Source organism: Carassius gibelio, chromosome B9 (assembly GCF_023724105.1).
Source record: "Carassius gibelio isolate Cgi1373 ecotype wild population from Czech Republic chromosome B9, carGib1.2-hapl.c, whole genome shotgun sequence".
Lineage (NCBI taxonomy): Eukaryota > Metazoa > Chordata > Actinopteri > Cypriniformes > Cyprinidae > Carassius > Carassius gibelio.
In genome coordinates, this window is record NC_068404.1 from 19,084,473 (window position 1) to 19,156,245 (window position 71,773).

The 71,773-nt window shown below is 38.6% G+C and overlaps 5 protein-coding genes and 1 long non-coding RNA gene across 10 annotated transcripts; 1 reads left to right on the top strand and 5 right to left on the bottom strand.

The window, feature by feature from the left end:
• Positions 1-3,194: 3,194 nt before the first annotated feature.
• Positions 3,195-5,162, bottom strand: LOC127965487 (oligodendrocyte transcription factor 1-like). Its single transcript, XM_052566297.1, has 2 exons — positions 4,884-5,162; positions 3,195-4,436 (listed from the first exon to the last, which is right to left on the bottom strand). The coding sequence occupies exon 2, from the start codon at positions 4,433-4,435 to the stop codon at positions 3,737-3,739; it is 699 nt and encodes a 232-aa protein (XP_052422257.1). The 5' UTR covers position 4,436; positions 4,884-5,162; the 3' UTR covers positions 3,195-3,736.
• Positions 5,163-14,513: 9,351 nt separating this feature from the next.
• LOC127964674 (oligodendrocyte transcription factor 2-like) lies at positions 14,514-16,790 on the bottom strand. The gene is made up of 2 exons (XM_052564947.1): positions 16,621-16,790; positions 14,514-16,223 (listed from the first exon to the last, which is right to left on the bottom strand). Exon 2 carries the CDS (start codon positions 16,179-16,181, stop codon positions 15,360-15,362), a length of 822 nt encoding a protein of 273 aa, XP_052420907.1. The 5' UTR covers positions 16,182-16,223; positions 16,621-16,790; the 3' UTR covers positions 14,514-15,359.
• A 3,223-nt stretch (positions 16,791-20,013) lies between these two features.
• On the bottom strand, positions 20,014-37,625 carry LOC127964538 (uncharacterized). 5 transcript variants are annotated; one of them, XR_008155065.1, is made up of 5 exons: positions 37,381-37,625; positions 34,356-34,403; positions 33,781-33,863; positions 33,231-33,382; positions 20,014-21,975 (listed from the first exon to the last, which is right to left on the bottom strand). It is a non-coding gene; the product is annotated as an uncharacterized LOC127964538 (long non-coding RNA). The 5 variants fall into 5 exon arrangements; XR_008155066.1 differs by having other exon boundaries at positions 34,090-34,403; XR_008155067.1 differs by having other exon boundaries at positions 20,014-21,042; positions 21,626-21,975; positions 34,090-37,625.
• Positions 37,626-38,627: 1,002 nt separating this feature from the next.
• LOC127964378 (glutamine amidotransferase-like class 1 domain-containing protein 3, mitochondrial) lies at positions 38,628-41,556 on the bottom strand. Its single transcript, XM_052564548.1, has 7 exons — positions 41,374-41,556; positions 40,764-40,816; positions 40,412-40,525; positions 40,129-40,248; positions 39,845-39,937; positions 39,575-39,731; positions 38,628-39,255 (listed from the first exon to the last, which is right to left on the bottom strand). Exons 1-7 carry the CDS (start codon positions 41,488-41,490, stop codon positions 39,127-39,129), a joined length of 783 nt encoding a protein of 260 aa, XP_052420508.1. The 5' UTR covers positions 41,491-41,556; the 3' UTR covers positions 38,628-39,126.
• Positions 41,557-46,219: 4,663 nt separating this feature from the next.
• LOC127965574 (hemopexin) lies at positions 46,220-49,918 on the bottom strand. Its single transcript, XM_052566412.1, has 10 exons — positions 49,773-49,918; positions 49,122-49,150; positions 48,878-48,994; positions 48,572-48,729; positions 48,319-48,472; positions 47,986-48,198; positions 47,776-47,877; positions 47,219-47,343; positions 46,948-47,095; positions 46,220-46,842 (listed from the first exon to the last, which is right to left on the bottom strand). The coding sequence occupies exons 1-10, from the start codon at positions 49,832-49,834 to the stop codon at positions 46,613-46,615; spliced, it is 1,338 nt and encodes a 445-aa protein (XP_052422372.1). The 5' UTR covers positions 49,835-49,918; the 3' UTR covers positions 46,220-46,612.
• Positions 49,919-54,239: 4,321 nt separating this feature from the next.
• Positions 54,240-70,962, top strand: LOC127964843 (ankyrin repeat domain-containing protein 50). Its single transcript, XM_052565250.1, has 6 exons — positions 54,240-54,689; positions 57,424-57,685; positions 58,338-59,053; positions 62,317-62,564; positions 63,398-67,000; positions 67,259-70,962. Exons 3-5 carry the CDS (start codon positions 58,584-58,586, stop codon positions 66,997-66,999), a joined length of 4,320 nt encoding a protein of 1,439 aa, XP_052421210.1. The 5' UTR covers positions 54,240-54,689; positions 57,424-57,685; positions 58,338-58,583; the 3' UTR covers position 67,000; positions 67,259-70,962.
• Positions 70,963-71,773: the final 811 nt, after the last annotated feature.

Sequence of the window (71,773 nt, forward strand, 5' to 3'; positions counted from 1 at the left end):
TTTTCTAATGTCTGCATGAGAGTGTTTGACTGCTGGGATCTGGTCTGTTCCCATGCCACACCACCCTGAAACACTCACAGTCCTTAGGGGCATAAGGGTAATGAGACGCTGTTATGGAAGCCAATAAAACTGTTTGTGTGTGACAGAGAGAGGGTGTGAGAGGATCGGCGGGTTAATGGCACAGGTCATTACTGGGCCCAGTAAAGTGTGTGTACTGGGCTGATCTGGCCTGGAGAACAGTAGGCAAGAATTTGGGGAGGAGAGGGAGGCAGGGAGGGTGGAATGGATGGATGAGGGAATACAGGAGTTTTAATGCTCGAGGAGATAAATAAGAGGGGTGGGAAGAGGAGAGGGGTCCCCTGTTCCACCCCTCCCTCCCACTCTCTCTTTCATTCACATGTTCCAATTTATGGCTCAGCATTTCCTATCTCCAAGACTCCCCACGTTGACAAGACAGAGAGAGAGAGAGCAGAAGAGAGAAAAAGTTTGAAGATGATTTTGAAAAGATTCTTAGATAATACTATGAGAAAAGCATGAAAAGTGTTTAAAAACATGTTTGATTTATTCTTATTTAAATTACATTTGTTGCTTTAAATAATTTTTTTTTTCAAAAAAGTTTGATAATTTTATTTTAAACAAATTATTTAAATTGAAATCATTAAATTACTAAATTGCATATATATAAATGGAAATTACTGAAGTATATTTCACAAAAAAAAGTATTTTATTTTATTCTTTCTACTTTAAAATTGTACATTTAACTTGTTTTGTTACTTTTGACTTCTCAAAAATTATTTGTGAAATATACTAGCAATTTCTGAGTGAGAATTATTTCTACACCAATTGTTTATTTTATTTTATTTTATTTTTCAGTGTGGTGGTTGCCAGGGAGTTGTTATGGTGTTGTCTGTGATTACTAGGGTGTTGCTTTGTGGTTGCTAGCATGTACTGGGTGGTTGCTTATTGGCGCAAAATGAAGCCATGCCAAGTTTCTTTTGTAATCAGTAAGTCTAATTACCTATCTATCCAATAATTGTACATTTCTCCTTAGTTGTAACACTGAAGCTCGTAACCTAAATGGTGTTACACATCAAAGTTTATCACTTGAATTTAGCAAGGATGAGCAATAGTAATGGTGATTCTTACCTTAGTGAATATAAAAAGAGTCCCCTGTTCCTCACTTCAGCAAATATATCAGTTTTAATCTATGTGTGTGGTGTGTTTTGTGTTGGTGTGTGTGATATATCGATGACTCTCTAACCCTGCATAAGTCACAAAGAGGCTGGTGTTTTTTTGGCCGGGTTGCTGGAATAAAGAACCCGAAGAGGAGAGAGATAAATCCTGGGACATGTGCAGAGGCTCTGAAAGGAGGAGTGGAGATCTTCTCACACTCATCTTTTCACCAATAGCTAAGGATGGATGGCCCTCAATCAGTCTTAAACTTGCCCTGACACACACACACACACACACACACACACACACAAGTTTACCTAGCTAGACTTCTGTTGTTATTAAATAAAGCAATTAAATAAAATATTAAAATACATTTTTTATATAAAAATAAATATATTTTTTTGTAATTATTTTATTATTTATGAACCACTTTTCCTGTGTAAGCGTGTCAAACAAGAAGTTGTGCAATATTTTTTTAATTTATTTTTTAGTTCAATAAACTTATTTCAGCACCAAAGCATTAAAAACATACTTGTTGATATCAGTAGAAATAAAGCAAAACATGATTTTAGAGCCTGCTATTAATGAAAATCACTGCATTTTCCATGACAATTTCTTTTATTACTTGGTCCTCACAAGTATGCACACACATTCTCTTACATAATTGATTCATTTGACCAACATTTTCCTCTCATACAGAGGTCAGTTTTTCTCTCTCCAACACACACACACATACACATACACATTCAGTGGTTGTTCAGGCCATATATCAGTGAGGTATACCACACATTGGCATTTAGTGGAGAACAATAGGACACCCTGTTCTACTTTCTCTTCTTTTGTCTCATTTTGTTTTGGCTGGATTTAGCTCCACTGATGAGCTGAAGAATGAACACAAAGAGAGAGCAGACCCCTGCATCCTTCTCACAATACGCCCACCATCATCAGAGAGAAAGTTATCACCTTAGGAGAGAAGGACAGGAGAAGATGGCTTTAAGAAAAGCACTGAAGTGAGATAAAATTAGTGAAGTAATCTCTTCAAGTTGTCAGCGGACATAAGGCAGCTATATGTAAATGTAAGAGGTGCCAAGTTAAAGTGTGTGTGTGTGCGTCCTCGCAAAGAGAAGGGTTTTAAGTCTTTGCGTCTTACTTTGATCTTTCCTACTTCTCTGTCCCACCTCTCCCCCCTCTGTACTTCTTTTTAATTTTTTTTACCTCCTTGTAAGAAAATCAAGACCTATTAACCCTAATCTCACTTAATAGCATCTACCTCTCCTTTTGTCCCGGGCGATGGGCAACAGACTCCTTCCATTCAGCCTCTCGCCCTCTTTCATGCGCCTGGCCGGACTAATCCCCTTTTGCAGTGGGGGCGATTATTCCTCGTATTTTATCATTATTCTTATGATTATAATCTGCATCCTCATTCACGCACCCCTATCCACAAGATGGAATTGCTTTTACCTCCTTTCAAGGCTTTGACCGTGCCCTGAGATTGAAAGAATTGCTTCTTTTTTTTTCAACCCGCCAAGCAGGTTGTAATTTGATGTCAGAGTTTGGATGTTGGAGAGGGTGTTGTTTGTAAGTGAACTCTTTTGGTGGAAACACATTTTCTGTGCGTTTGAATTTGCAGTTCACAGAGAGCAAAGAATGGTGCCACACTGGCCCGTGTAAACGCATTTACCTCGACAAGCAGAGAACGAGCGAGTGGATTAAAGATGGTGAAGCTGGAGAAAGAGTGTGGGCTAATTATTATGGGGCTAGCGGATTTGATGTGGGGTTTGTTTGGGGAGTTGAATGGGGTGGGTTCAGGGAAGGCTGTGGTGAAAGAAAGCCTCCGTCCTTGTGCAGCAAAAGGGGTGCACAATTAATTATTTCTATCCATTTGGATGCAGCTAAGCACACACACACACACACACACACACATGCACATGCTTACTACAGAGAACAAGATGTAAAAAAAGGAAATGCGCTGAGAGATGAACTTTTGCAGTTTCAAACAACTGATGCACAAACACACACTCTTTCAGTATTGCGAGTTTAATTCTTAGCAAACACATAGAAGAAAGTAGCTGTATGGGAAACATACATAGGAGCATTTTTGCAAGTGAAAAGTGGTAACACTTAAAAAGGTTTAGTTAGCCAAATGCAAATTTGCAAATTCACGTTGAAATGTTAACAATGTATTAGTATATGTGAAAATTGACATGAACTAAAATGTATTAAATGCTGTAAAAGTTTTGCTCAGTGTTTGTTTGAGGGACAGCTTACCAAAAAAATCTGTCATCATTTATCAACCATCATGGCATTTCAAAACCATGTGACTTTCTTTCTTCTGTGGAACATAAAACAGATGATTTCTTTATTGGTCTTCCACAGACGAAAGTCAAACAGTTCTGTAAATGTCAAGATGGTGAGGAAATTATGAAATAACTTTAGTTTTTGGGTGAACTATTCCTAAAGGATAACAAAATGAACCTTTTTGTAAAGTGTTACCAAAAAATTAACCATACATCCCACCCTTCACAGACATTAATAACTGCATGTTCTCTAAGTCATGTTGGAATCATTTTGGCAAGCGTGTGGTGAGATTAACATGCACCACCCGTGGGGTCCGGCACACCCCACACTGGCACACCGGGCTCGCCGACATGCTGCCTGACCCCCATGCCAAGGGCTCCTCCTGAGTACCCTGAGGCAGAAGAGGGCACTTTGCTGCACCCATTTGCTGCTCAAGAGGGGAAAGCAGAAGCTGTCCTGGCCCGGTAAGAAATGGCCACCCTCCTGTCAGCAGCAGACGTGGTACAGTCCCGCTGGCGCCCATCCCGATGCTGACCTCGCCCAACAGACGCCTCATCTCCTGCAAGGAGGAGCCTAGGAGTAGGATGTAGTTACGGGCCAGCACCAGCGTAGAGATCTTAGACAGGCGGCGCCCGGTTGGAGGGGCTCCAGGAGGGAGGTAAGGGTACTGCAGTGCTCCACCTACACCAGTGGAAGAAGAGTAGGGCACCATGACCTCCCGTAAAGCATCCATGGCCACGTTAAGGTCCTGCATTCTCTTTCTCTCACGACTGTTGATCTTTCTCCGTAGCTCCTGTTGCTCTTCCACACTAAGCTCACGAGGGGGTTTAGAAGATCTCTGAGGCCCTTGGAGAACCCCAGCACCGGAGCCTGATCCTCCTGTTACCCGTACAATTCTTGGCATGAGTTGCTGCAAAGAGCCCTCGCCCTGCTCTTTGCACCTAAAACCAGACACAGCCTGCATTCTGAAAGAAGATATTAAGAAAACATGTTTAAGTCAATAAAATAAAATAGAATAAACATTTTAAAAAATCAGCAGGAAATCTTTGGGATTAACAGAATGTGTTGAAGGGATTGCTCTTTTTTTAATTTAATTATTATCACCATGTCGTTCCAAATGTTCCAAATGTTTCCAATTTAAGATTGACTTACTTTCTTCTGTGGGACATATTTTAAGAAATGTCTGTTTTTGTTCTTATGATCAAAGTCAGTGGGGTCCAAAACAATTATGGACCCCTCTGACTTTTCTTGCACAGAAGCATCTTCAAAATATCATCCCTTGAGTTCCACAGAAGAAAGAACAATGTGAGCAAAGTAAGTGAGTAAACTATGGCAACATTTTCATTTTTGGGTGATCTCTTCAAAGTTCAGTTGTCATGTTGCTCAGACCCACTGGTAGGCAAAAATTTTACCTTCAAGCTCTTGGTCCACACACTCCAGATCTTCTTCCAGGGATTATTTGAGTAACAATAAAGCAGTTCACTTCTTCAAGTCCATATTCATCCAGTCGTGATTTAATTTTTCTGAAAACAGCAATGGTTAAATGCTAAATGCTCAATTAGATAGTTTGCTCTTTTGTCCACGTAGTTGTCCTTAATAGAGATTTTTTAACTGTGCCTAACACACTCCCTAACCATTGGAAGAATATGAGAGAAGTACTGCTGTAATGAGCTAATGACTTACTCTTTCACTCTCTCTCTCTCTTTCTGCTCCTGACGCCCCCTCATCTGCCCTCCATGCTAATGATTTGATCATCATTTCCAATGGTTGAAAACCCTGATCATGAACACATGCCCCATGTTTAATGAATGGGATTGTCTTTATTTCTGCTTATATCAATGCAATACTGTGACATTTTCTTGCACGCGTGGGATATATCATGACATTGATAATCAGCTATTGAATGAGGAAGCAAATGAACAAGTGAGCCAACAAACAGAAGGCCTAATGATCCTCGTCACAGGTGGCACACCGGACATACCCAGGGTAAGACTGATTGTAAAACATACAAACGGTGTAATTATCTCCTTTTCCAAACTATTGAAACACTTTCTTTTAGCCTCCCTCTAAACGTGAGAGGAAGGAAGAGACATAAACAGAAAGCATGTTGTTCACATTGAGAGCAGGAGGTGAGAACATAGAATCTCCTGTTTGTCTGGTAGGGGTGAGAGGAGGGTAAGAAGGTGGCGGCACCCGGTCCCGGTGAATGGTATCATGGCATCCATGCGCACATACTCGTAGGCTCAGACAGGAAAGAGAATTTAAAGAGCAATCGCAACGCCAGGCACCTGCAGGGCAACAGAAAACAACCTGCCAGTGTGTTGGGGTGTGTGTGCCTCTAGCTGACCTATAAAAGACAGCCTGTGATGGATTAGAGCTGGGATGTTCGTCAGCTGTACATTTGTGAACGTGTGTTTGAAAAGAAACAGCAACAGAAAGGAGGGAGGGCGAGAAGAGAGGGCCGAAAGGGACACCTGCTCTGACATAGAGACAGAGAGAAGAGATGAAAAAGAGAGGGAAAGAAAGAACCTGGTGTCCACCCGCAACACCGCCCCCCTCCCGCTCTCTCCGTCCTTCCTTCCAGCTTGTGGGGGGTTGAATGAGGTGGCGCGGTGCCGGGGGGCTCACATCCGTACCCCCTGCCCCCAGCGCCCATTGCCTCCGTGGGTTTCATGGCAAGGCTGGAGCGGGTCAGGGACCGATGGAGCCAGACAGGGGGGATGATGAGGGCTGTCTTTGTGGGGGTCAGTGTGTGCTCCGTCTGGGCCAAGCCGGCGAGCTTGGGCTGGGTCTCTGGAGCTGCACCTGGGGGTTCAATCAGCTCATTCACACCAAGCCTGTTTCCTGTAGTTACCAGTAAAACGCCTGGCTGAGGTGGTGTTCACTTGGCACCGCTGAGGTTCCCATCTCTGAGACACACATGCTAATACACACATGCACAAAAACTTAATGCAACTATACAAAAACCTGTTTCAACTGCCCTCATGCCATACTAAAAGGGGAAACAATATATTTAAAGCTTAATATAATTGTATCACGACTGGATTGCTGTGAATGATATGGTTTTCAGAGAGGGATGAATCAAGATCACTGAAAGTTAATGTTGCATCTTGCCATTTTAAAAATACACAAATGCAAATGAGATTAGTGTCCATGGATCCATAACAAAATTTCTTAATTTAATCTTACATAGTAAATTCCTAAATGTTGCTGTGCATGGAAATCAACAGTAATTTAGTGTGACATTTGTACAGCAGTAAGTTTTACTTTCTTAAATTAATCAATGTATTAATTCATATATTTATTTATAAATATTTCATGTTGCTGTTTACAACTGCTGTTAAAAATAGTTATATATCTCCCTATTTACCATTAATATCAAAGGAATTGATGTGTTAAAACTTTCACTACATGAAACTTATATAAAATGTATTTTTATTTGAACTATTTGCATTAAAGAGTCTTAAAATGTTGTACATTTCATTTTCTTAAACCTTCAGATACCCTGAGGAATATAACAAACAGGTAACATTGGCTTCAGTCCCAGTCACTTTCATTGTATGAAAAAATAAATGCCAGGACATTCTGGAAAATAGCTGCTTTTGTGTTCCACAGAAGTTGAAAAAACCTGACCCCTGATGGAAAAAAAAGTAGAACAATGTGAGAGTGGATGATCAATCTTAGGCATTTCTGTATTTTTAACATTTCCAAGTAATTGTCTTACAAATGCATATTATCGACCAACCATTTTGCAACAAATTCCTCACTCCATTTCTTTTCTTGAGTTAATATGAAGGGCAAAAAGGATCCTACAGTACAAAGGCAAAATGTGTGACCAGTGGAAACACAATGCCTCACTGACAGACACTTGAGCTTAATTACCCAGAAACAAAACCACAAACAACAAGAAAACATTGGGCATAAAGAAGTTGGACTACCTGTGCTAACTTTGACAGCTTGCACTGCTAACTCTTTTTCATGATTTGGAAGGTCACAACACAAGCTGATGCAAAAATCAGTAACATTGAAATGGAGAAGGTCTGCTTCCATATTCATTACCAGACCATGGACGCCGAGAAACGTCTGCTAAATGCCGAGCGTGATATTTCAACCGCCGGCTGGCCAGCCCTTCGCCAGCTTGTATCCGTACTGCACGTACTGCGGAGCTGTCTCGCACACCAACAAACCTGCATAAAGAAAAGTTCTAATGAGAAATTAACAGATGTCACAACTTTATTCTCTCTTTCTCTCCCCTGGAGGGAAGCAGGTGTGAGGGCAAGACTAGAGGGCCTCAAACTCCCTCAGACGATTCACGTTCACTTTCACAAACGTGTATCTGGTGGAGATGCTGTAAAAAAGTTGACGTGGGGGAGGTGAGCTGTCTAGAGCTAGAGCACTGCGAACCCTGCTTGATGTGTTGCTCTGGGCCGGCGGCCATGGATATGAGAAGATTACAAGCTGTTAATAGGGCGGAACCAATGAGCTGAAGGCTGGGTATTGTCACTCCCAGCATGCTCTGGGAAAGGTTGGCCTGGACAGAACGGTTGGCTTCTCAGATGGATGAGAAGAGGCGAAGTGTCACCCCATGGGCCTTTTGTCAAGTTGCCCAAAGAACAGTTGACACAACAGATTCAAAATCATACACAGTCGCTGATGTCCAGAAAGTGCTGGGGATCACTCTTAAAAGCCACACTCTGCAGCGGTCCTGCTGAGGACACACTGATTATAGCTGTCACAGGCTACTCAGTGCCAGCTGCCGTGTGTGTCACATTTCACTAATAAGAGCACTCACTTTGACATGTCACATTGAACATATGCATTGCAGAATGCCATGCCAAAAGGCTTCATGTAAAAAAAAAAAATTAAGCTTTTGTGAGGCAGAATTCCATTTCATGGTTTTTAAAGTTGTCTTCACCTTTTTGTTGATCTTTTTATTGCACTGATTTAGGAATAAATGCGAAGACCGTTGAGTTTCGTCAGTTCATTTCATCATTCATTTCTTTATTAATTTTGACATGTAAATTGTGGGGGTGAAGTAACTATTTCAAGGATATCTCCTGCCCAGACAAAAGGTTTTTTAAATTTGTATTTATTTATTCATTTGCTACTGACTCATTCTACTGACACTACTATATATCCCATCCACATTTTCCAAGGATTCTGTTAGATTGATATAATAATCAATATTCAGGCAGTATTCCTTTTTGTGTGTTTGGGTTGTGCAAAATTAAAGAAGATTTCAGTTCATAAGTTGAACTCCCAATGTCCCCCAGTAATTTGATATTCTTGATGCTGCTCTGCTACATTTCATTACACAACTTTCTGTTTGTTCATTTTTAGGATGGTCTGTTTCAGCTAATTTTTTCAGCTTCTAATAGTGCTTATCAGAATGATTAAGATCAGGCAAATTAAATAAGGTGAGCTTTAATGTTCATGGAAACCAAAGATGAATTCCAATGCAACTCTTCAGTTTTAACAGAGTGCGATGTACTGTAAGCATTTAATATTGGACAGTTGCTTTAAGATAGAAATGTCAAACAACCCACAGTAATATCCAGTGATGCAAACTTCTATTTATTTATTTATTGCCAAATTTCACTGTTTTCATTTGAAAATATAGGTTATGTGTTTTTGTGAGTCATTTTTTTTTTTATAAAATATTTTTCACAAATACTTCAAATGGGCAAAATAAAATATTATTTGCAATAGTTGAAGTGTTACTTTACAATAAATTCTACCTCTTTTCCCTACTTTTTTTGGTTTATTCTCTCTTCTCTTCAAATTCCTCTCTTCAAGAACTGCTTGATGAAAAAAACATAAATTTGTATCTAAATGTATTGAGGCAGAAAATTAGTTTATGCAGCAGAATTTGTCACCCATATTCACACCATGTTATTCCACTCAGTTTAAGGTTGTTGTTGTTGTTGTTGTTTTTTTTTTTTTTCACTTTCCTTTAAGAGTTGTCAAGCAGCTAGAATAAAAAGCAACAACAATCTAGAAATCAACATTTTTTAAAATCTGACTTCGGAGGAGATTTCATGAAGTTATTGAAGTATTATAAACACTGAGATTCCAGTCTTTTTCCATTCAGTTGATAGCTACCCTGTGCTAGTACCGAGATGGGCTCATTAGCTTTAAAAAAGACTTCAGAGTGAACTTCCTATCCAGGGAAAGTGAAGGCTCATGAGATATGATAGATGAGCTGACAGCGCATTAGGTTTAAGAAGAAGACAAGGAATAACTCATTGACTAGCTAAACAGGCAACAAGACAACAAGAAAAAAGAACAAGCCAGACACACACACACACAAAGTCAAATAGAAACACGCACGCCCACAGTCAAGATCACAGGCTAAAGGGCAGAAAGTCACCAGTGGTAAAAGGTTACAGGGGGAAAAAAATTAACCAGCCAAAGATTCTAAACTCATGCTACAGGCAACAAGGCTTTGAGATGTTCCATTGTTTGAATATAGCATGTGTACAGAGTAAATGTCCTAATTTAGCTTTCTGGTGTTGAATGTTAACTATAGCGCCGGTCTGCCCTCCATTGACGCAGCGCAGGCCCGATGAAGGATGGATTCTCAGACGTTTGTCGTGGCGGCTGAAAATAAGTGAAGATAAATGAGAGAAAAGAAGAGTCAGGCGACCCATGCAAACTGAGAGCAGAACACCTCTATCACCCAACCATCCATCAACCGGCCTGACACATGCACACACATCTAAATTCACCAATACAGAGCATGAATGAAAGCATGTGTGTGTGTGTGACAACAGAAGTGGGCAGAGAAAGTTTCTTACTCTTTAAAGTTACTAATATGATTCTGTGCTGCAGAAGGACAGCGAATGAGAGTGTGTTCCCAGTGGATTGAAGAAGAGAGGCATATGCCAGAACAGGATCAGATTGCAGAACAAAGTCATTTAGAGATTATCGGGTACACACACACACACACACACACAGTTTTTTTAGGAACACTGCTCATAAGATCATTCCTCTGAAAAGGTTCAGCTGGATTGCAACAAAGCCACAAATAAAAGATCCAGCAGACACAAACCCTCACTGGCCTGCGCAGCTCCCATGGTGCTCTTTGATGTTAAGTTGTCCAGGCCCTGTCCTCTATTCACAGCGCATCCACACTCGGCCAGTCATGAATATCCAAGAGTTCAGCCCCTTACAGGATTATCCCCTCTTTCTTTAACCGCTCAAACATTTCTAATGCACATCTTTCTATCTATTTTACACTCCTTTGACTCTATTTTCTTTCTCTCGGTCCCTCTGTTCCATCTGTCTTAGTCTCTTTCAGTAAACACATTGATCCACCCTGTATGAGAGTGCACTGGCTTTAAAATCATAGATGTGTACGTATATACAGCACCCCAGCTCATGACCTGCAAACAAACACACAGATGCACATACATGCTTTCTCTCTTACTCTCTCTCACTCCCGAAAGTCCAATAGCACTAGCTGCAACAGAGACAATTTGAAAAAAAACTTTGTCTTACTTTAAAACCTTAATATTTGTTGGCCACGTTCTAATTAAAAGGTTTTGTATTTTGTTTTGTTTGTTTTGTTTTCCAAATGTTGGGTTTAGATTATTAGGTAATTTGAAGGTCATTTTTGTTAGATAATAGATTATTATGTATTTTTTATAGGTAATTTTATTGGGTTTTATTTTATAATGTTACAAATATAAGAACTATGTTGTCACATCAATGTGACACTAACGCTTGAATTATGTTTGTATTTAACATTAAGACACTGCTTAATACAAAAAGACAAACTTTTTTTAAGGTGCTACATGTGATAATCTAAACATCTAAATTAATTGATCTTCCCTCGTTAAAAATATTTAATTTAATACATTACACCAAAAAAGTTAGAAATGGTTCCTTACCGTAACAATGTATATGAATACTAAATTGTGATGTAAATTATGAATGTACTGAAAAAAAAGTTTATATAGAGTATGCAGTAGAATGTATCACCCACATTCTTGCCAGTCTTGTTTCACTTAATGTTTTTACTCACGTTCCTTCATGAGATGATTTCACGATTGATTGATCATGCAATCATCACAGGACACTTAACAAATCCCAACCAACTAAACGAATAATACAATGTCTTTTACATGGAGATGTTCTCGACTCCATGGGGTGTGTTACATAAGGATGAACAGATGATGGAGGGTGAGATAAACACTCGTCCCAGGGGAGGTGTGGTCTCATATGGCCACTGTATGGGTTCCTCAAATCATCCGTCTGCTCCTCCTCTAAAATGCACTTCTTGGAATGATTATGTGATAAATGACTGACACGCACTATAACGATGATGGATCAATGAAACTGAGAAGCAGAAGGACACATTTTAGGACTTGAGGGAGACAGAGTAGCTAACTTTACTTCTTCCCATCTCTCTTTCTTGTTACTTTCTATTGTCCCACAATGCTACAGATGCACTTCATTTATTTGTTTATTTTGGCTCCACATTATTTGTGTTTTTCCACCACCTTTGATGCATCTCTTCAATCCTCTCGCTCTAATCCTTTGGGCTAACAAGGCCCAGTGTTTGCGTCTGAATGACCCAACATCTGCGCTGAATCAGAGGATTTAAGAATGGCTTTAAGATCTGAGTTTAAAACCACCACACACATAAATATTAAAACACTAAACACAATCTGTGAAATCACTATGCATGAGACTCATGCGCTCATATCTATTTTAAAAAGTTTCATTCATAGCCATATACTTTTTCTAAACACTGTTACATTATATAATGCAACAGTTTATAGCTTCAGTTAATTTACACTGACATCACATTTGATTGATCTGCTATGCAATGATCTGTATGCAGTGACCTATTAAAGTAGGCACTTTTAGTTCTACCATTAAGCTCATGACACACTTATGTGGATTTATTAGTTAAGGCCTATTAGTATCTGTAAATATGTGTCAGTAAATCAGTGAGTAAGAGGGGATCTTTGTGAAGGTGGATTGTGTTCAGTCAGTGGCTCTGCGGGGGAGGTGCTGCTCTGATTAATTTGGAAACGTGATAGCATGTAATTCTCATTACCTTTCGGAGTAATTGCATTTTACGCGGAGCAAATGGGTGAGACGGCTGAAAATTACTAACAAGCAGATGTTAGTGAAGGAAGACAAGACATCAGCAGCCTGTTTGCTTTCATGGAGCTCAATCTGGGGTCGAAATTACTATTACACTGACTGCTGCTGGGTGGGTGCAATACTGAAACTTTTTTTTTTTTTTTTCATTGAAACTTTAAAAAACTTACGTAGATTTGTTGATGTACACGATCCATTTTTGTTTGATTTAAACTTTTCCGTTGGCATGATGTTATTAAACTGCCCACAATGCATCCATAATTCGGCAAATAAAAAATGTAAATGAAACAGTGAATAAATAAACTGTCTTCTATAATAATCAGCTAACGTTAATCCATGTAAAATAAAAATGACCCTCTTTGTTGTGAAAAAATAATAATATAACGAATTATAATAATATAATATAATGAATTTTAAAACAGATAAACAAGTGGCAAATATGAATATTCAAAAGCCAGCTTCACTCCATATCGTCCCAGATCAAATATCCCTTGGAAAACATTGCAACAGAAAGAGCAATCTGCCATCCAGCTGCTGGCGTTTAGTTATGTATTCCGCCTAATACTCCTTTATTTATTCTCTCCATATCGCAGCTCCTTTTTTCGGTGCATATTTTGTGTAGTGCAAGACTTCAAATGCGTTTCCTGCATTCTAAATAAACGATCCCTTCCTTGAGGCTTAAAAACATGAAGGTTATCTCATTTTTTCCAGAATGAAGTGAATATGCTTCATAAAAATGAATAAGAAAATCTACAACTTATCATTTGGAAAGCTGCCCACAACAGCAGAATCCCTGGCTGACAGGTAAGGGTGTTCACAGGTGACACAGAAGTGAAGTGAAGAAATTAAGGCGAGATCCAGAGCTTGCCAAATCACGGGAAAAGTAATTGTGACACATTCATCATATCACAAATAACTTGTTCTCCGTCTCACCATAACCTGGATTTATATTTTGTCTCAATCTATGTCGGAACTTAATCAATGACTAGCCTACAGTTCAGAATAACCGAGTTATGATAAACAAATTAGTCATTTTAATGCAATCGAACGCATGAAGGATATTTAACAACTAAAAATCCATTTAATAGGGTTGATCTGAATGATCAACAGCTACATCATTTTCTTTCTCTCTGTTTTTGTTAATTAAAAAGAAACTCGGCATTCAGTTGCATCTTAGTTTAAATTGCCTGTATGAATACTTTCAAATAATACTGGATAATATGTATATCATTCAGTTGGGATAAATCACGAATATATCATTGTTCAGATAAATTAATGCGTTTGAAATATATATATATTCTTAAATAAAATTAGATTAGAATTTATTAAGCGTTAGTTGTTCCTAATGAAAATATTGCTAGCCTAAAATACAAAATAAAATATAAACCACAATAAGAATATTAAACTGTATTATAAAAGATATTATCTAAAATAAAAACAGTGTATGGTTTTGGGTGTTAATGTAAGCTCTAAGTAAGTTATTGTATATTCTCAGTCTTTTTAGACGAACTGTTCTTTGTTCCAGTTTACAATAAGTAAAGGGTGTCGGTCTGAGCACACGTTTGTTCTTTACACGAGCGAATAAGTGATTATTTGTTTCCGAGAATTGACTACCACTTTATTTCGACAAATCAGCTGCTGTAATTTATTTTTCTAATATTACTTTTTGACGTATTGGGGATTCGGTAAGTAGGTGGCTAGATAGATAGATAGATAGATAGATAGATAGATAGATAGATAGATAGATAGATAGATAGATAGATAGATAGATAGATAGATAGATAGATAGATAGATAGATAGATAGATAGATAGATAGATAGATATTATATTTTTGTTTTTCGTCTTTATTAATTTTTTATAACCTATGTGTGAATTTGCATACTGGAAAAAAATAGGTTAATTAAGCACAAGCAAGCAAATAAATGCATCATTTTAAAACATTTTTATTTTACAGTTAGGACTCAAACATTTACAGCACATTTATTTGAAAATACCGTCAAAAAAAGTAAATAAATATCATTTTACACTTTATTATAAAAAATAAAAGTTGATCATTCTTCGCATCGGCCATGACGGGTAAGCTTGTGCAGAACAAAGATATTAAAATAAAGATGGAAAGCCAGAAAACTAAAGGGAGAAAGAGGGAGAGATAGAGAGAGAGAGAGAGAGAGAGAGAGAGAGAGAGAGAGATACAGTGCAGGAATGAACAGGTGCATCTTCAGACAGCGCTTGGAAAATGAATTCTGACCCCAAACATAAACTGAGGAAGGTAGCCTAATATAAAATCTCTCAAACTGTACAAATGACATCTACATATTTACACAGTGCAGTCCCATTATGTTTTCCAAAGCTACAGGACTTCTTTAAATGTATAATTTCGTCTAATTTTAATGGCTCATTAAACTATTTAGCCCTCTTTAACTGTAGCATGAATTGTAAGTTATAATTTATTCTTTATTGTATGCTATAAATCTGTTTCGCATTAAACTTATTTTGGAACTAGCAGTCCAGTGTTTGAAGGCTAAAGAGAGTAAGGTATGCCATTTTCACAAACGTTATACACAGAAATGCACATGGATAGTAAACCTAATACCTATAAAGTGTTAGAAAACTCTATGTTAGTGGCTTTGATCCATTTTCTTCGCTTCAGAACTATTTGTGATTTCCAAAAACAATCGTTCAGCAATAAACTGACAAACACGAGATAATACAGCTTTAATATATAAAAGTCTACTGGTGCACCTCAAAGTTCTTTTTATCAAAGTTCAGTCCTTCATTTTGAGTCACTGGTCAGTCGTGGCATGCTGACGGAGCTCATACCGGACACGTGAGGCGGAGGAACCTGGCACATGCTGCACGGACACGGGATCCCCGCACCCCAGTGTTGGAAACCAGCGCCGAGTGCGCCAGCGCTGGCTGATGGTGCCTTGAGGAGTCCGTGATGCGGCCTGACAGCTGAGAGACCAGGGCCGGAGAGACATGCGGCAGTGGAGACTGCTGGTGGAAGCAGAGGATGGTGCACCGGGTGAGACGAGTGCGAGACAGCAGCGGGGTGACCCGGTAATGGAGCGCCCGCCGCGTGCGTAAGAGTGCCACAACTGGACGGATGGAAGCCGGTGTGATGAGCGCCGCTCCCTCCTCCGTAGATCTCGCTCACGAGCCGTTTCATCTCCTCCAGCGAGTTGCTCAGCATAAGGATGTAGTTGCGCGCGAGCAGCAGGGTGGCTATTTTGGAGAGCTTGCGCACGGATGGCCCATGGGCATAGGGCATGACCTCTCGGAGCCCGTCCATGGCGATGTTGAGATCATGCATGCGTTTTCTTTCGCGGCTGTTGATCTTGAGGCGCATGTTCTGCAGTTCGGACTCGGATAGAAGTTTACGGTCTTTTTTGGAGAGCATCTTCAGAGATAGCGCGTCTTCGTCGGCGCTGGAGAGGCCCCGCAGGTCTGTGCCTCTTAACTCCGGAGGAGAATCGCTCTGCGTGGAGGAGACGGCGCCGGAGAAACCCACGGACTTCTTGACAGCGGACAGGAAGAGATCGTCGCCTTCAGGAGAAGACGGTCTACTGGACACTCGGCTCGTGTCGGAGTCCATGGTGTTCAGTGCGCTCTTAGATTCTCGAAGATGTCAATATTCCTTTGAAAGAAGGGAATGGTTAAAAACTGAAAGTTGATGTAAAAAATGTAATATGAACATAAAAACTAAAAGTGATTAAATGCGGTATCCTACAACATATTTAAAGTCCTAATATGTCCTAGATATTCTTATTAACCTCCAAAATAAGTTTACAAAAAGTAAAGCTGTAAAGTTTGTTACGCAGTTTTCCAGTTCAGCAAATTATAAAAATAAATATGACAAAAAATGAGCGATTATCGAATAGCCTATATCAAACTATAATAAATTACCCCACTGAATAATTGCAAGGAGAAAATGATTTAATCGTCTAAATAACGCGAGCCTTTACTAGTGTAGGCTACATTGCTGTTATACTTTTATACAAATTAATCATTATTTTCTATATATTTAGACTTACCGGTAGCAGGTGCAAGCGCGTGCTTGTGTGTGCCTTTGCAGAATTCACTCGTTATTCCAGTTCCCTCGTGCACCGTTTGTGTTTGGCACGCCCGAGAGTGACGAGGGCTATTTTATAGTAGCTCCCTCCTCCCCATCACCCGGGGGCAAGTCACCGGGACAATGTCAACGCTTTTCCGACAGCCCGTCAAGAACCAATGAGCTCCAGTGGGTGGGGGTCCTAAAACCTGATGTCATACCAAAAAAACTGAGGCTTCATTAAACGCATTAGACACACTTCGCATATGGTGCATCCTCACAGAACCTCGTTGGGTTTGGATTACAGAGAGTCGGTTGAACAAACTCTAGACTGTAGGCTACTTAAGTTAAGTTGTTAAGTTAGCTGATGCATGGGTGGACAAATAAAAACTCAAGAGAACTTTGCTTGATAATTTAATTAACTTACCTATCACTAAATGCACTGCATGTGCATGTTTGACACTGAAAAAAAATAGGCTAAACCGAACTATCAACTAATATATGCATAATTTAACATTGTTTTTGAAATTATTATTAAATAAATAATAAATAACATTAACTATTTTGTATTAGTTAAACATTTCTCACTTGATTCATATTAATTAATTAGCTTTGCAAAATGCTATATAATGGCTAGTGGTTTGAGGGGCGGATAGATGCATAATGCCGATGCAAGATTTTCTTGGTGATCGTGTGCTACTTCCCGCAGGATTGAGCGCGGTCAGTAGCAGACACTATTTAGCGGTTTGAATGCGCTCATATTGTTTTAACCCGGTGACCCCATGCGGGGGCCTGACAGCTGACTGATTTCAGCCGTTAAGCGCATTTAAATCGTTATAAACGAGGCGTGTAAAATGGTTTTAACGGTTATGATCTGAAACATTTCAATTTGTCCAATATGGTCAAACAGAAGTTACTGTTTGGTGCAGAAGAGGAGGGGATAAACAGGCGGGTTACTCCTCGCCATGTTAATGACCAATTTACATTTCGCTTATATGGAAATTAATTGGACATGAACGCAGATATGTGGCGAAATGTATGGTTTAAGATTAGATAGATAGATAGATAGATAGATAGATAGATAGATAGATAGATAGATAGATCAAAAGTGTCGGGAAATGTCTGTGTTCTTCTGACTCCACAGGTGATCTAACAGACGCATCAATGAGTTTAGGGGAGACATCACCAGATCAAGGTCTTTAACATATTTCCATTGAAGCATCTTTGAGCTCTCGTTGTTTGGTTGTTTTCCCCGTGCGAACAGTCCCGTCTGTCTGTTTGCTTGTTTACTCTCGTTAAATACGCTTATGTAGATGAGCTGGTTTAAACCGACGGTGTCAGAGAGAAGTTGTAGTTCAGTTCCTTCATTATAGATTCCGGTAATCTCACTTGTTAAGTGTAGCAAAATGGTAATATATGCCGCGACTGTCTGGATTAGAAACGGGGGGGGGGGGGGGGGGGGGTACAGAAAGAGCCCTATTGTCAGAGCTGCAGTTTATTCCTCGCGCATATAATTATCTGAAATGTCACCCGGGGAAGAATGCACACCAATTCACACGCACCCACACAACACACTGACTGACAACTGTCTTGGGAGCAATTACAGAGAGAGAAGGACAGGGGTTGGTCTGCCCTCGATTCATCCCAACTTTGGTAACTGTAGTCCGCCGAGAATGTTGCCAATTAAGGCTAATTAAGAGCATGCAACGCTGACGTCATTACACTTGATTTAGATCACACTGAGCCAATGACAAAGATGTACACTCATTTTTTACAGACCTGCTTAAATAAGACTTATGGCATAAACACTAGCCACATTACTGATTACATAAGTGCTGCGTGAAAGCCTAATGAGCAGTGTACTTAAGTTTCTGTGGACCAGTTCATGTCAACCCGTTGTCACTGCTGCAGATGTAATTATTTAAATAAATGAAAATGCACACTGATGCAAAGTGATACGTTTTTATTCCTTTAGACATATATATGTACATATATTGTAATCTAAATATTTATTTTCTGTAGCTATTTGCTTAAAAACTGAAAAAAGTTAGAAAGCAATGCAGTTTCAAGACAGCATTTTACAGCTTATTCAAACTTCACAGTTCAGGTGCAGAAAATTTAATCAACTGAAATTACAAAAATACAGAACTGGCTACATTTAGTGTCACTCAGTCATTTAATTAAAAGCTATTTGTTTAACGAGAGCCTGCCTCAGAAAAAAAAATTGAGAGAGAGACACAAGAGCTTTTGCCACCTCAGGTTGAATGAATGAAGCCTGGTGGATGAGTGTAGAAGGAGACTAATTTCCGCCTGTTGGCAGAGCCAGACTCTTCTTTTCTCATTACCTTTATGAGATAATGATGCGTTTCTGTGCACATTCCAATAATGAGGTGGGCAGAGGTGTGTATATGTGTAAAAACTATTAACCCTAAGAGCTAAATTAGCCAGAGCTGTAACTGCAGTCATATTTACGTTAATGAATCCAGCTGGAATTCAGTTTCAGCATTTTTTTTGCACAGTTAACCCAAAACTCAACACAGTACTTTACAGTATTCGGAAGCTTGTCTGTTTCTGTATGTGTTCATGATTCCTGAATATTCATGTTACATCTAACTTATGTCACGGCACATTTTTCTTCTTTTCTGTAAAGCAGAAGTTATTTTTATGGGTTATTTTGTGAAAAAAAAATAAATAAATAAATGAATGGGCATCTTTACATTTCCAAGTTTCTCAGGAGCAGAAGTCATTGTTGGTTAAACTTTTATTGTGGTGAATCCATTTGTTCCAATAGCAAAAGAAAAAGATCATTTCAGCATTTCTATGACCAAAAGATGTATACAAAATTGGGAGATTTATTATGGTGGTGGAAGAGAGAAAAATGTACATTTATGAATTTAGCAGACACTTTAAGCCAAATCACTCCTACAGTGATGTGTTACAACGCCAGAAAGCAAAATTCACAAGTTTTCTGAAATAATGTCTAAAATATATAACACAAAGTATAGCTTTATAAATGTACAATACATAAGAAAAACCTCTTAATTTATGTTATTAACTTAGGGAAAGCATTATCCCAGTCAGTGAAAAGGGTACATTAAAAAAAATCTTTATATAATTATACATATATTATCAGAATAAATATTGAATTAAAAAAATAAATGTAATAATTTTTTTCCCCCTTCATGAACACTACAGTTAAAACCTGACAATCATTTCAGTTGACATCCATGGTCAGTTTCACAAATTTGCTTAAATTTGATTGGTGAGTGCTCAATATTAAAGATTTTTTCCCCTCATTATAACTTAAACAATCATCAAAATCCAAAAACATATATATATATATATATATATATATATATATATATATATATATATATATATATATATATATAGTCTTAACATTTTTGGACCCCACTCTATATCCTGCACCCCTTGAACTATTTTCCATCATAAATCCATTATGATTCCCTCCTCTCACCATCTAACGGTTTCTCCCGTTCTCACTAAAAAGCCTTTTTCTCTTCCACAATTATTCCAAACAGTTCTGATTCAGTGTAGCAATGCTTTAATATCAGAGGAAAACTTTCCCTCTCACCCTCTGTCTTTCTCTTTCTCTCCCCATCTGGGTGGCAGTTGGGCTTGTGTTGAATACCAATAGTGATAAGCAGCATATGTGAGTCAGTCTTAATCCTGCTAATCTTCCCTCAAACTGAAAAAAGAGAATAAGAAAAGAAAAAGAAAAAAACAATGAAAAAAAAAGAAAAAAAAGAAAACCTTTTCTAACAGGTTTTTGAGACAAAATGTTTTCTAAAGAAAATCAAAGTACATGCAGCAAAGTCTTTTTCTTTCTCCTTTTTCTTTTCATCCACACCTCATACACACCTTTAACACAGTTGTGTTGATGACATTTTTAACACATGCATATCACAAATTTCTGGCCACAACATCTCAAACAATTTCCCCCAACCCCTTCCTCTCGCAGCCTTTCTCCTCTATTACAGGAGTGTAAGTTGTTGGGGTCTACACAAGTCTTTTGTCCCTACAACAGCCATTAGTAGGTAATTAAGTCTTAACATAGCCTCTGCTCCCCTGGCTACTATTACACCCTGCTCAAATGGAACGGCTTACAAGCTCCTTTACACGGCTGGACAAATTGAATGGTGCTCATCAGGCTCTGCCTATTATTCCTGCCACCCCATCTGGCTGCCAGCGGATAAAGGGGGATTTGCAAGCGATGGTGAGGGGCATGCAGACCGCTGAGCGCAGGCTGAGAGCAGGAGAAAGACCAGGGTCTTCACTGGAGGACAGCCCCCCTTTTAAGGTGGCTGCTTCTTTTCAGAAAAAAAGCTGTGGGATTTGCTGCAGCCAAATGCTACAAATGTTACCACAACCTGCTCCCTTGATCCTGCAAGAGGGAAAGATAAAAAGTAGAGGGGTACGTGATTGTATATGTGCTCTTGTGTGAAGGAGGGGGGATGCGGAGCTGATGTCAAGAAGAAATTTTGCATCTTATAAAATCTACACCAAAAGGCACAGTTCACCAAAAAATATTTTCTAATCATTTACTCACGCTCATGATAATCTTTCTTTAGAACACAAAGGATGGTCCATTCAGTGAAACTCAGTGGGTTTTTTTTTTTTTTTTTTTTGGAGCCAAATGACTTTCACATCTAGATCTATATTCCTCACACATAAAAAGCCAGTCATACAGGTTTTTTTATTTATTATTTATGAATCCTGAGTGATCATTTGGCTCTATATATTTTACCACTTGAATAAATATAGTGTTTTGTTGATCTGTATATATATATATATATATATATATATATATATATATATACACACACATATCTGCTTGCTTTAAACAATGTGACAGAACACAAAAAAACATGCATATGAAAAAAAGAGTGACAGCTCTCACTCCCAAACTTCGCTTGAAAGAGAGCATTCCTGTACTCCTTCACTCAGACACATACACATGCACTTACCCTCATGATGCCTAACAAGGGGGCTGGCAGCTTTATTACGAGCATCCCCTCCCACAGACAGATTGAAGCAGTAACAGGTTGGGGTTTTGTTTTCAAAGGAGGAGAGTTGTTGTGGGTAAGAGCTGCCCTCTGTGTCACCCTTCTGTTCCCCAAGTGCCTGTGTGCTGTTCTATTGTCTCAGCAGGATTCTTTATGAGGAACGCATCTCTCCATCCCTCCTCTGCATCCCTATAATGTTCGCAGCAACCAGGGGTCGAGACCATCTCCGTCAGCCTCACACTAATTGTTCACCAAAAACCTGAACATCTTTAAAAAATGGGTGGCACATCCTCTCAATGTTCCGCTGGAAGCTGAGGAAAGAAAGAAAGAAAGAAAGAAAGAAAGAAAGAAAGAAAGCTGTCATGACAGACTGTGATGGGTCTCAAAATTGCCGGCCAAATCTAGCATATGGAAGATCAGACAAAAAAGAACACAAAGAGATTTTGTGTGGGACTGTCTGAACCTTTCAATCACTTTTCTATTGTTTAATTTCCCATCATAACTAATTTAGCTACATTACAGCACATCAATGGGTTTAATATCCCATTATCCCATGGGTGTAAAAAAAAAGTTGCTTTTAACAAATAAGGGTCTAAAATACTGTAGTATTTTGTCAGCCAACACCCATCAAATACAGGTGCTTCTCAATGAATTAGAATGTCATGAAAAAGTTAATTTATTTCAGTAATTCAAATCAAATTGTGAAACTCGTGTATTAAACAAATTCAGTGCACACAGACTGAAGTAGTTTAAGTTTTTGGTTCCTTTAACTGTGATTAAGGCCCACATTTAAAAAAAATCCACCAAATCACAACCTTAACAAATTGGAATACTTCATAAGACCAATAAAAAAAAATACATTTTTAGTGAATAGTTGGCCTTCTGGAAAGTATGTTAATTTACTGTACATGTACTCAATACTTGGTAGAGGCTCCTTTTGCTTTAATTACTGCCACAATTCAGCATGGCATGGAGGTGATCAGTTTGTGGCACTGCTGACGTGATATGGAAGCCCAGGTTTCTTTGACAGTGGCCTTCACCTCATCTGCATTTTTTGGTCTCTTGTTTCTCATTGTCCTCCTGACAATAGTCCATAGATTTTCTATGGGGTTCAGGTCTGGTGAGTTTGCTGGCCAGTCAAGCACACCAACACCATGATCATTTAACAAACTTTTGGTGCTTTTGGTTGTGTGGGCAGGTGCCAAATCCTGCTGGAAAATGAAATCAGCATCTACAAAAAGCTGGTCAGCAGAAGGAAGCATGAAGTGCTCCAAAATTTCTTGGTACAGTAAATGAGTGCAGTGACTTTGGTTTCCAGAAAACACAATGGACCAACACCAGCAGATGACACTGTACCCCAAATCATCACGGACTGTGGAAACTTGGACTTCAAGCAACTTGGGCTATGAGCTTCTCCACCCTTCCTCCAGACTCTATGACCTTGGTTTCTAAATGAAATGCAAGACTTGCTCTCATCTGAAAAGATGACTTTGGACCACTGGGCAACAGTCCAGTTCTTCTCCTTAGCCCAGGTAAGACGACTCTGATGTTGTCTGTGGTTCAGCAAATTCCTTGACACGCCTGTGTGTGGTGGCTCTTGATGCCTTGACTCCAGCCTCAGTCCATTCCTTGTGAAGTTCACTCAAATTCTTGAATAGATTTCGCTTGACAATCCTCATAAGGCTTTTTCACAACATTCTAATTTATTGAGAAGCACCTGTATTTTAATTATGACGAAAAGAAATATATATATATATAACCTATAATCTTCATTAAAAATACATATATAACCAGATGAAAAAGTTTTGTAACTGCTTATGTAGAATGCTTATTTAAATATAATATTGTATACATTGCTCATCATGACATCAACAGAATCTACAAGTTCACAAAAATCTCAAAATTCCGCTAAAACTTACTTTTTCCTGTGTTTTGGTTAAGTTCAGCAATAGTATTAGTGTTGTGTGCGACTGTGCATCAGTGCAGATGCGAAGGAATGCCATTGGGTTTTCACTTCACTGCCAGCGTCGCTCATTCATTCTTTTGCCATTACGTTGTCATCAAGCCATTTGGCTGCTCTTGCCTCATAAGTGCGGCAAAAGAAAAGAGCTAGTTGATTCAATTAAAGCCATACCAATTCAACTCCACTGAGAGCCAGCCAAGAAGGTTCTTTCAGAGAGAAAAGAGAGGGAGAAAGCGCTAAAGGTAGAGGAAAGCCTTTTATTCCATCTGTCTCGAATCTGAGTGTGCATATTAATGTCATCTAGGTAGTCTCTTTTTTTTTTTTGCCAAGACAGTTTAGCAAATAAACACAACATGAAGCAAAAGCCGTGTTTATGAGTGTGATAGTCTCGGTCTGTCTGTGCATGTGTTTGTCGCAGGGACCAGCAGTGGCCAGCAGTGGCCGTTTGTCACTGTGAATAGGCTCAGGGTGGTTCACATCATTGGAGCATTGAAGGTGTCTCCTCCCCTGTTGTAAAACAAGGGTGTGTGTCACATAGGGACACAGGAGGCATTGTACTCGTCGCAGAGGCTACCGTACCACCCAGAGTGTTCCCTAAATCTACCCCCCCCCCCCCAAACACCTCCCCACGACCCTGTCCGGCCCATGGCCACAACCCTGTCCTGACCACTAACCGCAAAAAGGAGAACGGGATGGAGTGTGAAATTATAAGTCAGATATGGACATTGGGGCTCCAATGCATACGTACATAATAGAAAGAAAGAGAGTGTGGGACGAGATTGAGACCTGGAAGGGGCCAGGGGGCGTTTCTGTGAGTTTCCCCTAACAAGATAGGTCAATGGGATGATTGATGGCTGCAGAAGTGGAAACAAAACAAGGGGAGGAGATAAAAATCAGAAAGCAGGGGAAAGAATGGAGAAGGAACGCAGGTCTTGTATCCGAGTTAGGGATGTCTGTGCAAGTGTGTGGGAATATTTACTGCCCTGCAGAAGTGGGCGGCTCTGACTTGTTGCTAATTAGCGGGGAGGCATCTGAGCTCTGGTTTGTGTGTGGGTGGAAATGGTGAGTCTGCAATGGTTCAAGGAATATGACAGGATACTAGGGCAAAAGAATGGCTCCACTGACCACCTAAGATGACCCCCCTTTACACACTTGCATATACATACCTAAAGTTACAAACACCTCACTACTTTCCCCCGCCTCTTACAAATTGATGCAAATGAGCTGTGCTTTAAAAAATAAAGGCAAATAATTTATGGGCATCTGTCAGTTTCCTGGGGAAGAAACACACAGTGAGGCAAACTGCCTGGCTCTTAAACTGAAGAGTTGAGGCTTGTGTTTTTAAGAGGAGTCCCTTGTCATCTGAAGTACTCTGAAGAGGATCTGCAAACTATCGCAAGCTGGGACACGGACAAACAACACATTAGGACATAGCCACTGTGTGAACAATGCACAAGCTGGAATTACTTGCTTTTGCATCTTGATGCAGTCATCTGGGAACACAATTTTGCAAATTATATTGTTTTTATCCAAATTATTTAGAAAGTCAATGGCAAAGTCTTTGCATCAAAATAAAACCTCTCTTTCTTGTATTTAATATTAATAAAAATGGCCAATTACATAACTTTGACATCAATAATCACCCTGGACTGAACTTCCTTTCCTCCATTCTTTTCAAGCTTCCATGATTTGTTTCAAAATGCTCTTCTTCCAGTTTCCTTCAAAATGACATTAAAAAATGAAACTGTTGGACATAAGTAATCAAATTTTCTTCATTTCTAAATGATCATAACAAACAAAAATGACACCATTAATGAAGGGGTGGTTAAACCAAGTCTGACACTGGAAAGTTGCTCATTCAAGTCTTTCAAAAGAACGAGCCATGAATTATCATCATTGTGTCTGTAAGATACTTCATCCCAGGTTACTCCAGGGGGATTGTGCCTGTAATATAAAGCAGTTACTTTGTCATACCCTTTTGATCTGACACATACAGTGGTATAACCATGATTATACTCCTCGGTTTTGCAGCAACTTTTTGTTCCTTTATTCTCCTCTCAACAACCCATCTGTTCTTTTTGGCACATTCAATTTCCTTTCACCTTCAGAAAGAGAGAATGAGAAAAGGACTAGGGTCTATAGCGAATTGCACCAATTTACAACAAACAAACCCCCCACTGCTAAAGGTTGCACATTTCATTGCAGAGAATAACAATAGTACAAGAAGGAGATATTATAGTTATGATAACAAATATTATGATGATGAAACTGATTAAACTAAATCACTGAATTATTGCATATACATAAAAAATTATTTTTATGCACTCACATCACCAGCTTTTTCCTCATACAATAGATTTGAACCTGTTGCTTTTGCAGATGCAAACACACTAAACCGTTTCTAACAGTGAGGTACACGTATGAGAGTCCATTTTCTTTATAGGGTGTTCAAAGTCAACCCTAATCCAACAAGAGAACTGTACCATTCTGAAAAATGCCACGTTAAATACTTTCCAGAACACACACAGACACATAAGGCCAGCAGCATGCATAACAGTTTTCTATCATGTATTGGAATGAGGTTACAGAGCCCACACCTCTCACACTGTCATCAGCAAGTTAACACCCAACTCTCAATGGTCACGCTTGCCAGGTTGAGTGTTTAACTGACAGGTGGGAATGAGGGAATTGTATATGTGTGTGTGTTTAGCAAGCAATTTGTAATGAGGGGGCAGTGTGTGTTTAGGCCTGTAATGAGGTGTGAGAGAGAAGCGAAGACCTTAATAGGCAGCAATTACTGAGTGTGTTGTCGCTGAGCGAGTCTATTTGTTTCTATACTGTATGTGTGTGTGTGTGCCAGTGTTGCAAAGGTTACTTTGACACCTACACTCTAGCAATTCCTCCAGCAGAGAACATTTGATTGACAGCATATCAAAGACTCTGTCCCAATTTCAAAACAAACCTTTGTATGTGTGTGAGAAAAAAAAGGGGGAAAAGGGTTTTATTATCTGTTGCATCTTTAATTTACTTCATACATACATATATAAAGAATATAATTTTATAAGAATATTTTTTACCAAAGAATATTTTTTTATATTTATATATCTTATATATATATATATATATATATATATATAAATTCATTTAAAGACATTTTAAAGCAGCAAGTAGTAATATTTGTTGATCGAAATGCATAGAAGTTGGAGCTATTAGGGGGAAGTTGTGGCCTACTGGTTAGAGGGTTGGACTCCCAATCGAAGGGTTGTGAGTTCTAGTCTCGGGCCGGACGGAATTGTGGGTGGGGGGAGTGCATGTACAGTGCTCTCTCTCCACCTTCAATACCACGACTTAGGTGCCCTTGAGCAAGGCATCGAACCCCCAACTGCTCCCCGGGCGCCGCAGCATAAATGGCTGCCCACTGCTCCGGGTGTGTGCTCACAGTGTGTGTGTGTGTGTGTGTGTGTGTGTGTGTTCACTGCTCTGTGTGTGTGCATTTCGGATGGGTTAAATGCAGAGCACAAATTCTGAGTATGGGTCACCATACTTGGCTGAATGTCACTTCACTTTCTATGGTGAAGATGGTAGTGCACATAGAAAGTCAGGACATAGATATATCTGTTGTGCTCAAGGGGACACAGGTTCGAATCCAGCTTGCATCTTGTCCTGACCCTATATCCCTCTCTCTCCTTCCACTTTCCTGTCTGGTCTAAACTATCTATTCAGTTAAATGCAAAAACCCCATAAACAAACAAACAATGGCAAAAAACAAAGAAAAGTTACATGCTATGTCATCTCTCCAATTCACTTTGACTTTTGGATGACCTGGTGATGACCTCCCGGGGGACACTCTAGTTTGGGGATAGTCCCCAGTATGACCTCATCAATTAAGATGACGATGAGTTCAACAGCGTCAGCAACCCCATAGCCATCTCTCTCCCTCTCTCGATCACTCTGTAGATCTTTTGTCTCCATTAGTTTTCATCTCTCTGTGTGCATTCCTTCATTAGACACGTCTCTTGACCTCTCTCTTGCTGTTGTCCTTTCTTTGACATTGTCTCACCCCTTCACCTCAGCTAAACTTCGTTTGTCCTCCGCTACAGTAGTTACTCCATTGCACTCCTTCTGTAATTTTTTCAATTAATATGTATTACATTTTTTTCCATGCCAGATTGATGCATTTATTTGTAAATCTTTTTAGTGTTAAAATGCAATATATAATACATGACAAATGCATATTTTTTTTTAAAAATGTTTTATAATATGATATAATATAATATAACAATATAAAAGGACAAGCATTTTTATATGTGGTCTTTGAACCTCTTTGCATATGATATAAAAATATTAAATATCATAATAAATGTGGAAAAATTAGAAGCAAAAAAAAAAAAAAAAATCCAGAAACAGTAAAATAAAATATCTCTGCATGTTCGAGCATGTGTATGCAAGACAGAGGAAAAATACGAGAGAAAAGTGAAAGAAAGAGAACATAGCTCTGATCTCTGCTGAATATGTAAATCCTGATAGCAGCCTGCTCTCCAGGGATCCCCCTTCACCCCTGCTTTCCCACCCCACACAAGAGATAAGATATACAAGAACACAAGAGATGAGATCTTCACTCCCCGGATGATAATCCCACTGTCCAAAGACACGGATAACGAGAAGAGGACCATAATCCTTTTGTCCCTCTGTGTTACATATGTCACTTAACACACTGTCTCTCCATCACAAGACTTCATCCAGAGCTGCAACAGATTGGCCCCCTCCAAAAAAGTGCTTGCCTTTCCTACTGTCCCTCCCGCTTCCTCCATACATTTTAAATACACAATAACATCGCCCGCACAAACCAAGACCTTTCAAAAACAACACAACAAAGCATCATCTTCACAAACTGTGTTTGTATCAATGTCGCACCTCCATATTGCAGTGTGGGTGGCATTCAGTGGGTAGTGTGTGTGTGTGTGTGTGTTGGACGGACGTCTCAGGTTAAGATGCACCCCTCGTCTCGCCCGCCGCCCTCAGCCCCACGGCACTTTGTGTTAGAGAGGACCTGTTGCTATCCGCCTTTGTCATTGAGTGTGTATGTCCATGGGCATATGGTTGATCCACCTCAAATAGGTTCATGTAGGCAGAAAACAGCCATTCATACGCCTATTCATTCAAGCTGCTAGAGACACAGATTACTGTGTCATAACACAGAGGGAGGGGGAAAGGGAGGGTTCGGGTGATAGCTAGAGAGAAGAGAGATTACTTCATAAACTTACTCTGATCTTTATGTGTGTGGTGCTGCTCTGGTGTTTGAAAAGATTGAGCCATTGTCTTCCTTTCAGGCCTCGATGCAATGCTTAAATGTGTTGCATCAAAAAGAGATTGTGTGTTTGAATGCAAGTCTGGGTTTTACTGTTGTGAATCAAACACCATAAGGCCTGAGGGATTTGCACAAAAATGCTGAAATGCTGCTGGTGAATGGCATTAGCATCTCGTCTAATTTCTATTCTAAGTCAGATTTTGCTAATTTTATATTGGCAAATTTGATGAACAAATACTGATGAAAATGTGAGAGATTTTTCACTTGATTCGTGAAACATACAGTAGCATAATGTGCCAGCAAAAATTTTATGGGTTTGTCACCAGGGATGTAGTGGAGGCTAAACGCATGTAAACGCCGTTTACACACCTCCCAAAAATCGGAAATAGCGTTTACCCACCTCCAAAGTGTTTATCCACTTCTAAATTGAGTATATCCACCTCTAAATAGCCTACAGTTCCTAAGCCATTTTAAATTAAGCTTATGTCATTTTAGTTTCATATTGTTCATTATTAGTTTCATAGGTTGTTTGTTGTTAAACCTAAGACGAATTTGCGCTGCAACTGTCAGTGTTGACCAATTGCTTGCAGTGTTGCCAGTAGTAGTGGGAAGTTCGGATCATTTTACTGACTTGGATCTTTGAGTCTCATTCAACAAAATTAACTAATCTTTTCTCTTTCCATCTCTATGGGACTGACAGGAAGAATAATAGACTCATACCTCACCTGTCGATTCAGAACCCATATGTTGTGTTGCGTAATGCGCATGTGCGGTCAACACAAAATGAATGAATCACTCTCTGAGAAAACTTGGTAGTCCCGAGTCATATTAAAGATTCGTTCAAAATGAACGAAACGTTCATGAACGACACGCAACAGACTGCATCAAGATTCAAAAATGGATATCCGGCAATTTTTTAAGCGCATTTTCTATTTTCAGTGCCGAAAGCAGACCTTTTCACTGAAGTAATGATGCAATGACGTGCACTTGCTAGCCTGTACCATTTGCATGTTCTCCGAATGCTAAAGAGGAGCCTCGCCTAGCCTCTGAAGGAAGTGACTTGGAAGGACCAGTCCTGCCAAGGAAGTATCCTTGACATTGAGAAACGCCTATGGTCTTACAATTATAAAATGCATAATTTTAGAGATATCATCCTCAAATTTGAAATGAAGCATGACCACACTTGTAGCTACACTTTAGTTGTGGTTAGTGTGTAATTGATATCCTACATTCAAAAAGTGTCTTCTCTCCTCTGTGACAGTGGGCTTTTGGGGAAAGACTGATCCACATTTTTCTGACATATAGACCAAACAACGAATCGATTAATTGAGAAAATATTAAACCGATTAATCAACTACGAAAATAATCCAAAATCCCTAATTATTATGTACAAGTGCATTGCATTGGAACCCCTGGATATAAGCCTCCCTCTCGGTCTCTCTTAAAAAAAAAAAAATTACTCTCGGTTTTGTCATTTAGTAAACTTTATAGATTTCAACCATATTATTACTTCTTGAGTCTCTTTAACAAGAACTTTGATTAATGTATGAATTGAATAGTGATTGTGTGACCTATGTGAGGGAACAACCAGTGTTACCCTTGGTAGTAATATCAAATTATAGCCTATAGCGATGTCATCAGGATACACATACACCGGTAGGCAGTGGCCCACCTTACCGATGTGGTCACCCAGAATTTATAGTTTATCCACCTCTTTTTTTGCTTACTACTGTTTGTCACCTTCAGGTACTTTGTTGTTGGAAAGGATTGGAATCATAGAGGACAACAGGTTAATTCCTGCCTATTTCTTTAAGACAAAATAGATGGAAGATATTCTGTCAATATTCAATTGATTTTTTATAAAATGTAGTGGCAACCATGTAAACATTTCCTTGCAATATTGTATACATTCACAATGCTATCTAGGCTGTCAATTTGTTGTGCATCAAATGGTTACTATGTAGTAACTATGTAGAGAAAATTATATAATATAATCATAATACCTAAAAAAATATAATAAATATTGCAACTGATAAAAATGTAAAACTGTAAAAAATGTTCTGCATCCTGATCAGCCTATTAAAGGAACACTGGGTCAAGTTCATATGTTTTCCAACCAATGGCAGTCAGGGAGTGTGTTGACGAAACCTGTTTGAAAACAGTCATTATTTTAAGGCACATACATTGCACACATTGCACAGTGGCATAAAATAATGACATGCAAAGCTTCAGATTACTTTATTCTTCAAAAAATATTATTATATCCTTGAAGTGTCCCCTTTTCTCCCTCCAAGCCAGTTTATATCTAAAGTTAACTTTCCTGACCTCTGTGCTGTCTACTTGTCTAATTGGCTTGTTTGTCTCGCTCTCTTGCTCTCTTTCATGGCTCAGTTCTGTCTTTACTATACTCGGCATGTCCATCCCCGATCACCTTTTCTGCCCTCCTAGGACAGAAAACCTCTCCTTCTGACAATAACGCCCATCACTGTGTCACTTCCTCTCGTTCTGATGACCTCTCGTTCTCAGGCCCCAATCACTTGTTCACCAACAGCGTCAAAACTGTCATTAAAGGCTCATTGTCCTTATTAATTAATGAGTGCTGTTGTTTTTTTCCTTCTCTCCCTCTCTACATACTTATTTGGGCAAATGCGGATTAGCATATTCATGAGTCGGCCAGCTTTGCAGCAGCTTGCTCTCGAATGGGGTGGCTCTGTTTAGCCCCTGTGTTTTTGTCTTCCTCCATACCTAACCTCGTTTGCTGGGCAGATCCCTGAACCATTAGAGCTCATGATCCCTTTATGCCAGCGAGACTCAGACAGGAGGGTCGGGTTATGAACCCAAACGCTGCTGTTTCACGCACCAGTGAACACACCCCGGATAATAAGGCTCAAATGCTAAGTGTTACAAACTGATTAAAATGTCTGTGTTACAACTTTATCTAGCCACAATAAACAATGCTCCTCCACCATAAACTGCAGCGGCTTCTGATACTGTCCCAGAGCTGCTCAAATATTCCCCGCCCTGGTTAATTTGCTGGGTGATCAGACAAAGAGATGTTTATTTCTTCATGTCATATGCAGGAACATAATCATTAAGCATTTAATCCCAGACATCATTGTTTGAAATGATCTTTAAAAACATGATTTAATTTTTCCACTGTAAACATAACCTTAAACCACTGGTGCTTATTTTGCATATTAAACTTGGTACTGTGTATATGAGTAAAGTGACCGACTATATGAGTACAAACTATTTGATTACCGTTTTAACATTAATGGTTTATATTAGATATTAAATTATACATACTTGTTTACTTTATTTTTTACATTTAAATTACATTTGCTGACATATAACTGATATCTAATAACACTGTTAAATGTAATCTTTAACAGATTTCATAATGAATATATATTTTTCATAGTGCATCATAATGTTATAATGCCTAAATTCACACATAAGATTTTTTTTGCGTTTTATTTTTAATGTACAGTATTAAGTCAAAATAGTTTAACATTTTATTACTGTATATTCATTAGTTATCAGCCATAACTTGAAAAATCAGTGAATCCCTAATTTCCCTAATTTGATTTATATATGACAAATCAATCTATCAAATAAATGTATACACTTATGTAACTTGATAAGAACGTATTAGCAATTAATATGCATTTAAACATTGAGGATACACAAGATATTGGTGACCATATCTTTAATCACCCAATAAAAATGTTTTATTTTAGGATGATTTTGGAAGTCAGTAAGGTCGGGGCTTATAAACGTATTTTCTTCTAATTATAACATTTAACCTTAAAGGTTTTCTTAAAACTAAAGATTATGTTCTAAAAAAAAAAAAAGGACATTTTTATTAACTTTTTCTATTCGTGCCTAATTTCATTTGACTTTTACATCTGTTACAGGTACAGCGTCAGTGTGTATCCACAGAAAACATTTAACAAAGTATGGGACAGTTTACTGCGAGTAAGTGTTTTGAAGGAAAATTATTAAAAAATTAGGAAGGTCTGTATTTAAGTGATTTATTTATGATAATTCATTTTGTTACTTTTTTTTTTCTTTCAATTTCCTGAGGAGCAAAAGCAACAGCCCCTCTTATTAGCTATTATTAGTTGTGTCCATCACAAAGCCTTGCTAACTGCTAAACACACAAACTGAATCAGTTTCTCCCTCCAACTCACTGCTTACACATTTACTCACACACCTAAAACGGTCTCTGTCTCCAACTCTCTGCCTCCTGCCTGCTACACACGTGCACACACACATACACAACTAGCACTCACCAATTTGTAGCCTGCACAGTCACATTGTTTGTTGAGGCTTGCAGTGCAGGCCGCTTCGTTAGCTTGGCCTTTAACGAGCTGCTTAATTGAGCTGTCTAGCAGGCCACCTGTCGCCCCGCACCTCATTAGCATACTAATGCTCCTACATTGTGCTGCAGTGACAGCCACAGAGAGAGAGAGAGAGAGAGAATTGAGTGATAAAGTGGGTGGAATGGAGACAGAGATGTTGTGATTAACCAATTTTTCACAATTACTTAAAAAGAAAATACTACATTTAGGTGCATTAACTTGACAAAAACATGCATATTAAACTATGAAGCATACCCATATACGGTTTTATCAGAATACAGAAGGTGTTATCAGAATTATGTGATTAATAAGTTAGACGTATTGTTAACATAGAGCAACCAAATGTGCTACATGTCAAGCAAACGATTCCGCTTTCAACAGACAAAATTAATATGATCAGCGATTCATCTTATCACTGAGCTGGATGTAATTGGGCAATGCTAGTGCAATAATTGTGGTAAGGTTTAATAGGCTTTTTCACCTTTTTACTTGGTGCACACATAGTTGCTCAAGTGCCTGCTTTCATTCAATTCATGACATGCAGCTGCAGTGCCAAAGATCTACCTGCCAGGATGAGAAGGAAAGAGAGGAGTGCAGTGTTTGTGAATGGTCAAAGGGTTTGACAGGTATTGTTGTGTGTGATTACAGCATTCAGTACAGCCGTGAGCTAAATTTGCGTCTAAACACACTGTAAACTGAAGAGGCCTTTAGGACACACACGAACATGTGATTTACATACTTGATCGGTCACACACAGGAAAAAACTTTTGAAGACAAGCTTTGCATTTACACTTTTTAAGCCCTGACCCTCAGAGGCCAAGTCCCCACCAGATGGAGAGCCGTCTACCTCAACCATTGATGACCATGAACTTTGACTTGTAACAGGCTGACCACTCTCACTGATCGTCTAACACATACCCACACAAACTTCACAATCACACATGGTTGATATAACTGTATATCTGGTTTGCTACTCCACTGGCCAGAGGGAAATATTCAGTGGTGAGGTTCTGCCAGGAGCTCATTATATGATGAAGGATTCTTGCTCCCACTTACCCATTGCAGCAGGTGTAAACAATCGCTCCAAAACACCCCTCAGAGACACTTAGAAAGGAAAGACAAACATGATGACACTTAGCAAATCGGTTTGAAAGACTAAAAAGTACTTCCTGTTAGCAAAGGAAGCCTCTGAGCTAACAAAAAGCTAAAAGTGTAAGATTTAATTTGCATGTGAGGTTGTGTATTTGACATGCACTAATGTGACAGCAGAAAGCTGGCATGAGGAAACCAGCACACAAAAGATGAGAGGCACCACACTGGGTGACCTGCTCTGCTCTTTTTCAGTCTCAGAGAAAAGTGTGAAATACTTTACCTTACTACGAGAAGATCATTGCACAGATGGGGAATCATGTAAAATACAATTAATACAAATAATTTGTTTAGGGACCATTTCTTACTACTCCCCAGTGGCGTTTTGGCATGCACATTACTAGCACATTGGCTGTTTATTAGTACTTATAAAGCACATATTAATGCTTTACTCTGCATTACCATATTTTAGATCCCTACCTGTAACACTTTAGTATAATCACCAATTCTCACTATTAAATTTTTTATTAGCATGCCTATTATTCACATATTGGCTGTTTATTAGTACTTACAAAGCACATATTCTAAATGACCATATTCTACATTCATAATTCTACCCAAAATCTAAATTTATAACAACTACCTTACTAACTATTAATAAGCAGTAAATTAATAGATTATTGAAGCAAAAGTCAGTTAATGTTGAGAATTGAGAAGTGAGAACAGAAGCGGGGCCATGCAGTGTATGGCACAAATGCCTAATCATTTCATAAAAAAAAAATTAATAAATAACAATAACAGTAATAATAAACACAATAAATAATTATCAGATTAAGTTAATAAATAAAATAATAATAAAAATATAATAAAACGTAACTGAACTAGAAATAATTATTTAACACTTAATTTAACTGTGACCAAAACCAAAGATAACTGAATTTATTAATTACAGAATGCACTTTTAATTTTCTTATCATGCATTTTTCATATTTGTGGAGCTAATGTTTCAAATCTGTGGCATTTTTAGTATTATTACTTTTGTCAAGAATAAAAGTAAATATCCGCTGATCACATTGTACTTTCTGGACAAGACTGATATTTCAATAAAGAAAAAAGAACATGAAAAAACAATCTGCCTGGCCGTTGGTAGCAACCTTTATATTCTACATTCACACCATTGAGAAAGAGCAATTGCATTGGCCATAGAAAAGGGGTAAGAAAAGGAATTGAAAGGTGAGGCAGTGTTTGGGTGTGGGGGGAGGCTGTATCTGAAAAGATGGCTTTGTAAATTTAGGGGGGACAAAGTCACATCCATGCCGCACACACATTCAATTCTGCTGATAAATACTGGGTCTGGACAAACCACCATATGCTAATCAACACAGCATTTAAACGTCAAAATCAGCATCTCTGTCCCTCTTGCTCCCAAACTCATTCTTCCTGCTCTTTCTTTCCTCTCTTTTTCCCCTCACCCCTCGTTAATTACCGTAAGTCTTTCACTTTGATAGAGAGTCTCTTGCACGAATTAGTACAATATTGCTGCACCCTTTAAAGCCCAACCCCCAGCGCCTCCTTCTTCCCCCCGATCTTGTTGCATTGGGCCACCTTGTACACGTATTGGTACCGGGTTTTTCAGTATAACACTTGTCAGTGGCATGCATATGGAAATGTGACTCACCATTTTAGCTGCTAATTCTGCATCCCCTCTAAGGCCCCTCGCTGTGTGCCCCCCACTATCACAACTAGGGGATGCTGGGACCTCATGCTGGGGGCAACAAGGCATTGCACTATTGAGGGATGGACAGGGGTCAGTGCAGGGGTACACTAACAGACAGGACACGCTTCTCTGGTCAAACACCAGCACACCCCTGTCTCCTGAAGAAGACTTTGACCACCTGCCATATGTGCTTAAAGTATGAAGTAGAACTGTGGGTTGATATCTGTAATAAGCACAATAATATTTATAATTTGAAAACAGAGGAATAAAATAAATAACTTAAAACCAGGCTGTGTCTGAAACGAACTTTCACATGTGGGAGGATGGGAGAATATGATGTCATGAGAAAAAAATCCCCCTTCATTGTATTGGCTTGTACTGTAGTAAAAAAAAAGCACTCTCAAGAGTATAAGCCAATCAGAATAAGAATGAAAGAGAACACAGAACCTAATCCGCAGCCTGCTATCAAACAGGCCTCTTCTGCACAAGTGTGAGAGGTTGAGAAATGCTCTCTCCAGGCGTGCGTGTGTGAAAGCGAAGGTGTTTGTGAGAGAAAGTGAAATGACAAGTGTGGGTGTGTGTCAAAGAGAGTGTGTGTGACTGGCATGCTCTTGACCTGTGGCTGTATGCTGCTAATCCTCTGATCAGGATGCCAGGGAGCCTCAGGCCTCAGTCCTGTCTCTGATAGACTGCCCCACTCACAATAATACACTGAGACCTCAGCCCATTTACATCCAACAGGGCTGCAAGAACCCCAAACATGTCACAGACAATTTAGACATTTTATCTGAAAACAGGTGGAACCCAGACACCTACAGTAAGAGGGTTACATACTTATTTCTGCACTATTTTACACCATTTACTAGTATTAGTATTAAGTTCATAATGCTACTGGACATGGTATAGACAGTACCCAGATGATATCTGGAAAAAAAAAAATCTGATCTGAATTTAGCTGGCCAATGCTGGTCTATTTCGATCTGTTACTGCTTATTACTGGTAACCCAGCCTAAACAACATAGCCATGATGAGTAACCAGTAAAAACCAACAATTAAATAAAAAAATAAAAAAAACATATATATACTTGTCTTTGAAACCTTCTTAGCAAGTACAGGGATTTTTTTTTTTTTTTTTTTGTAAGAAGGGCTGGTTAAAGAAAGTCATAGTAAAGAATCCAGTAACCAAAGAGTGTAGAGAAAGCACCAAGTGAGTGTGTGTTTATGTGTAGACAGAGGTGGGGGTGAGGGATTGCAGGCTGCCAGGGAAATACTTACCATTTGTCTACAAGAGAGTCTGTACGTCCCCAAATCCCTGTGTTTTGTATGGACAAATTGGCAGAACACGAGGTCTTGTTTGCCCAGCCTCTCTGGAAGGCTGTGGGAAGTGGGTAGGCTGATGAGAGGTGGGTGGGAGAAATCCCCATCAAAGAGTGTCGAGCCTGGGAACAGAACAACTAGATGCCCAGGTCTGAGAACCGGCCTGACAAAAAGAACAAGGTCTAAAGCAACCAGCAGATCGACATTAGGGGGCAAGAAAAAGAAAAAAAAAATATATATATATATATATATATATATATATATATATATATATTGTGGGTCGTCACAATGTTTTCTGAAGCATAATGTGATACTAAAGACTGGGGTAATGGCTGCTGAAAAATTTAGTTTTGCCATCACAAGAATAAATCACATTTTAAAATATATTAAAATAGATAATGATTAATTCAAATGTTAACACTATTTCAAAATATTACTGTTTTACTGCACTTTTTCAATTAAAAAAGTATATATAGGCGCACTACCTATATTATAGGCGCACTGCCTATAAAGTCATACCTCTATAACCCCCTTCCTCAAATCTTACCCTGGAGGTCCAATGCACTGCAGAGTTTACGTTTCCTTTTCTGCCTCTCATCAGTTTCCAGGACACTTCTTTAAACCTCCACTACCTGATGTAGTAACCATAATCACTTCAGAAATTAAGCATGATTATTTGAACTTTTTAAGTACGTCAGATGTATTATATGTTATTATAATGTTTTGTTTTTTTCTCTTTGGGTTAGGGGAGGGTGGGCAAAGCTATGATCATTTTGACTAATATCATTATATAGGCGAGGAGAAATAATACAATTATAGGATGTTTGTTACTGAAAATAGACTAAAGTGCCAGTACCATTAGAAATATAATGACTACAATTTAACTTATGAACTATATTCTGATTTAAGAAATCTGAATATTCAAAAATAAGGTGGTCTAAAGACAACTTGCCTTTTATTAAGGGTAAACTGTGCCAAGTCAGGGGAATGTATCTTTGATGTTCAATTAATTCAAGTGGCATCTAAAAAGCATTGACAATTAAATTCTGCACACACAGCCAAACAACATACAGTTACGGGGCACTTTAGCAACTATTAACTAAATAAAAACTTTTAAAGAATCTAGATTTTCAGTAAATACTTCATTACATGATGTATTGTTGATTTAAAATTGATACTAATAAATAACTACCCACTAAAAAAAATCATTTTTAGAAAAAAAATTCACTTTATTCATCATTTCAAACTTCATTTTTCAACACAGACTGTGCCTACTTTAATTAACATAAGAACTCATTATAAGGACATAATGACATAAGGTCAAGCTTTTAACTGGTTCAGTCTATTAAGTTGGTATTCTGAAATCTCTTTAAAAAAAAAAAAAAAAACAACTGATGAGTTTATTCTACATGGCAAGTTAAAGTTTCCAAATTTGAGAAAATCTTGGCTCTATATGCACATTACTTTTTTTTTAATACAGAGAGTGCCCTCTGCTGGATATTCAACAAAATAACATTTAACACTGTCGGGCAGATATATTTGATTTAATTGATTAATAATGTCTGTCAAGCGTTTCAGTCTTGTTTTGCAAATCACAGCAAGAAATAGGCTACTCTTTATCATTTAATCAGTCTGATACAGATCCGATATGACTAACGAGCTCTATGTAAAGAATCTGAAAATACTGATATACTGGTAGAGTTTTCACTTCCCACTGAGCTTTAGGACATCTCTCACCATAGCACCAATCCCATCAAAAATCAAGTGCAGCTTAGTTTCACACATAAAAGCTGGTGTGGTCACCACCTTGTTCTTCTTGTCCACATGGGCTTCGTGAGGATCAAAGGTTAAGGGTAATTCAGACAAACACAAATGTTTATAATATATAATATAATAGAGAAGAAAAGTTGAAATTATGGCATAAACTTTTCTTTTCATAATTATATCTCATGATTGTGAATAAGTCTTAATTCATCTTTATCTCAAAATAATTACTCTTTATGATATTTATATCATTTAAATATTGCATTTCATAATTCTGACTTTTTATCTCACAATGACATTTTATCTCACATTTAAGTTTAAGCGTGTGGTGCAAATGGGTTTCAGAAGAGAAGAGAAGAGAAGAGAAGAAACTGTTCAAGTAGGATATAGTGACTTCTTTGACAGTATGTTTGGCTCCCAGTGCAGTGATGGCTTGAGTAGTACCAGCATATGGCCACTTCCCACCTTCTTCCTCCTCATGACCCACCGTCACATCCACACCTGGAAGAACTTTTGCCGCCAGCACGGGAGATATACAGCACAACCTGGTGCCCAGAAGACATATCAAAACAAGTCCGTAAAATCTGATTTGATTAATAAACTAAATAAAAGACCCCAAATCATAGGTCTATACAGATAGTGATTTATAATAACTAACCCAATTGGCTTTCCTGAATCATGGAAGTCCTTTAAAACTCGCTCAACTTCCTTGTTCACCTTACAGTCCTTCCCATCAATGGCAAATGTTGACCTAAAGATAGACGAAGATTATAAAATACAGATAACAGAAGTAAAGACTAAAACAGAAATGTTAGTGACCAATTTAAATATATCTAATAACAAAGAAGTTAATTCAAAAAGGTTTTAGTATTGGTTTTATCTTTTAATATTTTCTTCAAAAAAACACAAGTCTGATTTCTCACAATAATCCACATCACTCACAAGTTTTTAGCTGCACCAAAACCACCAGGAAAGATGACAGCATCATGATTACTGACATTTAGTTTCGCCAGGTCAGTGATGTTGCCCCTTGCGATACGTGCTGATTCTGACAACACGTTCCTATATAAAGAAAAGTTGAGCAAGATGGATTATTAATATGTTCATGATTTTTCCTTAACCCTAAACTCATCAAGTAACAGTACGTAAAAGTGCAGTTTTGCAGAGGTATATAATGATACACCGTAATCACACTGAAATCTGAATTTCTTTGAGAACACTTCACCTTGACTCGTTCTCCACAGGCTGACCTTTGCCGTGGTCTATCACATGCATCTGAGACACATCTGGAGCAAACATCTGAACCTCTGCACCTCCCCGACTTAGATGCACAAGGATTCTACATACACAAACACACATAAAAGCTAAGTACTCACACAAAAGAAAAGGGTTTCACTAAGAACATTTTGAAATATGACGTTAATTGTGCTTTTAAAGTTCTTAATACTGATTAAAGTAGCATGAAACCCATGCTGCAGCTGTTGGCTGTCTGTCCTTCACAAGGATACAGCTTGCTGTGAACTCACTGAATGACTCAAGAAAAAAATAGTAGAGGGACATAAAAATAGTATACTCACGCTGAAGCCTCATGGATTTCAGTGCCATCATAGACCCCACATCCTGACAGCACCTAATAAAAGCAAAGATGAAGTTACAGCTTTGCTGTCAGCATGCGTTTTGGAGAGAAGGAAGCAAACGCTGTAGAAAAAACAGTTACTCGACTTGTGTATTTCTACAGTCTTTGGTTGTTTGCTGTTCCTTCATACAAATGCAACTGGCTCCATCTTGCGTCTCGTTTAATGATTAAAAACCGTTACATGTTAAGTTCAGTATTAATCTGTAACTGTAATATTGTTGCGATGTACCTCCTGATTACATTGTCGGGGTTTATTTTGACATAATGACAGTCGGCCAGTGACTCTACATTATGTCGTACACGTAAAATTAAAATGTTTTTTGTTGTTGTTTGTTTTTAATGCAAACGAGTAGACTAAATCAGTGTAACGTGAACCAACCAAAACTAACCAATGACTAACCTAAATCTCTCAACGAAAAATAAAGAAACTTTCGACGAGACCTATTAATTCTACGAGGCTACTCTAAAATGGGACAATAAATATGTCTGGGTAATTTGACATACAGCATCAATGACAGTCATCTGCAGCAGCAGCAAATAATGTTACTTACAACAGCGACTTTTGCGCCACTGCAGTTTGAAGTCGCATGAAACTGAGCAGCAGCGGTGTATCTGAGGAGCGCAGAACGGGACAGCGAGCGCAGCGCAAACATGGTGCGGAGGGACATCAAAGAGAGGTGAGGAGACCGTCTTCTTCGGAGTCACTGACATACAGAAGAACATAGACACATGCTGCCACCTAGCGTCTACATTCTTGTCTACATTGTGAACGTGGCGAACGGTACCACAGACCAAACGTGTAGAGTATAATGAAAGAACAACAATAGTAGGCTATTAACTATATATACAGTTTGATCGCGTAATTGATTTTAATAACTACCATCTTTCACAATTAGACATTTTTATCTTAAACAACTATAAAGAACATAGCATTAACAAAACACTTCGACGAACAGGTGCATTTTTACATATAAATGTCTTACATGAAAATTTGTGCTATCTATATTCAAACAAATGTGACCTTTTCTCTACTAGTTACTATTATTCCAGCTATGTGGCTCTTATATTGATATTAAATCAGAGATCATAATGAACAGTCAGAAATTCATATATTTTTTATGAGTGTAAAACAAAGTGTGAGGCAGTTTCAAGGACATGACATGTTAGTTGAGAATTTGCACAAACATGGTCTTAACTTCTGTGTGGTAAACTGGCCAAACGTGAAAAATAACACCCCATTGCAATTCTGAGTTAAGCTTCTCATATTGGTACAGCAAATATACACAGATCTACAGCAGAAGCTTAACAATTATGCAGAATGCATAAACTGGTGCAAATGCCTCACCAGAACTCATTGTAATGCTGCATGAATATACAGTCTTATATTGCATACGTTCAAACTATAGGTTTTTGAATAAAAGTATGTTATAGCTATATCTTGTATAAATAGCCATACAATACAATAAGGATAGACACAAATGTGTTAAATGTGTTAAATTTCCTTTTATTTTGTTATAGTTCTGTGTGAGCCTCGGTTGGATGGTAAAATTGGGCTTTGGTAGTTAAAACAAACTTGTCAATATATTTGACTTTCTCTGTAAAGATTTTTTTAAAAAATATATTTATGTTGATTTATGTTTTTCATGTTTATGATATTTTGGAATGGAATTGGTGCAGAATTCCGTAATCTTGTGGATGGACCTTTTGCAGTTGTATCCATCAAAATGCTATGCAGACAATGGAAATGACAATCATATTGTAGAGCTTGGACATAGTTGTAACTAAATTCATTTAAATTAAATTAAATTTATGCATTTAGCAGACGCTTTTATCCAAAGTGACTTACAGTGCATTCAGGCTATCAATTTTTACCTATCATGTGATCCCGGGGAATCAAACACCCAATCTTGCGCTTCATAGCACAACGCTCTACCAGTTGAGCTACAGGAACTACATTATTATATTATTTACTTTATAAATCCACATTTATTGGAGTCTTTAAGCTTTACGATTGTAAGACAAATTTTAATGCTTCTCTTTGTTTTCATTTAAGCACACAGGCTCGGAGCAGGAATTCATCAAGAACATGACTGTTGGGATTACGGTTGTGGATGACCAATCTGAGCACCATCAATCTGCAGTGACGTGGTCCAGGTAATAAAAGGAATCTTGGTGATCTGAGGTTATAACACATTGTGGGGCTGTGTACTGTGTAAGACTATGTGGGACTTGTCACAGAAAGAAACTCATTCAGGTTTAGAACAACTTGAGGTTTAGTAACAAGGAAAAAATGGCCAATAACAGAACCCTGGGGGACCCCACAAGTAACAGGCGTTTAACAACTCTTAAAAGTGCAGACTCAATGATGTGACCTGCCCTAAACCTGACTGTAAGACTAAAGTTTGTCTAAGATCTCATACCTACTTAAAATTGACATTAAACCACCTTATCTAAAATCTTTGATAGGCATTGTAGTTTTGAGATAGGCCAATAATTCTTCAGTTCTAAAGGGTCTAAATTATGCTTTTAAGAAGTGGCTTAATAACCACCTGCTAAGGCCTGTTGGAACAACTCCATTATGAGAACTACTGCTAACAATAGAAGTAATACTCAGCCCAACATCATCAACCATCTCCTTAAGAAGATGTAAAGGGACCACATCGCAACAACCAGATCTATGCTTCAAACACATAATGATGTCCATAACTTGGGCCAGAGACACCTGTTCAAAGAGCTCAAAACAAGCTGGTGATATCACAGACTCAACTGAAGATGTAGACAGTCTAGTTCTAATCTTTCTCACTTTTTCCACAAAAAAATGTCTGAAACATTTCACATACTTCCAATGAGTGGGTCAAGGTATAACATCAATTCGGATTGAGAAGCTGAAAAAAAGGCTGCAGGGGCATTATATTTCTGTGCAATGACACTCGATAAATAATTTTACCTTGCAGTTCTCACAGCAGCCTGGTAGTCTGAAAAACACTGGCTCATAAATTTAAGAGAAACCTGTAGCTTATCCTTTCTCCATTCCCGTTTAGCCTTCCTGCATTCCTGCCTCAGAGAACAAGTATAGCTATTAAGCCATGGAGTTGGATTAAGTTGAGGTTTCTTAACTTTATATGAGGCCACTACATCTAAGATATCTGAGCAAACAGAATTGAACAATATCAACAGCTCGTCTGGGCCCACAGAAGGAGAAGGAGACTTAATTACATTCACAAATGAAGAGGAGTTATATACCTCAGAAAATTATACAGCCATGGATGAAGTAATAAGATTAGAACAAAACACATTTTACAGTCAAACATCCAATCACAGTTCATTTCGTTTAGTGTCACATTTTGGGGCATGGGACTGTCGCCACAATAACGGTGTGTAAAACTCTCAGATGGATTTTAATGACTCTAAGCCACAAACGTTTGCCACATACTTTTGAAAACCCAGTGTTTAGTTGATCCTGAAAGCATTAATCATCACAGTTGTAAACAAAGCATTCATTCGTGCATTCATGTGATATATACAGGCATAGGCCTAATCACAAAAAACATATCCAATAATAAAAATATTCTCAATTAAATTATTGCTTTCTAAGTAGGGTCTATCGCTTTGTGTCTGCTTGAATACTGATGGCATGCTTGCTTCTTTTTTGTTTTGTATTCGTACAAAATGAAAGTATTCAATTATGTTTAGAAAAAGTTCTGAACAGTTCTAGTTAGTTTGGCGTATGCAGCAGTAGGCTACAATAGACACTGGTGTATTGAATTTCTGACTTTTGCCATTTTTTTACTTGCTACGTGTTCAAATACACCTTAGCTTAAATAACAGGTTCTTTCCAGAGGTCCCTGTAGACCATGAAGAGAGACAGATTAATCAGTAGATCTTAATTAAATTCCAAAAGGCTTCTTATCTTAGGTTATTTATTATTTTGCTATGTCTGGGTTTTTAATGAGAAGCACATTCTCTTGATGTATTTATGACCCCGTATTTAATTGAGCCTACTCCCTTCGAAGAAATTAATTCTAAATATTGACTGTCATAGACGCTTCAATCTTCCAAAATGTGTAAGCGAAACTGGACCGCAAGGCACATCTGGTATTTTTGTGTAGACTGGAGACAAATGACCAATATCTCTTACCTATACATGACTTCAGTTTCGATCACAAGATTTTTTGTTTTGAAGGAATATAAAAGAGGTGCAGACACCATCCCTTGGTCAGACTTTAATTTCTCATCTTTGATTCCTCTTCTTGCTTTTGCATCTTCAGTTTACTTTACTTTTATTACAGGCTCACTTTGAATATTCTGACTTAGAACTTTTACAGGTTTATTCAACTCAGATACTTTGACTTTAGACACTTTGAATTTTAATACTTTGACTTTTGAGATACTTAGTATTTTTATGTACTTTGTAATTTTTTTTTATTTGTATTTTAGCAGTTTGAATGCTTTTTGGATACAATAATAATTTTTTACTAATCTTAGATGGGCACAATCCATCATATATGGATTGCTTTTAAAACTATATTAATTTTGGATTTGTATTTTCCATATTTGAAGATGGTTATGATACTTAATAATTTTGTTTGCAAGTTATGATTTGTAGTTTCATTTTCTATATTTTTCTGAATAAATTTGCATACTAAACCACCACCCACAGTCTGAACTGGATTGAAATTTTGCATCAGACACATAGCTATAGCTGCATGCAGTTTACTGTGCAATTGACATGGGAGACAGAATGTAATCAAGGCATGTGAATGCTGCGGGGACCAACGTCCTCCTCCTCCTACTACTAATAAAAAAAATATAGCTTATATATTTTTATAGACATTTAATAACTTTCAATTACATCCCATAGGTATAACGTTTATATAGGTTATTTTTATTAAGAACAAAAAGTGCTGACTAGTTTAAACGTACTAGTTGACATTAAAGGTGTGTTTATATAAGTCCTTATAAAACAGATCCAGAGCATTCTTAAATATATATCAAACGAAAATATATTCATTATTTCTACCACCTACATTATGAGAACATCCAGCTGTCCCCATAAAAATAAATAATTATTCATACACTAATTTCAAATGCAGAACATGTTCTGAGAGAATGTTGACGAGTGTGGTTAAATATTATTAGCTCAGTATAAAAAACATTATGCATATGGAAAAGTCCTCATAATGACAGGTGTACCAGTAACTGTGTTGGAAAGAGTTTTTTTCTGTCTTAAAATTGCCATTGTTGTATCTGACAGGGATACAACAGGATAAAACAAGGGAGAGAGGAGGATGAATCATATGCCAAATATATCACAACTTGGCTTTGTTAGCACTGTTTTTAGTGTATGTTCACATCACTCACACGTGCACACAATAGAATCCACAATAAACTGATCAATGAACATTATATAAGATTGTTTATTTACCACAGAGAACAAAGACCATGGTAAAATATTTAAGTCTTACATATTGATGGAGATTCAAAAAAAAAAAAAGAAAAAAAAAAAGAAGAGGTCGCTGGCAATAGACTCAAATACATGAGTTAGCACATGGTGTAATGGCAGCAAAAGCCAGGATTGCTTGAATATGTTCACATGCTTGTGGCGGGATAGATTTTTCAAACAGAACTTCAGAGGTAGGAATTTTTTTTTGAGATCAGGTTTGACAAAAGTTAGAGCAAAGTGGATATATTACTGCTTAAAAATCCAAGTCAGTGCAGTTACCGTGGCTATTTTAAGAGACACAGTCTGCACAGTCTAGGTCACTCCTCTTCTTCTCTGTATGCCTCCCTCTAGTGGTCACAGCCAAACAGCTCCTGAGACACCCTGTGCTGTTCAGGCATTATTTTGGCCATCATCATAATCATGGGACTCCCAAATTGGTAGTAATGGTTACCGATCACAGCTGTCACGCCCTTGGGTCCACACATTGCCGCATCAATCTTTTTTAAGTGTGCTATGGATCCCTCCTTCACAGGCACACGTGGGGTGGCTTTCAAGTCAACATCATAAACTGTTTGACCTGAAGTAGAAAAGACAGTAAGCTTTCTGTCAGTAGATGACAAGCACTTGTACGTAGGATAGGCAATTTAAAGTATTTTACAAAACAAACATGCCAATGTTATACCTTTGACGACATGAGCAATGTGATGGTCTGCACACACAAAGGCAGCATCTACAGGACCCTCAATTCCAAGGACCTCCTTCAGGGGTTTGGGGTAACCTTCCAGGTGTGTGTGTGGCTCTCCAACTTTGTACACAAACACCTCATTGTCCTGCACATGGCGCAGAACATATGAGAAGATTAATGCAGACATTTTCACTTCACTGAGTACAATAGTTTAAGAGACATCTAATATTATAATGTCTCTTGAAAGTCATTTACTGCACAAATGAACCTTGATCATGTAGAGATGGCCTTCATAAGAGAAGACTGCATCCACTTCACTATGCAACTCTTTGAAAGCACTCTCAATTGTGTCTGAATGAAACTTATCACCAGTTATGCTGAGGAAGTGGTGCCCTAGGGAAGAGAAACAAGAATTTGTTTTACAGATGAATGTGTCAGTGAATCTTCTGAAATGGCATTTGTTAAATTAGTGGCTTGCATAGTTATATTGGTATACATATTTAAGGAAAGGAAAAGAGAGCTTTTTTCCTTGAATATAAGGTTGTGATTGTTCCATAGGCTGCATGTCATCACAGTCATGCTGCTATTCTAAAGGCGGTAGATATGTGGTTTTCTTTAGCAAGTGGTTTTGCCAGCTACATTGTATTTTTACTAATCTTGAATAGTGTTTAAGTCAGTTAGCATGTGAATTGAGATGCAGGGTCTGCATTTTTGAAGGAATTGTTTGAATAAATGATTGATTCCCCTTATAAACGCCACCTACTGGCGTAACAATATAACCTGAAAGAGACTCGTCACTATTATGCTGTCTGGATGAAAACTCACCTCGGAAAGCATATACGCTGCCATCATCATCAGATGTAATAGCATCCAAGTGGACACGGCTGCACTGTTCTCTCTCAATGTGTTCATCAGTGGTCTTTTGTCCTAGAGAGACACCAGACTCCAAGTTCTTCTTTTTTTCTTCTTCTTTTTTTCTGTAATGCTAAATTGCTTTCTCCATCCAAATACTTGCATGTTCATTTTTGCACTTACCAAAATGTGGGCATCTCATGAAGTAATCACGGGTCTCTTTTGGATATTTGCCTTGGACTTCTCCTGTAATTGGGTCAAACTTGGAGAACTGATGACCATGAAAGCAGTAATAATGATCCATGTAACGGAAGGCTCCAGTGCAATTGGGCATGCTTTTGAATTCCTTTTCATCAACCTTCTTGGTCTTCATATCGAAGTGGTAGATCTCATCACCTTTGGTGGATTATGAAGGAATTTAAAGAAAACAAAACCTTGCATACTTATTAATTTCCTTACAAGTTTTCCTTAACATTTTTACATATGCAGAAGGTAAAAGACCACAATGTATAATACCTTTGAAAAATATTATGGTGTCATTGGCACAGTCTGGTTTGGGACACTCCACTGCAGCATCCAAATGGTCAGGAATTCCAGGGAAAAGTTCAGAGATATCCTTGGGATAGTCCTTCTCCAGCTTGTGCTTGTAGTAGCTGAAGACCTTGGTGTCCTTTAATGGTGTTAAAGAAGAAGTTTGTTTACATGTTTGATACATAAAGCAAACATCACAATGGATTAGAAACTGCATTTAAGAGAATGTTAAACTTACCAGGAAGAAGAACTGGTGGTCATGGTGTTCTGGGCTGTCTTCAGAGTGCATGCGGAACGCAGCATCCACATGTCCCAGGTGATGATGTTCATCCAACTCAGGGAAAGTTTCATTAGACAGCTCAGCCTGGCCATGGAATCCCTTGAACAGGTGGTCGCCTTCAGTAAAAAATCGAAGAGAAACGTCATTACACACACACACACGCGCGCGCACGCACGCAGACAGACAGACAGGCAGGCAGGCAGGCAGACAGACATACAGACAGACAGATAGATAGATAGATAGATCTGATCAACCATCTCTCACCCTTGAAGAAATAAGGGATTCCCTCCTCGTTCACAGCAATTGCATCAAACTCCATTCCTCCACAGCGATCAAGATTAGCACCATGGTGCAATTCATGCTGGTGTCCTTGAGGTTCATCTGGGAAAGAAAGCAAAAAAGTTTTATCATGAAATATGTCTTGATGAAATCTGAATATGCTAATATATATTTTCATTTAATGCCCACTTAGGGAAATTGTTTTAATTTTGCCATTTACAAGACCTACCTTGTTGAACATGATCCTCCTTATGATGCCTAAACACAAAAAACAATAATGAAGTGGATGTTAAAATTAAATATTACAACACAATTTGTGTTTTGTAATTTGTTTGGGGAAAACCAGACATCAAGCTGTTCAGGTAATTCGTAACAAAAGAGAATCTTAAAAAATATATGTGTCTTAGATAGTTGTTTTAAATTTTTTATTAATATACATTATAATTTAATCTTGCCATTGTGGCATAGGCTACTGAAAACAATGGTTGGCTCATGTGCATTGTTTAATGTGTTTTTAATCTGTGAAGTCCCTTTTGATAAAACATATTGTAAATGAGTTACAGACAAAGCAGTTAAAAGTAAAGAAATCAAATTGTTGGTGCACACATAAAAACACTTCAAACTTGCAAAAAATGTTTGCAAAAAAGTAATTATTATTATAATAATTATAATAATTTATTAGGTTTTTTTTCCTAGGGACTCAAAGCACTTTACATTGTGAGGGGGGATCTCCTCCTTATTAATAATATATTTTAAAGTTGCATACTTGTAACACAATAGCTATTTGCACATTATTTAGTATTATAATTAATTTTAAGCCTTTGCAAACTATGTGTTGACTGGGATGTGTGTGTGTGTGTGTGTGTGTGTGTATACTCACGAGGGAGCAGCGAGACTCAGTGAGAGAGCCAGGCAAAGAGTGAGCATCTGAATGAGCTTCATGGTCAGCAGGGTCCTCTGGTGAGACAGAGCTCAGCTGGAGAAGGTACAGCACAACCTGATGTTCCCAATTTATACCCTCCATCAGAGACTATCTCGCAAGCACGCTGAAGATGACACGTACACCCCCGTTTGCACAAAGCGTAGGAAGGGACATTCAGTTACATGCCCACACTAAACAACACACGTACAAATGCACGTTTGCACGCTTCCCCTGACTCCCCCATCCACAAGCTGGTCAAGGTACAAGGAATTTTCTGGTGAGGTATTTGGGTTGATACAGGTAACACCAGTTGAGCAATGCAAATATGTATAATGGTCTAATGAGACTTGGCATGTATTATGAAGTATTATCAGAAACCCCTTGCAGGTCAGCAGTTAGTGGCATGATAGTTCATACATGCACTAGCAGGATTTTTTTTTACTTTTTTACTTAGAAATATACAGAAGTGTACACAGTATTTCATACTGTATATAGTAATTGCATGCACTTTATTCCTTTTTTTATTGACAAATTCATTTTTTTTTCTTTTTTTTGGTAACAGTATAACATGGAGGCATGTTAATTTCATTCAGTTTACAATTCTAAATCTTAAAGTCACATTAATGTATAAAGCATATAGTGTAAAAATTATGAAGCTGTCAGATAGGTTGGTCACTCTAAAAAAATTACTCAAAAGGCTCTATAGATTTTTGGCCCATTGTTTCAATTTGTTGGGAGATTTCTTACAATTCTAAATATGCATTTGAAAGAACCTTAAATTGAAAAGCATGCATAAATTGTCTCTTGCAGTTATTTTACTGATGTGAACAATTGCTTGCAGAAACAGAATTTACTGATGAAAAGATGATAAAAAGATGATGAAAAATCTACGTGAGCACAAATGCATGTTTGCTCTGTTGCTTTGTGCATAGGACTGAATTTTCTAGAAAACCCAATAAAATGGGCTGTTACCTTTTTCCCAAATAACACAGACAATCAATAAAAAATGCTGACCTCTGCAGTTTAGTTTGATATGGTGATCATTAACAGGGTTTTGCTCTGTCAAAATACTCGTGGAAGCAGGTACAATAATCACACCAATGCAGTATGCACTGTATTAAGAGCAGGAGTGTGTTGCTGAATTCAAATTAATACAGAAATGAAATACTTCAAATTGCTTATCAAACTGTTACATCAAATTATTTTATATAATTTAGTTGATCAGTTTCCAAAGGTTATAATGCGACAGAACCCCCAAATGCTGATCCCTTTTTGTGTAAGGAGCAACCCCATTTCTAAAGGCTATATTTTTTTAACAATAAATACTGTTAATTGTAATGAAATTTCACATATAAAAATCTTGGGGTTACATCCAGACCACTATGTTTTGTTGTTGTTGTTGTTGTTGTTGTTGCTGCTGTTGTTTTATTCCTTAGTCATTTATTTATGCAACCATTTTAAAATTTAGTCATTATTAATATTTCAAATATTTTAATTGGAACAATTAATTCTTTTGTAAGATTTCAAGATTTGCAAAAAAAAATTTTTGCAAGACATAATAGAACAGACAAGTAATTATATTCATATTCATATTATTATTATTATTGTAGAAACATTCTACAGCATTTCTGGCCCTAATGAATTACATAAGTGTGACCTTGAACATGAAATACATGTATGTGCTTCAAAAAAGACTAAAACTGTATAACTGGGATGTACTTCGCAACATGCATGTTTAGTCTGAGATAAGCCATACTCAAAAGTATAGATAATTATAAATTTATAATAATATGCATTACTAAATAAAAATAGAAAAATAAATATTTATCAACAATATTTTATAATATGAACAAATTTATTTTGCCAAAATATTTTGTTTGAAAAATCGATATAGAGGGAACACAATAGTAATCGTGTGCACGTTTTAGTACATTGAGGGAACGAATTGGTAAATCGTGCTATTATTTTTTCTTGCATGTCATGTGCGGCGCTCCCTAACATAGTAAATCGTGCGCACTATTTATAAATCGAGTGAACGAAATTGTAAATCGAGGGAACGCAATAGTAATCGTGTACACGTTTTAGTACATTGAGGAAACAAATTAGTAAATCGTGCACATGATTTAGCCTAGCCTACTATTTTTTTTTTTACTGCATGTCATGTGCGGGGCTCCGTAGTGGCAGTGATGTAGCAGGATAAAGAAAGATCAACAAAACTTGAAAATGGTTCGATTTCCATCTTACATTAGAGTGATTTTAAATGTTACCAACACACAGAACAGCACCTCAATCCATCCTCTCATTCACTCTCCTTGTTGGTCACGTAGCCTTGAGCAGCACATAGAGGAGTTTTGGAAAACGTTTTGCCCACCACAGAACCAACTGGGTCTAAACCTCTGGTGTAAAAGTTTGTCTAAGGAATTAACAATGCTGACCAGCGAACAACTGACCAGCGAACTGTGGCTTGGGAAAACAATGGTTAAAAGACTGTGGCTCCCCTTGCTGGACAAAGACAGTTCAGCATCCTAACCAACTGTGCTTTGTTTACTGCTCGTCCATTGCACAAATGTTAAAATGAATCAATGAAAATGAATGCCCCTAAATAAGTTACATTGAAGGTAGCATCTACCAAAATATTGCTTCCAAGCCACTAATATGTGTGTAAAAGTCATAAATATTGTTGACTTATTTTTATTTATAAGCCTATATATATATATAAAATTAAGTTCCTCACTGATGTATATTGTTCCATAAAGAACCTTTAACCCATTATGGAGAACCTCTCCGTTCCACAAGGTTCTTTTTAGTGAAAAAATAAAAAAAAAAAAATAATGAAAAAAAGTTTTTAAAGACTTTTTTTTCCATTTACAGAAACATTCTTTGAGGAACCGACAGTTTGAATCATTAATTTTTATTCATTTTTCAAAAGTGTAATATTTCATCTTGACACATTCTGTGTAGTGTGAGGTTGTCAAACCATAAAGCAAAAGGCAAGTAATGTAAGCAAAGAGCATTATGCATAATGCCCACTGCAAGTGGTTAAGTAACACATGGGGTCAAGGTTTAAAAAGCAAACCAAACAGAGGTTGTGAAAAGAACAGTTTCACATCATCAGTCTATGTGAACAAAATGAAGCTAAGTAATAATCTATCAGAATAAAATAAAAAAATAAAAAAACATAGATACAGACACTGTGCCATCTGCCCTATCACTCACAGCTGACTCCAGAAAGCTGAAAGCACCTGGGGCACAGAGAGTAAAGCTGATCACACAAGTGACACAACTGTGTTTTCCTGACATGGCCAGAGTGTATTACAGCGGTGTCTGGGCATAATAACAAAAACCCTGTTGGTTAAATTATGTAACATTATCATCCCCTACAGCCTTGAACTTGCCTCAGTGCTCAGTCACAGCATCCAGAAACTGTTAATACGCAATCTCATATCTGGCATGTCTGGACTTTGTCTGCTCAATGTTTACATAGCCTTGTGTTACACAGAACGGCCACAGATTTGATCCTTTGTGAGGTGAACCATCTCTGCTCCATTCTCTTAAGAAAATATATCTGTTCTAAGTTGTAATATTGAGCAGAGCTCCGCAGGCAACAAATGCAAATGCTAAGTTATAGGCTTGTGTGGGAGGGAAAATTGATTCATGCGAGAGGGAAAATAGCCGAATGCATTGCTCAGATCCAGATGCAATCATTTTAACATCTCAGATCAATTTCAATCTATGTTTCTCTGTGTGCATTATATATCTTCCTTGCTCCTGTTAATTACAGCATTAATGGAATCTGCTGTAGCCTATCTAGAAAATATAATAATTATAATCAAAGTGACTGAAAACTTTATAGACATTTTTTCTACAGTTTGCCAACTTTGAAATGAAAGAGGAAGTAAACTTTAGGTGCAGGTGTGTTACTGTCAGGAAGCCGGCTGTGAATTTATTCCAAGCATTATTCTCTGAATTCCTGGTCCTGCCTTGCAAATGCAAAAAAATCACACCAGAGGATTTCCGATGGATCCTAGAAAAAAAAAAAAAAAAAAAAAAAGACTATTGTAAAGAATAGCCTGTGCCAGAAAGGTCAAAACATTCTCAGGAGGCTACATAATTCTCAACAGAAACGGTGAAAAAATGTAACAATTTGTGTAATTAAGAGCTGTCAAGATAAAATGATATCCTTATATTTCAACAACTCATTTTAGTAAACAAAGAAAAAACATTTATGAGAGTGAATTTCACACAAACTTCCGGCTCTCATTGTAACCCCCCAATTATATGTTTTTATATTTGTGTCTATTTATATTTCCAAATTACCAATAGGTTAACCATCATGAATCTATCTAATACTTCTTAACAAACGCGCCCCCTCGTGGACTGTATGTGAGATCACGATCGGAATAAACCAATCAAGATGCATGAAAACTTAGAGCTGCCACAGACTTCCATGGTGGGAGCAACGCCAGATCTGTTCTGTTTTTGCGGACATTTAAGTCATTTGCCTTAGTGCAAATCTTCAGGAATTATCGACGAGCACGACGCACAATGACATCCTGCTTCTTGTAACCAAACACCCACCGCACACTGTGCAAAAGCAACGCGTTTTAGTGCGTGGATTCGACCAGACCACAGATGTGCCTTGGAGCGATATTGTGGACACGCGTGGATCTGTTTCCATTCTGACGAAAAACGAACCGGTTATTCAGTTTTCCCGTTGTGTCGTGAAGGATCCAGAGGCTTAGGGTTCCTGGCTGCTGTCCAAGTAGTGCGGCGGTGGGCGTCAGAATGATGAAGATGCGGCACCTGTAACCTGCACTGAGTCTCCAGTTCCGCTGAATTAAACGCTATTCAGAACGCTGGAAAACGAGTGTACAGGTGAGGTTTCTACATCTTTTTATTGCGATCAACTGTGTTCTTATATTGGCTTCCTGGATCATTTATCTCACAGAATTTAGTTGAACTTGGTGTAGTCTAATGGATAAAAATGGTTGTTTCAGAAAGGTGAGAGGTTCACCTGTAGAGGTCAACTAGGTGTGTTTTTGCTCTAGATGCGTAACCTCAGATTACTACGGGAGGGACTGAACCTGCCATTTTGATAAAGACTTCATCTAAATTATAAGAAGGCTGAAGCATAAGTACTGTTTTGAGTTTTATTCCATATTAGAAAGGCAGAGTTGCATTATGATCAGCCCTGGGCAATAACACTTCAGCTGTTATTGCCCGGGAATTATGATGCAGTTCTCTTAACACTGTAGGCTATGTCACAAAACTTTTTACTGGAAAGGCTGTCAGATTGAAACTTGTCATTAAACAGCCTCTATCAGCAATATTCAAACAGCAAAGCATCTATGAAACATTAAACAATTCCTGAGACAGCAAAAATGTAAAAAGTAGCCTATAATAAAGTGTATACATGTGTAACATTAAAACATGTGACAACTTGCCTCGACCTGAAAATACCCTTATCTGAGCACAGTTCAAGTAGGGTTGCAAGGTGTGAACATTTTTCAGCACACTTCCAACAGTTTACGAAATTTCTGGTTTGTTTCTGAAACATTTACCAGAAATGTTCCACCTCTTCACAACCCTAAGTTCAATAACTCAGTCTTCATATTTTAATAACCATTTTTACTTAAAATGCCATGCCATTTCTGTTGATACATGTAGTATGCCACAAGATAGAACAATGCTGTCACTCCTGGGGTTTACATGTCAACTACCCATCTAATCTAACACAGAGAAACACAGTGTTGTTTGTCACAACTGTAATTATAAACAGGTGAGGGATAGTAAGTAACAGCTATATATCTGTCATATATAGATCTTTAATGAGTAGAGGTGTGACGAGACACGTGGAAATCTTCAATGATGAAACATAGGGGAAAATAGTCTTTTTTTCAACTGAAAAACACAAAAAGCTAAAAATGTATATGCATTTTGAAATCAACTTGTACCTTATGAAATTAAACTTCTTTTTAATGAATTATATGAAGCAATAAACAACATGTAAATATATATAGGCCTATGAATTGGAGAACATGATATATATATATATAATATAAATTTGAGCAAAAAGTGTCTCAATTCATAAAGTTCTGTTTCTCAATTACAATCTTTTGAATGAATAATTCAATGACAAATACTTTTTTTTAAATGGTTTGTCGCCACCTCGTGGCGGAAGAGGATATTGCGTTACAATTCATAAACGTTTTAAGATGCTTTCGTTTTAATCGCTACTGTAGAGAGAATACGTGTTATACCCAAATATAAACTTTTATCCCAGTACTTATGTTATCTAAATGTCTGTAACACAGAAATAATGATGTGTGGTTGCTCTTTCTGGATCAGCTGCAGGCAGCATGAATGATTAACATGGGCAACGACAAAATGTGCTTCTCGCGCTCCACTGACACTTGCAATGTGAAACAGTCATAGTAGACATAGCTGAATCGTTGTCAATCAGAAATAAGATTGCGTGGGTGTTTGAATTGAGATCGCCATATTTAAACGATTAATCTTGCAGCTCTAATGTAAACACTGCAAATTGTTTTGCGAGGATATCATCATGACACATCGGATCTCACGAGAATCTCAAATTGAGAATGATATACTAATATATATATTCATATTATATATCTTATTTTTTTAAAATATTTTATATTTTTTTACAAACACACACACATACACACACACACACACACACACACACAACCCCCAGTGCTTGAAGTGGGCCAGTATGCACTAGTACTTGCACATCTGTATTCAAGTCTTTGGGGTACTGGCACTTTTTTGTGTGAACAAGTGTAGTGCCGAAATTTGGACCCTGCCAGATTATGCACCCCCTAGTATTGGTAGGTAAAGGAGTATGTCTGGGGGAGGGGTTAGGATTAGGATGGAGTGGGGTTGGGTTGAGGCCATCAGGTAGAGACTTCCAACACGGGGGTGCATAATCTGGCTGGGATGCAGAATTCGGCACAACACTCCAGGGCTGAAAATGAGTCCCACTCCCTGTATGCTGACATAGTTAAAACACATATATTACTCAACTACTTATTCAATTGAGTAATTTATCCAGAGATACCCACAGTACAGTAATTACAGGGAGAGTCCTCCAGGAGCAATCTTGGGATGGGCGCTTCCCTTGAGGATGCAATGGTTAGAGGATTCATGGATCAACAATAACAATTTGATCCTGTGACCTCTGGGCAGACAGCCTGTATCTACAACCATTACACTGTCCCCCCCAAACCCGCCCCCCCACCATATGTCGTTGATTAGTTGGTTGTTGATTTAGACATTGTGTAAAAAAATACACTGTCAGCACTGCATTTACTGTAATGAGGTTGCTTTTCACTGAAGGCACTTCTGTTTTGTTGGCTTCTAATAAATTGCAGACATGTGAGGTATATTTAGAGCAACAATCTGGATCCTGTCCATGAGTTCTAGCTCTCTTAAGAGAATGGTACAGACAAAGAAAGCAAGAAGGAAAGAGAAACACTATATGATCTTGCATCTGTGTTTAAACTTTGACCCCAAAGCCTAACTCCTCCCTTACTCATGTGCTCTCTCTCTTTCTCTCTCTCTCTCTCTCTCTCTCTCTCTCTTGCAGTCAGCTATTTCACTTCATGCCCTGACATGTTAAGGAGCAGGAGGGGAGGAGATAAAGGACTAGAAAAACCGGTAAGCAGCTGGGAGCCGAGAAGAATATGTGAAAGGAGTAGATTTCAGTCTCTCCATTAAAACCATAAGACCTGTGAGCTGGAAGAAAGGAGCAACAGAAAGACGTGAAAAGAGAGTAATACATTGAGGCGAGACTGAACACTGCCATGGAGAAAACATAAAGGCAAAACATGAAACCACACATTTCAAAGGTAAGATTTTGTGTTGTCTTTCTCTTTCACTCAGTGTCTTTCTTGATCTCTCTTTAACTTTATTTCTTTATTGCTTAGGACAGTTTGAGTTGAGGGTTGGGTCAGCACCTTGACTCACTTGCATATCCGAGCTCTCACTTTCATGGGAGATTGACAGACATGTTCTACCCCTATTTCTATTTCTGTTTCCATCTCAACCTTTCCTTCTCACATGTCATGGCTGAGTTAAATGCCAAGCTTTCATTTAAAGGTGAAGTGTGTAATTTCTGTGCCGCTAGCATCACCTAATTGTGTAATTAATCATTGTGAAAACAATGATTGTTTTCAATCGGTAAAAGCTTCCATGTTTTTGGAGCATAATGGCTAAATGCAGCTCCTCCATATTGCTTGAGATTTACATTAAAAGAGATCTACATTACAGTAGACTATGCCAAGAAAACATTCGTACAGTAAGCCACTCAAAAATGAATCTGTGAATGGTGTAAACACTATTTTTTTCTGACCTCTGAAGCAATTTGAGCTCCATTTTATATATGAGATATATTATTATTACGACTGGTATCTGCATATTAAACTGGGTTAGGAGAAAGTATTTAAACATTGACCGAATTACACCCTTCTCATCAAGCTTTATGTTTGTTTTGTCTTACAGGGCTTCTGACTAGCAGCATGACTTGGACCTACGCGATTGCAAAATACAAACACACCTGCAGCCAGCAGTCATCTGAGGACACTGTCTCTGATTCTCCATGCAGTACCAGTAGCGAACATTTGCATACAGCCCAACCAAACCCCTCTGCTTTTTCTCTTTTAACATCAGTGCAAGTTGTTTGAAGAGATTCCAAGAGCCACCTGCTTCAATTGTTCTGTTGGGGACTATGGAAGAAGGTAAATCCTCATGGTCCTTCCCTGTTCATCTCCTGAGGACCAGATGAGGAGCATGTTACCCAGCTTGTTACGGGGCCGGCGGTTCTACTGCCGAGAATGGGCCCTTGAGAAGCTACAAAGATGCCTAGAGGCGCGAGACTCCATAAAGAGCGCGGAGGGAACAGCCCGTGTCTCTCCAGGGGTCCTAGTGACTGGGGGCCCGGGCACGGGTAAGACAGCCCTGCTCACAGAACTGGTTTGGCCTCAGTCGGAAGCATGCAGGGCGGCAGGGCTGGCATCACGGTGTTTGTCCTGGCACTATTGCCAGCGAGAGGATGCAGGCAGTGTTGAAGTGTGGAGATTTGTCCTGGGACTGGTTGAACAGCTGAAGGAAAGTCCACTTCTGGGACCGAACTATGTGAAAGCCATAAGCAGTGCTGCTATTGCTGCTTTACTGGAGCCCCTCCACTGCCAAAGAGAACCTGATGACACTTTTAAGAGGTTGGTTTATACATCACAATGTCATAATTGGATAGAAACCAGAGTTAAAAGCTAGATTCTTTTTTAGATAGCCTTCTAGTTTCTTCTGAACTGTAGGAAATTATGTGAATGAACACATAAATGAATTATATTTAAAGTTAAGGAGTAAATACAATGATAATGTTATTAGAACCAGATGTATAAATGCAATATCATGAGGAGAAAATATATAATCAATATATGGCCTATGTAACTCTGCCATAATAGTACTACTTCTTATTTTTCAGTAAGTACTTTAGTTTCTTCTCGAATATAGTTATATCTAATGTATAAATTACAACATTTTAATATAGAAGACAAATCTTGAAATTCACTATTTCAGTATATCTAAAAAACACTTTTCTTTCTCTGAATTTCTCACATTTTTCTCTTGCTTTTGCTCTGCAACAAATCACTCACCGTTCAAGATCCCTTTGAACTCATTTCTGTCAGCCTTTAGTTCTCCAAGCATTTCATGTTTGCTCTCCAAGCATTACTCCTGTGAGAAATCCCAGATGTTTCACAGCTAGGCCTTTGGTGTACCTTACACTCTCCCTCTGTATTTCACATTGTTTGTGCAAGGAAAATGACACTTCAGTGGGGCCTTTAAATGACTTAGACATGTTGCTATGTTTCTTGTCTAACAGAGAGTCAGGCTCCAGAACATTTTAGCATTTAACATGGAATCGATCAAATAATAAATTATACCTTCAATTTGTGACATTTGTGTAACAAATAAAGCGTCATTGCAGAAGACACTTGTTTTGAATATAATCCACACAACTTTTTCTTAGTCTTTTTTTAAAAGACAAAAAAGAGTGCATTTTGGTCTGTGATACTTGGTTGTTTAAGCCAAAGGGGGAAAATATTTAAAATTTTAAAATCATGTTAATACTTTTTCTTGCGTTTTCTGGTTATTCATAGTAAGCTGATGTTTTTAGTGTTTGTTGTAAATGCACTCAGTGACATTTTGCTTGAACAAGGTTTCTTTTATTGTTTCCTAGTAAACCCTCCCACCCCTTATATTCTCCTCCTTCATTTTCGTCTGATACCCCTCAGAAAGACTTTGTCAAAAGCAGGAAAAGGGGCTATTGTTCTGCTTTTCTGCCACATATATTTATTTATTTATTCCTTTCGTCGCAATAATGACGCCTATTCACAGTTATCACAATAGCCCAGCGTTCAGTGCAGATGGATGACGCTATTTACAGCCTTCGGGGGGAAAAAGGGGGGTGAAGACCAAGAGTCGTGCCACTATTTTGTGAAGTTTGTGTCCCTCGGTGAGGTCGCCGCACTGACAACTTTTCTCTATTCTATCTATCTTCTTTCAGTGTTTGCTCTTACACTAGTTCTTTCAGTTTTCTCTTACAGATCTGACGTACAGGCCCACATTCCACATTTGCCTTACACATGCTGACAAACTGTTGTGATGTTTTTCTTTGGTCCTGGCAAGAGAATGTAAAAAGGGCTCGTTTAGGAGTGAAATGCGAGCATCAGTCCCTGCTGTATTCAACATGCTCTCTGACGTAAATAAGTTATCATTAACACTGTTTATTGAAAAGGCAACCAAGGATGAGGACAGTTTATTTTATCAGGACATGAACTTCTGTCATCAGGAAACAATTATGACTTGTTCATCATTTTGAGGCTCTATAAATAGAGATATGGTTGTTATTGTTATTATTTTAGAGTATTGCATTGTAAGTAGATTAAATGACTAAATGTTTTGCCAAGCAACGGTAACCTTTTCTTAGTTCAAGTTTGTACTTCATTTGATTTTGGCAGTTAGGACTTGCAAATGTTTCCAGCTGAAGCAGTGGTTGGTTGTAAATCCTGTAGCCTAACCTTCAGTTGCCTGGCCTTGGCCAAAAACCTTAAACCTCCCATTTTGTTCACTATATAAAAAGTTTCACATAACTCTTCTTTTAGGTTTGATCTTTTAACCCTTCTCTGTTTGATGACTTAACTTGCATGACCATTCCTGGGGTCAAGACAAGCCCATAGCTTGTCTTTGTAGACAGAATGTGTCAGGAAGAACATTTATTAGGTGGTTCGGCTCAAGCTGTGATCTGTGAGCATGTTAAAAGGGCATTAGCTCAACAAATTGTGTGAGCCCACGTGTTGGAGATAAGGAAACGATAAACACGGCATGCTTTTAACTATGTATTTTATGGTGGATGTATGAGACAGGAAGTTTGATACTGAACCATTTAACCAAAACAGACAAAATAAGGTGTGCTGTTTAAAATGCTATACTATTAAAGAAAACAAGTGTTGATGTTAATTATTATCAGAACTATGAGCTATGCTGACTCATAACAGAATGTAGTATTTCCATTAGGCTGAGTATTATTTTAATTCATTTTCAATAAAACAAGACTTTTACTCATGGATTATGAAAATAGTATATTTTACATGTATTGGAAAATATTAAGATGAAAGATGTTGTAAGTTTTAATAGAATCATTATTTGGCTGTATCATGATGCTCAAACTAACAGAGTACCTTGGTGTTTTGGGAAATCAACCGACAAGTTGTTTAGTTGCCTGCATATTAATCTTGGATAGATGAAAGCATATTATCATAAATCATATCACATTTAAGTGTTGATTAAAAGGGCAATCATACCAGAGTCAAGTGGGTCAGTGATAAGAGCAACACATAAATGTGAATGTGAGTTTGATAAGGAAGCAGCACCTTCACACCGTCTGTTTGCCCTGGAAGCAACAGGAAATCACTGAGCTTCCATAACACTGAGTCACGATGCCTCTGCAACCACACCTCAAGTCAGATGAAGTGGCAAAAAGAAAAAAATGCTAAAGAATAAGACAACTTTGAAAAGCTGGGAGTTCATTGGATGGTTTTTCAAGCATTTTGTATATAATTCCAAATAAATCGCTCTTATAATTGCATTCTGTACAAAACAATGTCACATTTGTGCACTTGTTTCCTTCTTGGATAAGCTCTGTTTTAGTTCTGAATTGACTTTCATTCATATGTGATGACATGTCTTTCCTATTTGTGATTCTTAAAATTATTGAATTCCTCATTTACTCACTGTTGTTGAGAGAAATATGTCCCTCCTTTCTTCTCCTTCTCCTTCCTCCTCCCTGGATTGACTTAATTTAAAAATCATCTGTCTGTGTGGTTAAAGATGAGATGATACTAGCAGTGGTACAGTAACTAGGTTATGCACATGAATGCTTTATTATTTTAAACACTTTCTCCTTTTCATTTTTCTTTAGGGCAGTATTAGAGCCCCTCTTGTCCTTGACACCACCTGCTCACAGTGTGTTTATTGTGGTTGATTCACTGGACTCGGGGTATTGTGGAGGTAATGGAGTTGGAGAAGGCTCAATATCAGGAGCTGTGGCCACTCAGAGTTCCTCTATTGCAGAGCTCCTGCTAAAATACATACAGCTCCTGCCCCCCTGGATCTTGCTAGTCTGCTCTGCACGCCGCCAGAACAAAGCCATTTGCAAGATATTCTCAGGTACACTCTTAGATGATGCACAAATCACTTCATAAGCACAGTGAAATGTGAGATGGTTAGCTTTACGGGTTTCTTGAAGTGTTGAGCATTGTTTATCTTAGTTAAGACTGTATACAGGGACTTTATGTTCTGTTTAGAAACCCATTTAGACACAAATTAATGATGTTCTCCACACTTGTATGGCCACCAAAACATTCTGTATTCCCAAACATCAGTCACAACAGCTTGTGGCTCATTTTTCTTTGTTTTTTGCTTATAGCAATATATTATGGCTTTTGTAGTACTTTGTTTTTTACTAGATGAAATGACCTGGTCTTATGAGATGAGGGTCCCACACACTCATATCCACTCGTTGTGTGGATATTTCTGCTTTTATAAACACATTTGAATTCAAGGTCCTTAACTTTGGCTTGGAAAGCCTCGAGGGCCATTATGTTTTTCCTCAGCCTACGAGATGAAAAGACTGGAAAACAAATAACTGCAGTTTGCTAAAAACATATTGAAATTATTCAGACAAATGGTTTTGTTGTTCAATTGTATAGTAACTTGAAGTTGCCAAAAAAAGTTTGGAATTACACAAATGTCAAAAAAAATTCAATGAACTAGAGTAATAGTACTGCATTCATAATGCACATTAAAAGTAATCGGATCAGTTGTGTGTAGCTCACACATACAACTCAGAGATATGCTGCCAACTAAATATATTTAAAATTAAATCATAGCTTTTGTTGTATAAATCATTCTCCGTGTTAATTGTGCAACCGTAAAAAAATCATTGTGATGCTTTAAAAATTGTTTTGTCTTATTTTATCTCTTGCTTCTATACCCTTTAGGTTTTAGGAGGTTGTGTCTGGATGACTTAAGAAAGCCTGCAACTGTACGAGATGTACAACAATATATCCTTCGCAGGCTTGACCAGGATGGGGCTTTGAGAAGACAACTTACACCAGAGACAGCTGAAATGCTTAATCTTTTGCACATCAAAAGCGGTGGCTGTTTCTTGTTTCTTGAGCGAGTACTAGATGGTGTTGCACATGGTCTAGTTGGACTTCGAGAAATTCGGGACATTCCTGGCACACTGAATGGCCTATACCTTTGGCTATGTCAGCGCCTCTTTCCTCGAAGGCTGTTTGTCCATATTAGGCCTTTGCTGAATATCCTTTTGGCATCCCCACAACCACTAACAGCTGAGCAGCTCTATACTATTGCCAAAAGCCGTGACTTCTACCTTGGGATTGGAGACTTCCAAGCACAGATGGGGGCTCTGACATCTCTGTTTGTAGATGGCCCTGAGGGCAGTAAACTCCTCTTTCATAGCAGTTTTGCAGAATGGTTAACTGATGTTAAATACTGCACACAGAAGTTTCTGTGTTGTGTGAAGGATGGTCACCTTTCTTTGGCCATGTCCCTCTCTCTTCGAGCCAGTAGTCTGGGTACAGAGGACACTTGCCAGCTGGCCCACCACCTCCTCAACAGTGGAGTCCATGAAGGGGAACCAGCCCTCCTGGCACTGTGGTTGCTATGGACTGGAGTTCCAGCACTTAATGGTGCCAGAAAAGACTGTTCTTCTAAGTATACACCTGCATTAGTTCAGCAAGATGTATTACAACTCCTAATGAAAAGTGGAATTTACCCTGCAAGCTGTTCAACTGACAATAGCTCCAGTGTCAGGGTACACTGTGTTGGAGGAGGCGGCAAGATAGTTCGGCGAGCATTACAAAGGGAAGACTCTGTCAGAGCACTTCTTGACAGTGGAATCAGTGTGAACTGTACAGACCCATCAGATGGACGGACTTTACTGGCAGCCGCAGCCCATGCTGGACTTGTAGATGTAGCAGCATTGCTGTTGTGCCGTGGAGCAGACCCTTTACTGAATGACAACCAGGGGCAGACTGCACTGACGCTTGCTGCCAGACAAGGCCATGTTGGTGTACTGCTGGTTTTGCTAAAGTGGGTGAAGGAGAAAGGGACCAAGAGTCCTGTAGCACAAGCCCTGCTGGAGCATGTAGACAGTGAGGGATGGACTGCTCTTCGCTCCGCTGCATGGGGTGGCCACAAGGAAGCTGTGCGTCTACTTCTGGAAGCAGGGGCAGAGATTGACGGCTGTGATTCAGATGGCCGGACAGCCTTACGAGCAGCAGCATGGGGTGGACATGAAGAAATTTTGTTGACCCTTCTTGATCATGGTGCTGAAGTAGACTGCTCAGACCGTGAGGGACGTACTCCACTAATAGCTGCATCCTACATGGGTCACAAAGATGCAGTGGAGATCCTTTTGAATGCTGGGGCCGATTTGAATCTAGCGGATGGGGATGGACGTACCGCTCTGTCTGTTGCTGCATTATGTGTGCCATCAGCAGCTGGAGGACGAGGGCATGGAGAGGTTGTAAGCCTTCTGTTAGAGCGAGGTGCCAATCCAGAACATAAGGACAGAGATGGAATGACGCCTTTACTACTGTCCTCTTACGAAGGGCACGAGGAAGTGGTTGAACTCCTGCTGGAAGCTGGAGCTGATGTAGATGAAAGTTCTGGATCTCATCCATCTGCTATCACTCCTCTTCTTGCAGCTGCAGCTCTGGGGCATGCTGGCACAGTTAACCGTTTGCTGTTTTGGGGGGCAGCAGTGGATGGCATCGACGGAGAAGGCCGCACTGCTCTCTGCTTGGCTGCAGCCAAGGGTAGTGTTGAAGTTGTAAAAGCACTGTTGGACAGGGGTTTGGATGAGAATCACAAAGATGACCTGGGCTGGACTCCATTGCATGCTGCAGCTTGTGAAGGTCACAAAAGTGTGTGTGCAATATTGACAGAGCAAGGTAGCATGGCACGTGTGGGTGAGCTTGATGTAGAGGGTCGGAGCCCTCTAATACTAGCAGCACAAGAAGGTCACTGCAGTACAGTCAGGCTACTTCTAGATCGAAAGTCACCCATTGATCATCGTGCATATGATGGACACTCTGCTCTCAGTGCGGCTGCTCTCCAGGGTCATCGGGAGATTGTGGAGTTATTGATGCGTAGAGGGGCAGACACTGATGTCCGTGATGCTGAAGGAAGACCTCTTCTTTATTTGCTGGTCCTGGAGGGTCATTTAGACATGGCCATGTTACTCATTGAAAAAGGGGGTGTCCCTCTGGAGTCAAAAGATGCAGAAGGGCGAACTGCACTACATGTAGCAGCTTGGCGAGGAGATCTGGAAGGTATTGAACTGTTGCTGAAGTATGGTGCTGACCCAAATGCTAGAGATCTTGATGGTCGGCCTCCTTTGCACTCTGTGGCCTGGAGAGGGAATGCAGCTGCTGGCAGGCTGCTGCTTAGGGCTAAAGGTCTTAATGTAGATCTGGCTTGCAAACAGCAGGGTGCCACAGCCCTTAGCATTGCTGCTCAGGAGGGGCATGCTGAAATTGTGGCCATGCTTTTAGAGAAAGGTGCAGAACCAGACCATGTCGACCGTTATGGCCGCAGCCCAGTCAAGGTAGCAGGAAAACAAGGTAATTTCACAATTGTGCGACTTCTGGAGAGCTATGGCGCAAAGCCCTTCTCAGGTCTCATACCGTTTACACCTAGTGGTGCTCCCAACAATTCTTATCTTTCAGCCACAGTCAAGACCCAAGCATCTATTAGTTCAGGAGAAGTGGGTGTTGATGGAGTCCCAGCCACATCTTCTCCATCTTCGACCTCAGTTTCTGCCTCCTGTTCTCCAGCTTCTACTGCAGAGCGTTTTCATTCCATGCCTGCCTCACAGACTTCCTCCTCCACCTGCCACTCCCTGGCCACAGTACAGACCGTGCCTGCTGACAGCCTAAATTTCATCCAGCAAATTCAACAACATTCCCTTCCTCGTTGCCGCAGTCGGCCATCCACCTTGCCTCTACCTGGTTCCAATCCAGCCAGTCTTCAGGGCAGAGCTTCTAGGCACAATCAAAAAGCTGTTCCAAAGAGCAGTCCCACAAATGAACAGTACACACTCACTGAACTCCTGGACTCAGACAAACCCTTAAAAGGGCTTGGATACTCGGGGAATGGCAACTACCTCTTAAAACCTAAAACTCCTTACATAATAGAGGATGTGATGGAGAAGAACCTCAAACAAGCTGGTGGAGTAGATCTAAAGTGGAACTCCATTATGGCTTCCTTAGGGGTGATGCCAAACCAAGAGGGCCCAATTCGACAAACAAAAATTGGGGAAAGCCCCCCTTTGGGGTACCCACATTTTCACTTCCAATCCCATGCACAAAAAGAGGATTGGGGAGGAATTCAAATGACATCCAAGTCCCCAACCATTGACCTTTCAGCTATTTCCCCAAATAGTGCCTTATCTAATGAGTCTGTCTTTAACATGACAACTACTGACCCCCAGCTGAATCTTAAACAGGCAATTAAGCTGCAATTTGAAGGGCCAACTAGTGCAGCACTTTACAAGCGGGAAACCCCTCTCTGAGGTGAGGCATTATGTTTCACAAAATATAGAACATTTGATTTGTCTAGATTTAATTCTAATTTGTCGATTGTCTTGTAAATGTAAAGTTTATTTAATTGATCAAAGACAGGGTTATTTCTTTGAATGTACATAATGTGTCTTATCAGGCAGTTGTCAGATATGCCAGATGGAAGTGAACCACATTTTGCTTTTAAGCTGCAGTCTTTATGATTGTGACTTGGAATGTCTGGAATTCTAATGACAACTTTGTCTTTTGTAGGCAAACCTGGACATTTAGGAATTCAAGGAGATGAGGGTTGTGTGGGTAATCACTGTACTGTGTGTGGGAGGTGTTATGAGTAGAGGAAGATGGCAGATGAGAGAGTCGTAACACACTAACCTCCACCTCTCTTTAACCCATTGACCCCAAAGCACAAAAGAAAAGGGAAAGACATAGAGAGCAAAGAGGAACTGGAGTTCAAAGGCTCAAGCTGTGTACATTCCAGAGCTTTTGCTCCTCATGCTGTCACAAAGGGGTCAACTGGCACTCTCCCATACTCTGTCATACAATCACAGGAAAATGTTTTTACATTAAGATGAACACGTATGGATATTTGCTCTGCTTGTGTTATGCATTTGCAAAAGTCAACATATACATACCCCAGGGATTTCTGTGCACATAACTCAACATAAATGACAATTTTTCATAGACTAATGAGCTATTCACTCTTTCATCTTCTTACACATTGTGGCTCCGCAGTGCCATCTTTGTTTTATGTTGGCGAATTATAAGAGCTAATAAGAATGCTGTTGAAATTGGAGTGAATCTACATTTAGAACAGACTTTGGGTGACCTGCTGTACATTGCTCAGACTCACAGACTTGAACTTGCTGGGACCAAAAAAAAAGGCTTTTTCAAAGCGCCACTGTCACTTAGTGGCTTTATACTCCAGATATGTTTTCATGACTAATGGAAGTCATCAGCAATGTTTATGTCTTTTAAAGATGTGCTAAATTAAATATACTATTTGTTTCAGAACATAGATGTGTCCATAATTGCAATTCCTTATTTATGTAATTTTTTTAAAGGGGTCATATGATGCAAATAAAATGTTTCCTTTATCTTTGGAGTGTTAAAAGCTGTTGGTGCATAAAGAAGATCTGTAAAGTTGCAAAGACTAAAGTCTCAAATCCAAAGAGATATTCTTTATAAAAGTTGAGTCAGCCACACCCTCCTAAACTGGCTCTTTCTAACATGCCCCCACATGTCTACGTCATGATGTGGGAAGATTTGCATAATGCCACCCAAATGTTCATGCAAAGAAAGAAGGTGTTACTTTTATTCTCTGTGTTGAATAGATCTCTAATGTTGTAAAGATGCTGCATGTTTCTTTGTTAAAGTGAAACTACTTTCTTTAGTCTTACAAAAGAGGACACAACTAGAAATATTTTGTTAAGTTGTATTTACAACACTCTTCCAGAACTGTTCAACCCAAATATTCAGATGTGTGCAGCGCATTTCATGGTGAATTGTTTCCTGATCCTGGGAGAGTAGATTACAATGCCGAATGTTCTGACTCACAGACTGTAAGTACGTTTACATATTTAAAGTATTTGCCACAGATGATTCAAATGCAAGTTTTGAGCAGTGTAGAGTAGCACTTGTTGTTTGTCATTTCTCCAATCAAAAATGCAGACATGGTTTTATGTTTACGCAGCGTGATGGAATGCAACACGTTAAAAGACAGTATAAGTCAGAGGTTCTCAATTTTAGTCCTCACGTCCCGCTCTGCACATTTTGTATGTTTCTCTTGTCGCTTCAGATGTTTGTTCTATTTAAATGTATGTGCCCTGCAAAGTGGACATCACAGGATATTCCTCCATGATTCCATTTCGAAGCTAACGTATTTAGGGCTGTGCAAAAAATCGAATGCGATTTTCATGCGCATCTCATCAGTAAAGATGCTTCTGTAATTAGAAGTATATCTCCAGTATGTGCGTTCAGATCAGGGTTGCCAGGTTTTCACAACAAATCCTGCCCAGTTGCTTCTCAAAACTAGTCCAATCTCGTTTCCAGGAGGTTCCCCAATAAAAATTGCTTCCCGGGATTAAAATATAAGTTTTTTGCTTCTCAAAACTATATTTCTTGGTAAAATTCGCATATTAGGGGCTGAATATCACATTATTGGTATTGTCGCTTCAACCCGCGGACATGAAAAAAAAACACAGACTTGGCAACACTGGTTGGCATTTACTACACAGAGCCGTAAGTCACTGCTAAAATTGCAGGTGATTCTTTGTCAATTTTGAAAGCGATTTTGTGTTAGTTGTTGGTAGACTACGGCTCTGTGTAGTAACTGCTGCTCCACCTGAACCCATGTTGCCAAGTCTGTGGTTGTTTTTCATGCCTGTGGTTTGAAGCAACCCCAATACCAATAACGTGATATTTAGTGCCTAAAATGCTAATTTTATCAAGGCAGCCCTTCCAAAAAACTTATATTTTAACCCTGGGAAGCAATTTTTATCAGGGAACCTCCTAGAAACGTGCTTGGGCTAGTTTTGGACTAGTTTTGAGCAGCAACTGGCCAGGATTTGTTTTGAAAACCTGGCATCCCTGATCTGAACGTATGTGCTGGTGATACACTTCTAATTACAGGAGCGTCTTTACTCATGAGATGCGCATGAAAATCGCATTCAATTTTTTGCACAGTCCTAGTATATATTCCATTCAAAGTGCATTGAAGTGTGCGATATGTGAATTTGAATTGTATTTATTTACAGAGGTATATGATGTCACACTTGTCCATGTGTGAAGACGTTGCTCAATGCAAATCTGTGAATGAATGTTCCGAGAATGAATCCCCACTGGATGCAACAAAGGCCTTGTTTTTAATGGGTTTTTATGTTTTGAGGACACACGGCATCAGAGTATAGTAAGGGGTGTAACATTTCTGTCACATGCTTGAATTATTCAGCCAATCACAACGCACTGGATAGCTGGCCAATCAGTGAATACCTCGCTTTTCAGAACGATGAGCTTTATAAAAATCAACTCGTTTCAGAAAGGTGGGGCATAAAGGAGAAACAATAATGTACATTATGTGGAATATAATGTTTTTTGAAAACGCCTCTGTCTTTCCATGTTCCACTATGTTCTTCTCTCATCTTAGATGAGTTGATACGTACCTCTCCCGTACCCCGTTTTCAGGAGTGATGATATTACTGCACCGAGGTGCTCTTCCGCCCAGACATTATAGTTATAATTTTTTATCCGCTTAGACAATCACTACGTTTTATTTTGTGTCACTACACTTACTCGTGTAAGTACTCATGTAACCATTTTTAAATAGGGAAAACATGGAAGTGTTTGGTGGCTTCTAAATTCATCCCTGTTTAGATCCTAAGGAATGAATGGTGCTAAGCTAAGCATATCATAGTGGCACGGTGTGCTACAGCGATTGAGTGCACGCACTGAGACGGGAAAGGTGCATATCAGTTTGTTTAATTTGAGGGACAGACATAGAGAAATATAGAAAAACTGTGGTATTTTCCTTTAAGACGCATAAACCCATTTCATTACACCAACTACACAAAATAATGTTATTTTTAGCAACATTATATGACCCCTTTAAATGACACATTATGTCATATTGTCAACAAGCGAACCAGTTGACCTATCACCAAGGCAAATTTTTATTTTAAAGCTTTATTCCAGTTGAATTACAGAAATAGATGAAAGTGAGAAGTTACAGAAAAAGAAAGTGAGAAGTTATGTTCTACAAGCAGTTATAGAGGAAGATATGAACTCCCATGCATGCTCATCAAAGGATGACTAAATTTAAGTGGAAAGTCTTGAAAACTTAAAGGAGGTGCGACGGGAGACAGTGATGTGAATTTTACATTTTGCCATAGGTAATTTATAATGTTTATACTGTTTTGTATGTTAAAATTTATTGAGATGCACTAATTAAACCTGTATATGATTTTGTGTGTCTGTGTGCAAATTTGTGTGGGAACAAGAAAGAAGCAAACCTGGCATCGCTTTGGTTTACATGAAATGGATCATTTAGCACCTTTGTCCCTCACATTTATTCAGTTCTCATATAGACACAGTAAAGACACTGTCAAAATCTAAAGTTGAGCAGCTTCAGTAGAACAGCTTCAGCAGATTTTTTAATCTTTGAATTGTTTTCAGTTTAAACAACAAAAAGTTAAAACTCTTTAAAGTTTAAACTTTTGCATTTTCTCAACTTTTTTTATACAGTTTTTATATGAGTTTACATGACGCTATGGAATTACCATTTGTGCATTCAATTTTTTTTCCAGCATTTGTTAAGGGATACTCTACTTCCAAATTTTGTTATTAATAACCTCCTTGGCGTTCCAAACACGTAAAAGCTTCATTCATCTTTGAAACAAATTTAAGATATTTTAGATGAAAACCGGGGAGGCTTGTGACTGTCCTATTGACTGCTACTGTGTGTAAATTACACCATCAAGGTCCAGGAAAGTATGAAAGACATCATTAGAATAGTCCATCTGCTTTCAGTGGTTCAACCGTAACATTATGAAAACAAAAATAACTTTATTCAACAATTGGTCTCCTCTGTGTCTCTCCACATCAACGTGGCGCCATTTTGGAGAATGAAAATGGCGCATCCGTGCAGCGTGGCTCACACAGAAGAACATACACTGCTTGTATTCAGCTCATATTCTCCAAAATGGTGCTTTGATGATGTGGAGAAATAAGCTATCATTATGTTACATTACAAAGTTACATAAATAAAGATTAATA

Bases quoted from the DNA above. Each gene is read 5' to 3' on its own strand.
- LOC127965487 (XM_052566297.1), bottom strand. From the start codon at position 4,435: ATGCAGGCTGTGTCTGGTTTTAGGTGCAAAGAGCAGGGCGAGGGCTCT.
- LOC127964674 (XM_052564947.1), bottom strand. From the start codon at position 16,181: ATGGACTCCGACACGAGCCGAGTGTCCAGTAGACCGTCTTCTCCTGAA.
- LOC127964378 (XM_052564548.1), bottom strand. From the start codon at position 41,490: ATGTCCCTCCGCACCATGTTTGCGCTGCGCTCGCTGTCCCGTTCTGCG. The intron at 40,526-40,763 runs GTGAGTATACTA...TTGTGTATGTAG, and splicing joins GAAATCCATGAGGCTTCAGC to AATCCTTGTGCATCTAAGTC. The intron at 40,249-40,411 runs GTGAAGTGTTCT...TTCTTTATATAG, and splicing joins CCTGTGGAGAACGAGTCAAG to GAACGTGTTGTCAGAATCAG.
- LOC127965574 (XM_052566412.1), bottom strand. From the start codon at position 49,834: ATGAAGCTCATTCAGATGCTCACTCTTTGCCTGGCTCTCTCACTGAGT. The intron at 49,151-49,772 runs GTGAGTATACAC...TTTTGTGTTTAG, and splicing joins CTGAGTCTCGCTGCTCCCTC to GCATCATAAGGAGGATCATG. The intron at 46,843-46,947 runs GTATAACATTGG...TTTCTACTTCAG, and splicing joins CATTGCTCATGTCGTCAAAG to GTCAAACAGTTTATGATGTT.
- LOC127964843 (XM_052565250.1), top strand. From the start codon at position 58,584: ATGGTCCTTCCCTGTTCATCTCCTGAGGACCAGATGAGGAGCATGTTA. The intron at 59,054-62,316 runs GTTGGTTTATAC...ATTTTTCTTTAG, and splicing joins CCTGATGACACTTTTAAGAG to GGCAGTATTAGAGCCCCTCT. The intron at 62,565-63,397 runs GTACACTCTTAG...TATACCCTTTAG, and splicing joins CATTTGCAAGATATTCTCAG to GTTTTAGGAGGTTGTGTCTG.